Consider the following 72,089-nt stretch of genomic DNA (forward strand, 5'->3'; position numbering starts at 1 on the left):
GCTCCCTAATCCCTTGATGAGCTAGGCTTAGGATATTTGAGTTGGGCTTAGGAATTAAATGATTGGGCTAGCTTAGGATTTAAATTAAACTGTTTGGATTGGGCTCGATTAATAAAACGAATTGGACTTTTATTTAAAACCCGAAACTTTAAAAATCATTTGCAACTCATTAAATTTCCCGACTCAAGAATTAAATTCGTTTCGTAATTAATTAAAATAATAAATATTCTAATTAATTAAAATACATTAAATGCAATGCATTTAAATATTATTTAAACGATAATAAATCGTAAAATGCTTTATAAATATAATAAAATATACTTATAAATATTATAAAAATACGAGGTATTACAGCCATCCTTTCGCTTATTGGGGTTCCTAGTAGACTTAGGCGATCAAAATATGAAAGCATAAGATCCACATGGTACCTCAGTGGGACGCCTACCCTGTGTTTAGTGCGAAGGAGCTGAGCATGTGTTTCTTGGACTTCCATCCTATAACACATGTTGGCAGAACTAACCTTTAGACCAGACATTGATTCAATCAACTCATGGACGTTCAGGTTCCTGTCCTCCGTGCTTCCACGACAGATATCCCTCAGATGCTTGATGAGCGTAAAAGGTTCGTAAGCTACAAACCTTCTAGCCCATTCATCAGGGACATTGCTCAGCATGAGACTCATAACCTTTTTAAGATCCGCATCCCAGGCGGCAAATCTTTCACGGGTCATGTCTCTGGCATAGTGTAGACACCTACTTTTGTCCTCATTCCCGAAAGGGAAGGTTCGATGATGAGAACATAAATCTCCACTTGACAACACATCTCCTATAAAATAACGAATCTTAATCACCCTTTTCATTTCACCCAAAACCTGCTATTTATAGAAACCTGCTATTTATGGAAACCTGCTAAAAATAGTAACTGCCGTAATGGGCAGTTGTTAAAAGTGGCAAGTCATAAAAGATAGAAAACTGTCAGAATTAGGTGTTGCACACCAACATAAATCCTAAATGAGATAGAAGTTGCGAGAGAATCCTATTCCTAATACGATTCGAAAATAAGAGTTACGTATTAAATTAAAATCCTAACGAGCCTAGAGTTCGTAACGGGCCCAGACGCATTCCGTCATAAAATTAATACGCACTAAAAGACTCGATTAAGTCTCATGCACTCCGGATTCTAAGAGTCCAAACCTGACAAAGAAACGGCCCAGACCCTATTTTCAATGCCTGACTCTGGGCGCCGAAATCTTCGGCGCCCAGCCCTGGGCGCTGAAATTACCTGGGACGTGTTCTTTCCTAATTCCTCGTGGATTAGAGTTCTACAATTCTATCTTTCCACGAACTCTTTTCTATAAATATAGCCCCAAGTTCGACGTGAAAAACACAACACACAATTCATATTTTGAGTATTGACTCTAACCCCTAAGCCTAAGCCTCACGTTGCGAAATTGATCACGCGTTCTGTCGCAATCGATCCAAAAATCGAACAGAACGTATCCTGTCCCGTAACTTGAGATTCGTTAAATAAAAGGAGAAATAGCAAAGTCAAAGTGGTTAGTTTTCTGAGAACCATGACGCACCTCTCAAGGGTGTGTCGTAATGTGCCTTTTCGCATGATTTAAATTGCTTTCCTCGCCCTTTTATGAACTGTTAAACTAATCAAATCTGATTATTCTATCACGCCTAATAAAGATAATATGTTGGGAAATTGGATTATCATGCTAGGTCCCTTAAAACAATCAAAATCGGATAATCGCGATCGATCTAGTATTATATGTTGCATATTGTTAAAATCAACTCAGATTAGTTTAATAGTTAACGCATGTCCCTTCAATTATTTATGCTGAGCTAGTAAGGATATTCTGCCTCTGGAGTTATCGAAGAGCGAGTACTCCTCTCGGTAGTTACAGTCCCCCGAACCCTCAATCTCTACCTTGCGGGTGTATGTTGAGAGATCCCCACACCAGGGATCACAAGGGAACCTATTGCCGTCGTGGTCAAACATAATTGCACTCCCTTTATGTCACGATAACCGGGTTTTTGTCAGTTTTTCTCATTATCGTTAAAAACTGAATGGCGACTCCTATATTACTAGTCAATTGGGTGTAAACTCACGGGAAATCCAATTACACTTGATTTGACAAAAAGAAACGTCACACCCACGAGGGACGAGGTCACGCATTAGCCTCGTGCTTTTTCGACCCCCTCACAGTGGCGACTCCATTGGGGATAGTGAAGGAAATACTCGTGCTTGTAGGTAATCAAAATAGCCGAAGGGTGAAACGATCCTACCCCGCGTTTGTTTCCCCATCAAGTTGGGACGACCTGAAAATCAGCATAATGTGAACGGACAGAACCGCATAACGAATCTTGGCTCACTTGGATGTTTCATCTCGGGAGTTGGGACTAAGGATACCCATCGCCAACCGGGGGGTGCATACGCTTCGAATGTTGTCCACTCGGCACTTTCGCTAGTAGTACACCCGTCCCAAACCCAATCGCTCGCCCATCAGGTCCCTCTCATTGGTGCATGCCCCCTTGGCTTACATCGTGATTGGCGTCCTGGGCGAAATTCGTCTGTTGAAGGCACTACCTCGACCGGGGCATGTGTTGGATCTGCGATAGAAGCGGTACCAAGCCGGCGTAAATACTACCCATAGAAGCCTATCTAACACTACATGACATATTATTATCTTGCTTCATGATGTAATGTTAGTTATGTGTAGCGAAATATGTGATTGTGTGTGACAAATAATGCTAGAAAACCAACGACCTTAATAATTGCCCAAACATTCATAAACCAATTGCCAAAGAGTTATACCAAAATACGTGTTCCGCAAACCCGAACGATCGCCACAAAAATAAGTGATGCTCAGGATGGCCCGTAACGAATCCCACAACGCTGCACAACGCTTAAAGGACGTTATTAGGCAAGCACGCAAAATTAAGTCGCATATACAAAAAAAATGTACGCGAACAGAATACGAGCACCAGTCAGGGACGCATTTTCAGCGCCCCTGGCTGGGCGCCAATATTTCTCACGCCCACCGCTGGGCGCTGAAGTTGCTGCCTGGCCTTTTGGTCAGGCACAGGAGCCTCGGTGCCCACGCATAAAGTATACATAGCAGTAAAAGAAAATTCGTGAAAATTGCTGCGAGGGCGTATGAAAAGGCACTCGATTCTAAAAGCGACTTGTAAAAAATAAAATAACTCTTTGTGTCGTTGTTAGGCCTCCTATGACGACAATGTTCGGCTCCAAAACCGAGCACGCTAATTGAAATAACCTTGAATGTCACATGGGCAAAGTATTCAAAAAATAATGTTCAAATGAAGTTTTCAAGGAAAAATAATGTTCGAATAAAAAAATAAATCCGAGTCTAGACTAGGCTATGCCAAAGTACAATCTAAATCCTAAGTCTTAGTTGTCTTATCCATAGAATCGGTCCCAATGCTTGGTGTCGTTCTGCAAGTTAAAAGGTTAAACCATATTGAGTCCCCCTTCCTAACATCTAAATCAATAAGCACCCATATGTAATTGTCATCCCTTGCTAAGAATCTACGGCCTCAATACTCTCTCTCACCAATAAAAAGAATATATTATTGTATTTGCAAAATGGAAACAGTCACATTCTGAAAATCATTCCTCCATAGTCGCACAACCCCCAAAGTGAACCTAAGGTGTCAATACCATTGGCAAGAAAAATTAATGGCCTCAAGGCTTATGATCACATTGGGTCACGACCATCATAGTCCTCTCGAGCCACTCGCTCCTTGAAATACTCCTAAGTACGGACTAAAAGATTTTCCATGAATGCAACATGACGAACCACAAAAATACCCAAATCGGCATACCATAAGGCTACCATTGGGGTAAAGCAATACACACTAAGAGGGAAGCCGCACTAATGATTCTAGTCTTGCAAAAATAAAAATTCGATCTCCCCAACTAACTACCTTGCCAGAATTAAGCAAAATGGCGCATGACAAATGAACACCCAAGGGTTAAAATCTAAAGTGTCAACCAACAAAAGTTATGGTCTAATTAGCCTAAGTCTGAGAGTTGCTTGGTTAAGTATTATAGGCTTACGCCACGTCATTATTTTGAGTCTAGGCCACCTCCTTATATTCATACACGGGTTATAATCAGAAAGATTAATGAAAGTTCGAGTCTAAAACACAACTTGCAATTAAATCCGAGAAACTGGAATCTGAAAAGAAGCAAAAAAAATAATGAGGCTCACTCAGTCTCACCTCGTGACTCAAAGACCATAACCATCTACCTTTTTGCCCAAATAAAAAAAATTGAAGGATTTATGTTGGGGAGAAATCCCAAGCAAAAAGAAAAAAGAGAAAGAGAAAAGGGAGAGCGAAAAGAGCGAGCCAAGGAGTACTTAGCCCATACCTCGCAAAGTGCGAAATTTACCCAAGTAAACGAAGGGAAAGAATTCAGTTAGCCCGTACCTCCCAAAGTGCGGAATTTACCCAAACAGACGAAGGAAAAGAATTGAGTCAACCAATCCAAATCATGCCACAAAAGCTACATAAAGTTCTACGATGTCTACCCTTTCCAGTCCTTATTTTCTTAGACGCCTTCGCTCTGGGGCCCCTGTTCAGCTCATTTAACCCATCCATGTTCTCATTGCCATAACCCAAGAAACCATTACCTCGACCCTTGTTCTTGAACTTGTTATCAACTGCAAACCACGTACGGCCATTGACACGTGCGTCATACCCATTATTTCCAAAACCTGCTCTTACACCACTATTAGCATAATGACCATATAACTTGTTTGGATACATCCTGTTGATATACCCTTGAGCCGTCCCCATGCTACTCATTGGCCTTGGTTGATGTAAACTCATGACACTAGCACGAGGCTACAAATTGTGAGTCCTAGCAGATGTAATCCTCATGCTTGACTAATACCTATACAAATTATCCTATCTCATTCGACCCGTCTTTCAAGCCATCTTGAGTCACGAATAAAAAAAACAAATGAAGAGTACGTTCAACGCTTAACATAAAAAAAATTAAAAAAAAAAACTAAAAAAAACTAAAAAAAAATAAAAAAAATTAATAAAAAAAAATTAAAAAATAAAATGTGAATAATAAAAAAGGAACTTTGCAAAGCGCCTCTAAAGTTAGTCTAAAAAGAAAAAGAAGCATTTAGCGCACCAAAAAAAAGATCCGCCCATAAATCATTTTCAGCGCCTAGAGCTGGGCGCCGAAATCTTTAGCGCCCCAGCCTGGGCGCTGAATCTCTCTGCTTGCTAAAATTTGTCCAGAAGTGCCCGTCATTTTATCCGCACATACACGGAACAGTAACGAACACTTGGGGGGGTACATCACGTATTCAGATATACGTACCACCAAAGAAATACATGTACTCAATCAAAAAAAAATATAAAACAAATTTTTGGCTTACGGCAAGGCAGCAGATTAAAATAATAATAAACTTCACTTATTCTACCGTTTCAAATAATATGTTTCCACCTCATAACATACTTATCGAATTCGGCATTCTAAGAAACCATTTTCTGGCAAAGAACTACGCAAGACCTGATTCCAAATTAAATCTATTTAAGGCGGATACGTAGGCAATCCATGATTCGGTCCAACCAATTTGCAAAAATATTAAAGCCTATAGAATAACAAGAATAAAAAATAGCGTCCCTTATTGAAATTTAATTACTTGCGATCCAATTCGAAAGAAAAATTTAAGTCAAAAAAATAATCCAAGTCATCAAGATGCCAAAACGAGCACACATCGAAAGAATAATAAGGGTACGTACCCTTGCCAGAAGGAGCACTCACACTCCTAGGCACTTAGCCAAGACTCAAAAGATCGCTTTGCCTCAATCGAATGGGGGCTAGCGCAAGCGTCCATGACCTCTAAAGTACTCGACCCTCTCTAAAGCGAACTAACTCACTTAAAGACCTTCTTTCACCACTAGACATAAGTCGTCCGCTTAAAGACCTTCTTTTCGCCAACAAGTAGTAAAGGCAGTAAGCTTGCAATAAAGAGAATTGTTCTACGGCATTGCCCCATCGTTCCTTCGAACTCGGGGCACCCGTTCATGGTAATTCAAATGCTTGCGAATCCCCTTTGAAAAAAAAAAAAAAGACATTGTCAATAGGACTTGGCACTTAACCAAGGCTCACCCTACTCAGACATATGACACGGGCATCTAAAATCGAAATCTGAATGCATCATTAATGGGAAGACATAATAGCAACTGGGGGCTAAAAAATTGAAATGAAAGAGCTAGGGAAAGAACTAAGTATACCTTGACCTTTTGTGCAGACATACACCAAGTAAATCTAAGTCAATTTGAAAACGGTTTATATTCCCGCAATTTTGGAAAAGATGGCCTTAAAAGCCTAAAGCATATGCCAAACGGGCACAAGTATATCTTGACGCCTGCACCCTGGTTTCCGGCAAATCCTTAGACATCATTCCAAAAATCGTAACAGTATTTTGATTCAATCATGTAATCCTGTACGAACCCTTCTATAAGTCAACTTACTTAGGACACCTCGGATTGTACACAGTAGGACTCGGACTTCAAATAAAAGACTTCTTCGAACATAATAAAGTGTCGTTGGTTTAAGCTTAGTATGCTTTTATCTCGATGTTGCAAGTGAGTCAAGAGATTTCCAAATATGGTTATGGGTAAAGAAAGGCACCTAGCTTTTGGTCAAGGCACACTTCAACATGTGACTACCTTGACCATGGCAATGTCGCACAATACGACATTTACAAGAGAAGTAGCAGATCACTACTCGAACATACCTCGCACTAAACGAGTCTGGTTCAAAATATTCATGATCCGTGTCACCATGAATGCATAAAAACGTATGCCAAGCATTATAGCACCAAGCCAATCCCGTAGCTACAGTTGGGGGCTTGAGAAAAACACTCTAAAAATGCTCGAGATTATAATTTTATCGCAAATTTTTGACACTAATGGTATACACACTTCATAGGGGCACAATCCTAAGCTTTAATCGTGTAAAACGAACCTTAGAATGGCTACAACCCCTCCCAAATTCTAAAGCACTGCTTAGAATATATAAAGTCACCCCACTATCAAGGGTAATTGAAAATCGCGAGTCACCAAAACTCCGACCAAACCACTGCACATAACGCTCGCCCTATAAAGCGCCCGTTACACAGTCTACATCGTTCCAAAGCAAAAGCGAAAGAAAAAAAATCAAGGAAAAAAAAAACTGTCAAAATTCTGCCCAGAAATCATTTTCAATGCCCACAGCTGGGCGCCGATATCTTTAACGCCCCAGCCTGGGCGCTGAATCTTTCCGCTTGTCAAATTTTTCCCGGATATAAAAACAAGAAAGAAAGATCTATGAATCCTTGCATCGAACGAAGTAATAAGCCGTGCAAACCCACGCAGAAGGTGCTACACTTGTTCGAGCACCTGAACGAGGCGTGATGAAGTACTCCAATGCAAAAAATAATAATGATATCCCAACACCCGGAGAAATGTTCTAATACATGTTGTTAGGCCACACAAGCCTACGTCGCACCATAAGTTCAACCATCCCACGGTACAAGTCTAGAAAAAGAGAGTAAGGCATATTGCACTAATGCGGGCACGACCAAAGAGCATGTGTAAAAGAGGCAAAGACTACTTATCGCCCAAATTCAAAATGCAAGCCACACGACTTCTACATTAAGGATTAAAGGTAGCAAAATATTACCTACCACGAAAGGGATAGCTCGCACCTACACGAGCGGAACCCCAAGGCATCTTTCTCGAAAAAACCTACAAAAATCGTACGCCAAAAGGAAGCATCCCAACATGCATACTTGGGGGCTCCAAGCTACGAAACGACCATAGCAAAATAAAAGATCTCGAAGCAAATGTTTGAACGATCGAAAGGGCACGATGCTTGAGCCCACTTCATGAACGGGCCTGAACCCTATCAAGCCTCTAAGCAAATTATTCAAAATCAGTCATTGCTCAAAAAATGATTCAAGCAAACTGATTAATGGACCGCACACAACGGCCATTCTATGAACGCCCGTTCGCACATACATCGAACATTCACGAACGCGTTCAAAAGAAAAATATATACGAGCGATCAAAATATACGCCTCAAGGTATGTTCCTCGGACCATATAGACTCGCCCAGCTATTGCAATAACTGTACACCTTAAAGAGCGACAGTTCCTTTAAATAATCGCCCCAAAGCGACAAATACCGTAGTCCACCAATCGGCTACGACTTTTCGAGAAATCATCACGATCACTCAACTCATTTTACGTTTCAAAAAATAAAGAAAAAACAAAAAAGAAGAGAATACGTAGAATTTCCAAGTGAAATAAACGAATGAACAAGAGGCCAACTATGTCATCAAAAGACCAGCCCAAACAACATTTTCAACCCCCCACCTGGGCGTTAATTATTTCTAACGCCCAGGCCTGGGCGCCGAAAATGAGCCCAGGCCCAAAAATAGCTCCGACTTCTATAGGGCCCTGGCGTATCCATTCGACTCGAAAATTGCCTATTTCTTCACTGAAAGTCGCACCTCACGGCTTTGTTAAGAGTAGCACACCAATACAAAGATCGCTCGCACTTACGAGCACGATCCCAAACACGATCAAGGACATTACAAAATGCAAGGAACCTCTTTGACAAGAAATGACCGTCAAAGCACGAGTGCTTGGGGGCTCGAAAGAAAATATATATTATGCAAAGTTAAAACAATATTCCCAGACTACGCTGTACGAAGTCCCGTGTTTGGATGTCTCAAAAGATAAAACCGGTTTACGATCTCAAGACAAAGGTCGCCGTTGATACCTATACGTATATAGTCCCCTAATCAAGGACCCAAGTAGTGGCAAAATTGAGCCGTAACGACTAGCTCAAGACCATGAAAGATGATGACCACGAGACAATGGTCCGTCTAAGCACGTTGTCAACCCACATTCAGGTTGCAACTGAATCCGAGCATCCCTCGAAAGAATTCGCTCCTACAAGAATGAATAAAAAGAAATTCTCAAAAGAAATTATAAGAAAAAAAATGAAATAGGGACTTGTCCACCTCAATCAGGCAAGACCGCGGCACGCGAATCCCAAATCGAAAAGACGAATTCAGGTTCGCTCACCTCCAGCGAGCGGGGCGTCCACCCTTAGCGGACAGGGCTCACCCACCTTCAGCGGGCGGGGTATGCGTCACTAACCGCGCAGGTCCTCAGTTTTCGAAAATGAAAAGAAAATAAAATCTTCAAAACAAACAGGCTCGCCATCTTCAGCCGGCGGGGTCTGCGTCACTAACCGCGCAGGTCCTCAGTTTTCAAAAAATGAGATCTTCAAAACAAAAAAACAGGCTCGCCATCTTCAGCCGGCGGGGTCTACGTCATAAACCGCGTACGTCCTTATTTTTAAAACAACACAAACAAATTTCAAAATAGATTCGTCCACTTCTATCGGACATGGTGTCAACCCTTAGCGGACAGGCTCACCATCTTTAGCCGGCGGGGTCTACGTCACAAACCACGTAGGTCCTTATTTTCAAAAAGCACAAACAAATTTCAAAATAGATTCGTCCACTTCTATCGGATGGGGTGTCCACCCTTAGCGGACAGGTTCGCCATCTTTAGCCGGCGGGGTCTACGTCACAAGCCGCGTAGGTCCTTATTTTCAAAATTTCAAAAACAGATTCGTCCACTTCTTTCGGACGGGGCGTCCACCCTTAGCGGACAGGCTCGCCATCTTTAGCCGGCGGGGTCTGCGCCACTAGCCGCGCAGGTGGCTGCAGCGATAACTTTTTCTGGTTTTCCCTTTTCCAAAAATTAAAAGGATTGGTTTTCCGTTTTTTTCCAAAAAAGAGCGATGTGCTGGATTTTCCTTCGTTTTACGTCCTATAAAAACAAGGGGGTTTTCTCGTTTAGCTAGCCCTGAAAATGAGAATCTTTAAAAACATTTTTACCTCGTGGTTGGGCTTGGCCAGGCCCAATTACACTTTATAGATTTGATTTCGAAAACATCTGTAGCTACTCCCAATGACAAAGTGAGGGAGTTTCTACGCTTCTTTAGATACTTCCAATGACAAAGTGAGGGAGTTTCTATACTATTCGTTGACAAATCCCAATGACACGTGAGGGATATGTCGACACTTCAAGTGATGACCCTTAAGTCAAATGTTATCACTGGGGGCTCGTGAGACCCTCGCTAAAAACAGGTCACCATGACTTGTGTGACGCACTCCGTCTAATACTTTGACCATCGTCTTACCCCAAGACTCAGTCAAAGTGGGGGCTAACTGTAGACACCTACTTTTGTCCCCATTCCCGAAATGGAAGGTTCGATGATGAGAACATAAATCTCCACTTGACAACGCATCTCCTATAAAATAACGAATCTAAATCACCCTTTTCATTTCACCCGAAACCTGCTATTTATAGAAACCTGCTATTTATGGAAACCTGCTAAAAATAGTAACTGCCGTAATGTGCAGTTGTTAAAAGTTGCAAGTCATAAAAGATAGAAACCTGTCAGAATTAGGTGTTGCACTCCAACATAAATTCTAAATGAGATAGAAGTTGCGAGAGAATCCTATTCCTAATACGATTCGAAAATAAGAGTTACGTATTAAATTAAAATCCTAACGAGCCTAGAGTTCGTAATGGGCCCAGACGCATTCCGTCATAAAATTAATACGCACTAAAAGACTCGATTAAGTCTCATGCACTCCGGATTCTAAGAGTCCGAACCTGACAAAGAAACGGCCCAAACTCTATTTTCAACGCTTGGCTCTGGGCGCCGAAATCTTCGGCGCCCAGCCCTGGGCGCTGAAATTACCTGGGACGTGTTCTTTCCTAATTCCTCGTGGATTAGAGTTCTACAATTCTATCTTTTCACGAACTCTTTTCTATAAATATAGCCCCAAGTTCGACGTGAAAAACACAACACACAATTCATATTCTGAGTATTGACTCTAACCCCTAAGCCTAAGCCTCACGCTGCGAAATTGATCACGCGTTCTGTCGCAATCGATCCAAAAATCGAACAGAACGTATCATGTCCCGTAACTTGAGATTCGTTAAATAAAAGGAGAAATAGCAAAGTCAAAGTGGTTAGTTTTCTGAGAACCGTGACGCACCTCTCAAGGGTGCGTCGTAATGTTCCCTTTGGCATGATTTAAATTGCTGTCCTCGCCCTTTTATGAACTGTTAAAATAATCAAATCTGATTATTCTATCACGCCTAATAAAGATAATATGTTGGGAAATTGGATTATCATGCTAGGTCCCTTAAAACAATCTAAATCAGATAATCGCGATCGATCTAGTATTATATGTTGCATATTGTTAAAATCAACTCAGATTAGTTTAATAGTTAACGCATGTCCCTTCAATTATTTATGCTGAGCTAGTAAGGATATCCTGCCTCTGGAGTTATCGAAGAGCGAGTACTCCTCTCGGTAGTTACAGTTCTCCGAACCCTCAATCTCTACCTTGCGGGTGTATGTTGAGAGATCCCCACACCAGGGATCACAAGGGAACCTACGACCGTCGTGGTCAAACATAATTGCACTCCCTTTATGTCACGATAACCGGGTTTTGTCAGTTTTTCTCATTGTCGTTAAAAACTGAATGGCGACTCCTATATTACTAATCAATTGGGTGTAAACTCACAGGAAATCCAATTACACTTGATTTGACAAAAAGAAACGTCACACCCACGAGTGACGAGGTCACGCATTAGCCTTGTGCTTTTTCGACCCCCTCACACATAGTAGCTTGGCATGGGATGTAACAGTACATACTCAAGTCCATTGAGTCTGACTATTTCAACTAGCTTAGCTTCCCATTCAAGAAAATTCGTTAGGTTCAACTTGACCATAAGCTCAGAACCCATGATGATGTTTTGATTGTTGTTTGTCATAGTTAAAACTACAATTGAAAAGAATAAACAAATAAATAACCATTCACCGTTTCTCTTAATAAACTTAAATTCTAGCATACATGTATAATTCAATGTTCATTACGCATTTCATTCAAGTTATGTGTTCCGGCAGGTGTGAATAAAATGATTCCAATACCCTAAAACCATTGAAGAATTAAGCACATTATGTATTTTGACTCAATTCTAAAACATTTTAGGTAAGCAAAAGCCTTTTGCTAATAGTCTAGAAACTACTCTTGGTTGATAGGTACGTGTAAGAACTTATTAGGTAAACCTATCGATTTTGCCACGACATAAAAGGACTCCTTACTTATATCGTTGAGTTTCACCAAAACTAACATGTACTCACAATTATTTGTGTACCTTACCCCTTTAGTATCGATAAGTAACACCTCGCTATGGCGGAAACCTATTACTAAGATCGATGTAAAGGATATCCAAATAAGTGTTATTTTGGCATGGCACCTTTTAACTCAATTTTTAAGTTTGGAACTTAAGGCTCTTACTATGTTGGTTAGATTTTAAGTGAACTAAAATCCTTAATCATGCAACATAATCAAGCCACAATATCATGCATATTTAAGACATATTTAAAAGCAATAAATAACTTAAAGAATGCATAAGATAATTGTGATCTAGTATGGCCCGACTTCATCTTGAAGCTTCAACTTCAAAGTCCGTCTTGAAAATGGATTGGAAACTCCGTCTTGAATTTCACCGTGGGAGGCGCCATTTTTTTCAAATAGGATAAGCTATAATTAAACTAATTACAACTATTTGATGGTACGCAGACCATATTTGAATTGAAAAACAAATTTGGTGCTTTAGACCAATTACATTCAAATTAATGGTACGCAGACCATATTTTCTATCATATTTCGGCCATACTAGTCACTTCATAACCTGCAAAACAGTACATATAAAATATATACCATTCACCCATTCATTATCATGAATGGCCCACATAGCTGGTTAGTAAAAACACGTTGTATGCATCACATAAATATTTGCAGCAATTAATCAAGGCCACCAATAATCTACCAATTATTCAGTCCTTATTAATTCTAATCAAGTTGTTTAACCTTAAAGGATTTGTAGACCTAATCAAGAGTTTATGACTAAAAATACTCCCACTTAAACCAATAACTTTATATGCTTTACTAATTTTAAACATAAAAATGTATTTCTAGTCTAACCGGAAACATACAAATTTAATTAAAATTTAAAGCTCATATAAAATTATAATTGAATCCATTTATTTAATTTATTTTTCAGTTGAATTAAATGAATTTAAATTAATTCAAGGTTTAATTTTAGTAAAATAATTAGTATAAATTAAAATTTATAATAATTATAATATTCAAAATTAAAATCCGAGAAAAAAATTTAAATAATAAAATTTAAATTTAATTAAAATTATTTCCGAACTGAAAATTTAAAATTAAAACGAAACACATCAATACTTTGCAAGACGAGGCACTTGGGCTTGCGCCCAAGCCCCATCGAGCTACGAGGCCCATGCCCCGTGCCTATTGATCGTCGCACATAGCCCACACAGCCATACGCACCCACGCCCATGCCACGCACACACGCAGCCTTGCGGGCTACGCTGCGCGCAGCATTGTTGCGTCGTGGCTGCTGCTCCTTGGCGAGCTTGGTGCGTTGTGGAGCAGCATAATGCTGTCCACATGCATCTACCTCATCGTTGTGTGCCTTGCTCTCGCCCATCGTATTGCGCGCATGCCAAGGCGTAGAGCCTTGCGTGCCGCATAGCTCGTTGCTCGTTGCATTTGTACCGCACAGGCGACGAGCTCCCTTGCTCGTCGTCGCATGCCCGCACTATACAAAACCCCTTAAGGGTAACACGTAGCTTCCATTGCTTTGTGTGTGCAACATTTATGGGCGTTTTCATAAAAATTTAAAATTTAAAATTAATGACAAATTAATAAATCATATTAATTTCATAATTTTAGGGCGAAAAATTGAAAATTTATTAATCAATTAATTTCCGATTAACATGGATTCAAATATAGGTCATAAAAATTTGAAATTTAACATAAATTAACAATTTTTATGGTGGTTTTTAATCATGGGTACCTAATTAAATTATTAATTAATTATGAAAAACAAATCAATTCTAAATTATTCGAATTTCAACAAATTAATCATAATTACAAATTAGTTTGTATAATTAACAAGTCTAGGCATTCAAATTTGTTAAACATATACTGTAGGTCAATCAAAAACTCAAGATTTATCAAAAGGAATCGCAAATATTCAATTTAACATCTTAAATTTACAAACTTTTGCGTTCGAAAAACTAAAACCTCCAAAAAGTCATAGTTAGGCTTCGAATTTGGGAATTCTGGGTTCGTCCTAAAAAGGCTATTTTTGACAAAATTTTAGAATGTCTTTTACATGCGGAATTGACACAAAAATCACTCGATTTGGATGAGTAACGAAGAAACTGCCGAAAAACTGCGTACATATAATTAAATAAACGCAATTTGCAATTAATTAACGATTATGAAAATTAATCACCCCTTTTAATTCTTTGCAAATTTGTAAAGTTTAACCATGTTCATGCAATTTAGATTATGAAAATAATAAGAGGCTCGTGATACCACTGTTAGGTTATGATACATATGACAAAACATAAATCTTGCGGAAAACCTTAATGCCAGGAAACATATTATTTACACATAATCTTTTAGCATAATTCAGATGCATAGACTTTGTAGCGTGCCCTCCCTAGCTGCGCCCGAACCGAACAAGAACAAGTCTTTAGGACTCCAAGTGTCGTCCCTCCGTAGATAGTCCACAGCACGTCCGGATCCGCCTTAAGCTTGACCAACTAGAATCGCCCTTAAGGTACTTAGAATTTTCGGCTATTGTAGGCAATCATGTGACTGAATTTTTGCTCTCAAAATCACGTTTAATACTTGAATTTTTGTCCCTCTAAAATTGTGAACCTAGGCTCATATTTATAGAGTTATGGAAAGGGATTTAGAATCCTATTAGGATACCAATTAGTTTAATTAGAATCCTTTTAAAATTCTATTTAAACAAATTCTATCTTTATTAGGATTAGGATTTAATCATAGAACGAATTCCATTAGCTTTAGGATTCGTAACGAACACAAGCGTTGCACGAACACGAGCCCGAGCCCGAGCCGCACAGCCCGCGCAAGCCTTCGGCCCACGCGAGATCCACAGCCCGCGAGCTGCGTGCTCCGCGGCCTTGCTGGGCCTGGCCTTCGCGTTGGGCTTGGCGAGGCTTCGGCTGCCTGTGTCGAGTGCGTGGCTTGCTGGACGCGGGGCTTGCCTTGCGCTGGGCCTTCGTCTAGCAAGTCTTGTCCGATGCTAATTCGTACGATGCACTTCCGATTAAATTCTCGATTCCGGAATTCATTTCCGATACGAACAATATTTAACATTTCCGATTCCGGAATTAATTTCCGTTTCGAACAAATATCTAATATTTCCGTTTCCGGAATTATTTTCCGATTCCGATAATATTTCCGGTTCTGACAATATTTCCGTTTCCGACAATATTTCCGATTCCGGCAATATTTCCATTTCCGATAATATTTTCCAATACGTACCATGTTTCCGTTTCCGGCAACATCTATGACTTGGATAATATTTATATTTCCGATAAGATCCATATTTCCGTTTCCGGCAATATCATCGTTTCCGGAGTATTCATTGTTTGCCTTTGACGATCTTAGCTCCCACTGAAACCAATATCCGTCGATTCCGAATATCCAAAGATGGAGTATTTAATGCCATTAAATACTTGATCCGTTTACGTACTATTTGTGTGACCCTACGGGTTCAGTCAAGAGTAAGCTGTGGATTAATATCATTAATTCCACTTGAACTGAAGCGCCCTCTAGCTAGGCATTCAGCTCACTTGATCTTACTGAATATATTAACTTGTCAATTAATACTGAACCGCATTTATTAGACTTAACATTAAATGCATACTTGGATCAAGGGCATTATTTCCTTCAGTTGTCAGTTCCAACCTTGCAAATCTTGATTTCCTTTCTTTCAACGATCTCTCGAAGTATATGAAATCGCCGCAGTACGTGCTTGGACTTCTGGTGGCTCCTAGGCTCCTTTGCCTGGGCAATGGCTCCGCTATTGTCACAATACAAATCCACTAGTCCTTTAATGGAGGGGACAACCCCAAGTTCTTCGATGAACTTCCGAATCCAAACAGCTTCCTTTGCTGCTTCTGAGGCAACAATGTACTCGACTTCAGTTGTAGAATCCGCAATAGTGCTTTGCTTAGCACTTTTCCAGCTTACTGCTCCGCCGTTGAGGCAGAACACAAACCCAGACTGTGATCCGAAATCATCTCTGTCGGTTTGAAAGCTCGCGTCCGTATAACCCTTAAAAATCAACTCATCTGTACCACCATAAACCAGAAACTGATCCTTAGTCGTTTTCAGGTACTTTAGGATGTTCTTGGCCGCAGTCCAATGCGCCTTACCTGGTTCTGACTGGTACCTACTCGTTGCACATAGTGCGAACGAAACATCCGGCCTTGTACAAATCGTAGCATACATGATGGATCCAATAGCCGAAGCGTATGGAATTCCACTCATCTTTCTACGCTCATCAGATGTTCTAGGACACTGATTCTTGCTTAGATATGTGCCATGTGACATGGGTAGATGGCCTCTCTTGGCTTCCATCATATTGAACCTAGCTAGCACTTTGTCAATATAAGTGCTTTGGCTTAGTCCAATCATCCTCTTAGATCTATCCCTATAGATCTTGATGCACAATATGTATTGTGCCTCTCCTAAGTCCTTCATTGAGAAACACTTTCCAAGCCAAGTCTTTACAGACTCCAACATAGGAATGTCGTTTCCAATAAGCAGTATGTCGTCAACATACAAGACTAGGAATGCAATTTTACTCCCACTGACCTTCTTGTATACACAAGATTCGTCCTGATTCTTGATGAAGCCAAACTTATTGACTGCTTCATCAAATCGTTTATTCCAACTCCTTGATGCCTGCTTTAATCCGTAGATGGACTTCTTAAGCCTTCATACCTTTCCTTGGTTCTTTTGATCGCCAAAACCCTCCGGCTGCGTCATAAACACAGTCTCTTCAAGAACACCATTCAAGAAGGCAGTTTTGACATCCATTTGCAATATTTCATAGTCCTGAAAAGCGGCAATCGCAAGGATTATTCGAATAGACTTAAGCATCGCGATTGGAGAAAAGGTTTCATCGTAGTCAACGCCGTGAACTTGCCTGTAACCTTTTGCTACCAATCTAGCCTTGTATATGTATACAATTCCATATTTGTCTTTCTTCAACTTGAAGACCCATTTGCATCCGGTAGGTGCGAACCTATCCGGCAAATCAACCAAATCCCAGACTTGATTTTCAGACATGGAGTCTATTTCAGATTTCATGGCCTCTAACCATTTGCTGGAGCTTGGACTCGTCATACCTTTCTTGTAAGTCATAGGTTCATCACTATCCAATATGAGAACGTCTAAGTTTTCAGTCAAGAGGACGCCTGTCCATCCGTCCGGCTATCCAATATGTTCGTCTCGAATCTCTTCGAGGTCTATTATTCAACACTATCCAATATGTTCGTCTCGAATCTCTTCGAGGTCTATTATTCTCCCACTTGTCAATTCGGAAATATGATTTCTTTCCAAAAAGACACCGTCACGAGCAACGAAAACCTTGTTGTCTGACTTGTTGTAGAAATAATACCCCATAGTTTCTTTTGGATACCCAACGAAGAAACATTTGTCAGGTTGTAGCTTGTCCGAAATTAATCGCTTGACATATGCTTCGCAACCCCAAATCTTCAGAAAAGATAACTTTGGAAGTTTCCCAGTCCATAATTCGTATGGAGTCTTTTCAACAGCTTTTGACGGAGCACGATTCAGTGTGAGTGCTGTAGTTTGTAACGCATGTCTCCAGAACTGTAAAGGAAGTTCGGCCTCACCCATCATTGACCTGACCATATCGAGTAAGGTCTTGTTTCTCCGTTCCGACACTCCATTCAATTGAGGTGTCCCCGGAGAAGTCAATTCAGATAGAATACCGTATTCTTTTAGATGGTCATCAAACTCGTGGCTATGATATTCACCTCCTCGATCCGATCTTAGAGCTTTGTTTTTCTTGCCATGTTGATTCTCTACTTCATTTTGAAATTCTCGGAATTTCTCAAACGATTCAGACTTGTGCTTCATTAAGTAAATATAGCCATATCTATTGAAGTCATCCGTAAACGTTATGAAATTGCTGAACTCACCTCTAGCTTTCGTACTCATAGGCCCACATACGTCCGTATGTATTAGCCCTAGTAGTTCGGTTGCTCTTTCTCCCACCTTTGAGAAAGGTTGCTTTGTCATTTTGCCAAGTAAACAAGATTCGCATAGATCAATCTTCTCTAAGTGGAATGATTCTAGAATTCCTTTCCTTTGAAGTAATTCCATGCGCTTTGTGTTTATATGGCCTAATCGACAATGCCACAAAAATGTGAGATCCGAATCACCAGTTTTAGCCTTTTTGGTATTTATGTTATAAATGTGTTTGCTCGTATCTAGCACATAAAGACCGTTTTCTTGTTGTGCGGAACCATAAAACATTCCATTCAAAGAAAAAGAACAACTATTGTCTTTAAATTGAAAACTAAAACCTTTAGAATCCAAACTTGAAACGGAAATGATGTTTCTGATGATACTAGGAACATAGTAACAGTTTTCTAGTTCCGGAACAAAACCACTAGGCAAAGAAATAAAATAAGATCCTACGGCTAATGCAACCATCCGTGCTCCATTTCCCACGCGTAGATCCATCTCGCCTTTATCAAGATTTCTACTTCTCCTTAGTCCCTGTGAATTGAAACTTAAGTGTGAGCCACAAACGGTATCTAATACCCAAGAAGTAGAATTAGCAAGATTACAATGTATAACATACATACCTGAAGGAGAAGCAACATTTCCGTCCTTCTTCTCTTCCTTTAATTTGGGGCAATCTCGCTTGTAATGACCAATTTCATTAGAATTGAAGCATTGCGATGTAGATGGAGAACGATCCTTCTTCATCTTCTTCTTGGATGGAGCCACTTGCCTTCCTAAAGTAGATGGAGATGCACCCTTGCTTTGGATCTTCCCCAGAACCTTTTTCTTGATTTTCTTACTCTTTACTTTTAGCGATGCTTGCTTATCACTTACAAAGTCCAATTCATACTGATGAAGCAAGTAAATTAGTTCACTAAGAGTATTCTCCCTTTTCTTGGAGAAATAGAGTAATTTGAATTTCTTATAACCAGGGTGAAGAGAATTCAAAAGTATTCCCGCAGCTGCAGAATCTGGGAATGGATCACCAAGTAACTCAAGCCGGTTGAGAAGCCCAACCATTTTCTTTGTATGAGTTCTGATTGGCGTCCATTCTGTCATATCAAGATCAATGACCCTTTCCCTTGCTTTTTGTCTTTCGACGTCAAAGAAACAACCAAGTGCAGCATTAAGCTTTAGATCCTCAAATGAATTTACCAATTCAAAAACATTTTGGTCGACATGTTGACCACCATGTTGGAATCTACCACGACATATATCCCTAAGATGCCTTAGGAGTGCCCATGGATCGTATGCAACGAACCTTGCACTCCAATCCTTGGGGATAGAGCCAAGAATAAGACCCATCACTAGCGACATGTGGTTCGCCCACGCACAGTGCTTTTCTGGAGTCATATCCTTTGAGTAATAGCTGGGGATGGGATGGTCAACTACATATTCAATGTTGTTCCACCTGAGGACTTGCCGAAGCTTCCTCTCCCAATCAAGAAAGTTTGGTAGGTTCAATTTTACATCCAGAATTTCGGTTACTTTGAGTTGTGTTTTGATTGCGGCCATTTTGATTACTACAATCGAAAAGAATTTGCAATAAATAACCATTCATAAACTTTAATAAGTTTGAAATAAAAGCAAACATGCAATCATTAAAGATATTAAAACATTTCATTCATGCAAAAGCAAAAACATGGTCCAAAATGAATTAAACGATTCCAAGACCCCAAAAGTCCTAAATCCTTAAGCATCTTTGGCATGTCTTAAGTAGTTTAAGATTTTAGGTAAGCAAAACCTATTGCTAGTTGTGAGGGGGTCGAAAAAGCACGAGGCTAATGCGTGACCTTGTCCCTCGTGGTTGTGACGTTTCTTTTTGTCAAATCAAGTGTAATTGGATTTCCTGTGAATTTACACCCAATTGACTAGTAATATAGGAGTCGTCATTCAGTTTTTAACGACAATGAGAAAAACTGACAAAACCCGGTTATCGTGACATAAAGGGAGTACAATTATGTTTGACCACGACGGCCGTAGGTTCCCTTGTGATCCCTGGTGTGGGGATCTCTCAACATACACCCGCAAGGTAGAGATTGAGGGTTCGGGGGACTGTAACTACCAAGAGGAGTACTCGCTCTTCGATAACTCCAGAGGCAGGATATCCTTACTAGCTCAGCATAAATAATTGAAGGGACATGCGTTAACTATTAAACTAATCTGAGTTGATTTTAACAATATGCAACATATAGTACTAGATCGAACGCGATTATCTGATTTAGATTGTTTTAAGGGACCTACCATGATAATCCAATTTCCCAACATATTATCTTTATTACGCGTGATCGAACAATCAGTTTTAATTAGTTTAACAGTTCACAAAAAGGGCGAGGAAAGCAATTAAATCATAGAAAAGGGACACATTACGACGCACCCTTGAGAGGTGCGTCACGGTTCTCAGAAAACTAACCACTTAGACTTTGCTATTACTCCTTTTATTTAACGAATCTCAAGTTATGGGACATGATACATTATGTTCGATTTATGGATCGATTGTGACAGAACGCGTGATCAGTTTTTGCAGCGTGAGGCTTAGGCTTAGGGGTTTAGAGTCAATACTCAGAATAATAATTGTGTGTTGTGTTTTTTTGACGTCGAACTTGGGCTATATTTATAGAAAAGAGTTCGTGGAAAGATAGAATTGTAGAGCTCTAATCCACGAGGAATTAGGAAAGAATACGTCCCAGGTAATTTCAGCGCCCAGGCCAGGGCGCCGAAGATTTCGGCGCCCAGAGCCAGGCGTTGAAAATAGGATCTGTGCTGTTTTCTTAGTCAGATTCGGATTCCTAGAATCCGGAGTGTTTGAGACTTAATCGAGTCTTTTAGTGCGTATTATCCTTGTGACGGAATGCGTCTGGGCCCGTTACGAACTCTAGGCTCGTTAGGATTTTAATTAATACGTGACTCTTATTTTCGAATCATATTAGGAATAGAATTCTCTCATAATCTCTATCTCATTTAGGATTTATGTTGGAGTGCAACACCTAATTCTGACAGGTTTCTATCTTTTATGACTTGCCACTTTTAACAACTACCCATTACGGCAGGTACTATTTTTAGCAGTTTTTCATAAATAGCAGGTTTCGGGTGAAATGAAAAGGGGAATTGAGATTCGTTATTTTATAGGAGATGAGTTGTCAAGTGGAGATTTATGTTCTCATCATCGAACCTTCCCTTTCGGGAATGGGGACAAAAGTAGGTGTCTACAGGTAGCCCCCACTTTGACTGAGTCTTGGAGTAAGACGATGGTCAAAGTATTAGACGGAGTGCGTAGCACAAGCCATGGTGACCTGTTTTTGCGAGGGTCTCACGAGCCCCCGAGTGATAACATTTGACTTAAGGGTCATCACTTGAAATGTTGACATATGCCTCACGTGTCATTGGGATTTGTCAACGGATAGTATAAAATACTCCCTCACTTTGTCATTGGAAGTATCTAAAGAGGCGTAGAAACTCCCTCACTTTGTCATTGGGGGTAGCTACAGATGTTTTCGAAATCAAAGCTATAAAGTGTAATTGGGTCTGGCCAAGCCCAATCACGAGGTAAAAATGTTTTTAAAGATTCTCATTTTCAGGGTTAGCTAAACGAGAAAACTCCCTTGTTTTTATGGAACGTAAAACGAAGGAAAATCCAGCACATCGTTCTTTTTTGGAAAAAACGGAAAACCATTCTTTTAAATTTTGGAAAAAGGGAAAGCTACTCACATCGTTCTTTTTTGGAAAAACGGAAAACCAATCTTTGGAAAAAGGGAAAGCTACTCACATCGTTCTTTTTTTGGAAAAAGGGAAACTACTCACATCGTCCTTTTTTGGAAAAACGGAAAACCAATCTTTGGAAAAAGGGGAAGCTACTCAAATCGTTCTTTTTTGGAAAAACGGAAAACCAATCTTTGGAAAAAAGGGAAGCTACTCACATCGTTCTTTTTTGGAAAAAACGGAAAACCAGAAAAAGTTATCGCTGCAGTGATTAAGGACCTACGCGGTTAGTGACGCAGACCCCGCCGGCTAAAGATGGCGAGCCTGTCCGCTAAGGGTGGACACCCCGTCCGATAGAAGTGGACGAATCTGTTTTTGAAATTTGAAACTAAGGACCTACGCGGTTTTGTGACGTAGACCCCGCCGGCTAAAGATGGCGAACCTGTCCGCTAAGGGTGGAAACCCCGTATGATAGAAGTGGACGAATCTATTTTGAAATTTGTTTTGTGTTTTTTTTTTGAAAATGAGGACCTACGTGGTGAAGATGGCGAGCTTGTTTCATTTTGAATTTTGAAAATTTTATTTTTGGAAAACTTAGGATCTACGCGGCTAGTGACGCAGACCCCGCCCGCTGAGGGTGGGCGAGCCCATTTTGAATTTCTTGTTTTTTCATTTTGCCTATGTAGAAGGGCTTTTGTGATTGCAACCTGTTGGTGGGTCGCAATATTTCCCGATTAGGTGTGTCCTATAAGTGGGTCCACACTGTGTATATTTTTTGTTAACGATATTGCAAAATACCGTTTTTGGGAGAGAAATATCAAGATAACAGATATTTTACACAAATAGGGATTGCACGTGCCCGACAGCGAATATTCGCTATCTGGGAAACACTTTCAGCGCCCAGCTCTGGGCGCGAGAATTCCTAACGCTGGGCGTTGAAAATGCGAAGGGGAGACTGGTCTTTAAATACGCGGACCGTCTCCTTCTTTTCCCATTTCCACCATTTTCGCTCAAAATCCTCACTTCTTTCAACTGATTTTTTTGCTCGTTTCTTCACTTTTCTTTGCCAATTCTACTCCAAGTCACTCCCTAATCTTCCCAATGTAAGTAATTTTCAGTAATTTTGAGCTTTTTTGTCAATTTCAGTATTTTTGGTCAAGTTTTTTTGTGCATGAAATTGATTTGGGGGTTTTTGATTTTGTGCCCCTTTCCTTCAATTAGGTAGTTGGAAATGTTCTACATAACATGTTAATTAGTTTGAGCATGTTAATTTTCGCAAGTATGTTGATTCTTGATGAATTTGGACATGTTTATACTAGCCCCCAAGTGTACCTACGACTCTAGTGTTTTGTTACAATGTAGGTGTTTTTGGTATATTGCTTGCGTTCCTTATAATTCATGAATGAATATTTATGGAAGAATTTTGATTTTGTTGGAGTTTAAATTTTTTTTACTTAGGGAATTTTTGCTTAATATGAACTTAGTATCACGTTTTTAGGGAACAAAAATTGTATGACTCCATTTTATGAGTGGAATGCACTCTTTTAGTGATTGGTGTGAGTGCTAATTTTGTTAAAGGTATAATGCCTTGTTGTGTCGTTGATCAGCATGTCTGGCGAGTCGTCACCTCCTTCTGGTGGCCACGAGGAGCGTGGCATGACGCGTCAGTCTACTGGCGCGGGACCCCTATGGGTGGGTCCTGAGTTCTACGACGGTCGAGACCTGCACTACGACCTAGAGCACCACGTGACTACCCGCCTTCACGCGAGGAGGGACACTACGGTTCGCGGCTACGGTGCAGCGACGAGAGAGACTGTTTTTGGTTTCCTGAGCTCGGACGCCTAGGCTTTGGTGAGGGCGAGCTCACTGTTTCCGGTGGTCGAGACTTTCTGGGAGATACTGCGGCTTAACATCTCCCTGTCCTTTCTGCGGTCGTTCATGAGGTGGTGGTGGGATACCACCAACACTTTCCATTTTCCTTGGGGTGAGATGACGATCACTCCCGAGGACTACACGGCTTTGACGGGCTTGACCTTTACAGGGAACCCCGTTCGCCTGAGGTCGGATGGCCCACCGCCGACTGTTGCTGAGGGTACCAGGCTCCTGGGCTCGTGGATGGGCATGAGATGTCCTTTGTACCAGCCCCGTGGGATACCTTTTGCTGACCTGATGTGGGCCCTGGAGCATGGGGTGGAGGAGTCGTCTTCGAGACAGGCCCGGCTGTTCTACCTCCATTTCATTACTTCCACTTTTCTATCGGGTCCGATTGACACCTTTGACCCGAGGTGGATAGGCATGGTGGAGGACGTGTCTACGCTGGGTGACTATTGCTGGGGTGATTTGGGCTATGCGACGCTCGTCGGCCAGATGAGTTTGGCGGTGCGCGACTCGGACCCGCATAGACGTCACTTTGTCATTACATTGGCGGGAGTGCCACGTTTGATCGAGGTATGTGCCTAGCCTTTCTTTTGTTTTCTTGCTTTTACCGGGCCCCCTTTTTTGACGTATTACTGTCCTTTCCTTTTATAGCTGTGGGCCTTTGAGCACTTGCCTTGGCTGGCTCCCCAAAAGGGGCAAAGGCCTTTTGAGTACCCTGTCGGTCGTCCTTGGGGTTGGAAGAAGAAGCTGACTGCGCGTCCACCGCCCGATACCATGTGGGATCTCATTCGGGACGGGAACCCTGAGCATGTGCAGAATCTTATCCTCTATCTCGTATTTCGTCTTTTTTCTTTTATTTTCTATGTGCGAGATCTGACCGTGTCTGTACAAAACAGGTGGTTTGGACCCCATGGCTCTCCTTTAGGGGTACTTATGCTTCGGTCAGGGATAGTTATGCCCTGAGCCAGATGCGGGTCTTGTTCGTTGGCCGCCGCGACCCTGTCTGGTACTTGGGAGAGCGGGTACGTATGCAGACGGTCGGGGTTCTTTCGGTGCCTAAGCCTCCGCATGCGACCATGCTGTCTACTCGTTCGATAGGCGATTCGTGGAGGGTCCACTCGAGGACTGGGGTGCCGGCGACGGAGTTGGTGATAGCGGGAGCTGGCTATTATCAGTTTATCCAGGATTCTCTTCGTCTCCCGGAGCCTTGCGTTGTGCGTTGCTCTCTCTTTTTGTCATGATTTTTTGTTAGTGCTTTCATGCTCGTGCCTATGTGTTTATGTTTACTGTGTTTTGTGCAGTAGTATCCTGACCCTTCGTTAGGGGGATGGGTGCTTCCTGATGCTCGGATCTCGTATACCGGAGAGAGTGGATCCGAGATTGTGGAGACTGTCCCGAAAGACCGGGTTTTCCATGCTCCGCTCCCTGAGGGAGTACAGGCCGTATGCACCTTTTATTTGTGCACTCTTCTTATATCTTTTGTTTTTTTCTTTTGTTACTAACATTCCTGTTTCAGGTTCCGGCCCGTACGGCCAACGCGATGGTGGGGGTGATCAACCGGTTGAAGTCCGCGTTGGTTCGGGCCCGATCTGCACTTTCTTGCAGGAGCCCCCACTCCACTCGGGTAATGTGCCCTCTTTTTTTCTTTTGATCTGTACCTTTTGTTTGGCTTTCCGTTACTCACCCTCCTTTTCGTTTTTGCAGACGAGGGCTGGACCAGCCGGGGCCGACGACGCAGGTCCCTCGGGTGGGGAACACGGTCGCAAGGAGAGAGAGAGGACACGGCACTCGCCCCTACGGCATCGCCGTTCCGATGTGGGGGCGAGTTCTTCCTGGGAGAGGTCCGAGCCGGAGCGTAGGCGACGTTCCGTGTCGGTGGCTCGAGAGCCTAGCCCTGAGTTGCAGCCACAACCTCATTTTTGGGGTGATTCTGGCTGGGGGTCCTCATACCACGGGGAGTGGAGTGGATGGACCGGCGAGCTTGGAGACATGAAGCCGATGACGAGTCTTAGGCTTGCCTCCTATTTTGTATATATACGTTCTTGTATTTCGCATGCATATATATTTTATTTTTTTGCGAATTTTTGGTGCAAGAATGTTTTGAGCCTTCCATGGCTTTGCCTCAACATATTATAGCAGTACTAGCTTTCTAAACCAACAACGAATTTCAAAAAGAGAAAGAATTCCATATATAAAAAATGAGTTCATACAAGAGTGCACACATATTTTTAGACTAGCCGACTACTTGGGGTATTACATATGCATGTTCATTATTTTTTCGTTTTTTGCCGACTCGTGCCATACTCCTTTGTTGGGCTTGTTCCTCAAAATTCTTGTGTCTTTGCTTTCATTCTAGTTGGCCCTTGCCCGTGCATGGGTTAGGGTATAGTGCCCTTTATAATATCCTTTTGTTTTGATGTGTTCCATGACTTTAGTATTTTTTAATTTTTATTGGACCGAATCCTTGATAAGGATTGCCTACGTATCTTGTCAGAATCAGGTCGCGCGTAGTTCTAGCTATGATTTTTTGAAATTTTTGAAAGGGGTGTTCATTACACATCTACTACCCCCCAAGTGTTCGTGGTTCTTTTGATGATACGAAAAAGGAGTACGAACACTTGCAGAAGCGGGAGGATAGGTGGAAAGAGAGAATGACGCCCAAATTCGGGCGTAGGAAATATGGGCGCCCAGGCCTGGGCGTTAAAAATATAGACGCCCAGTCCTGGGCGCTGAAACTTTGTCCTTCGTCCTTTCTACTTTAGGGAGTTTTAAGCCGTTTGCTTAGAGTAATGCGCAGAATGCTTGCTTATGAGTCTTAATGTGTTTTATTAGATGCCTTAACTCCGGAGTGAATTTTATTAAATATAGTACTTTTTTAATTGGTCTAAATTCGTGAGGTTAGCGAATTCCGCTCCATCTATGTCGGCCAGTTGGACTGCTCCGCCAGGTAGGATGGTCTTTACAAAATATGGTCCGGTCCAATTAGGCCGGAATTTTCCTCGAGGGTCCGTAGTAGGTGCGCGGACTTCTTTTAACACAAAATCGCCTTCTTTGATATTTCGAGGTTTGACTCTTTTGTTGAATTGACTTGCGATGCGCTTTTGATACACTTGCACGTGATGTAAGGCTCTCAACCTCCGTTCGTCTAAAAGGACGAGCTCGTCGTACCTAGCTTGAACCCAATCTGCATCGGGCAGCTTGCTTTCTAGGACGATCCGGAGGGAGGGAATTTCCAACTCGATCGGTTGAACTGCTTCCATTCCGTATACCAAGGAGTAGGGTGTTACTCCAATGGAGGTGCGGATTGAGGTTCGATAGCCCCATAATGCAAAGTGTAATTTGTTGGGCCAATCCTTATAATTTTCGGCCATTTTTTCGATTATGACTTTAATATTTTTGTTGGCCGCCTCTACCGCGCCATTCATTTGCGGCCTGTAGGGAGAGGATTTATGATGTTTGACATGATATTTTTCGAGTAGGTCTTGGACTTCGGCCCTAAAGTGGGAACCTTGGTCACTTATGATTTCATGTGGAACCCCGTGTCGACAGAATATGTTCTTTTCTAGGATTCGAGCGACATGTTTGGCCGTTAATTTTGCATAGGAGACTGCCTCTACCCATTTAGTGAAGTAATCAATTGCGACTAAAACGTACTAGTGTCCCCCTACGCCTGTTGGTGTTACCTTGCCGATTATATCTATACCCCAGGTGGAAAAGGGCCATGGAGAAGTGAAGGTGTATAGTTCTGAGGGAGGCAAGTGGTTAAGGTTACTGAAGATTTGGCATTTTGGGCAAGTTTTTACAAAGTGATGGCAATCGGTTTCCATAGTGGTCCAATAGTACCCTGAGCGGGATATTTTTCGGCATAGCATTTTTCCGTTCATATGGGTTCCGCACACGCCGTTATGGTATTCTTCCATTAGTCTTTGGGCTTGTTTTTGGTGGACACAAAGTAACTTGATTTTATTCGGCGTGTATTTGTACAGTTCCCCCAGAATTATGCTATATTGTGAGGCGAGGAGGCGTAGGGCCTTTTGTGCTCGCGGGGAGGTTTTTGGGGGGAATTCCCCACTTGTATTGTAACGAAGGATGTCCGTATACCATGGTTCTTCTTCGGTGTTTTCAGGTTCGGAGTCTATGGCACAGCAATAAGCCGGCTCTTTCCTTCGTTCGGCCCGAAGGGTCATTCTGTCTCATTCATTCGGGATGTTGAGCATTGAAGCTAGATTTTCTATTGCATCCGCGAATTGGTTGTCGTCTCTTGGTAAGTACCTATGCTCGATTTTTTCGAATTGCTCGACTATTTGGTCTAAGTGAGCTTGATATTTTGAGAGACTAGTGCTTCCGACCTTCCATCTTTTGGATATATGGTTGATTATTAGGGAAGAATCCCTGAAGACTTGTAGATACTTGATTCCGAGGCTAACTGCGGCCTCTAGCCCAACTATGCAGGCTTCATATTCGGTGGCGTTGTTTGTGGCCTCGAAGTCAAGTTTAACGGAAATTGGTATATGGGCCCCTTCGGGACTAACTAGGAGAACTCCGACGCCGCATCCCTTCTGATTGGACGCGCTATCGAAGTATAGTGTCCAATAGTCGTCTCGTATCATCAGAAGTTCCTCGTCAGGGAGGAGGTAAGCTTCCGTGGTTTCCTCATTCGTGGCATGCTCGGCCAGGAACTCGTCCACCCCCTTCCTTTGATTGTTTTTTCTGGCATGAATTTTAGGTCGAATTTTGAGAGCATGACTAGCCACCTGGACAGGTGACCATTTAGGGCGGGCTTTTCGAACATATATTTTAAGGGGTCTAGTTGTGACACTATATGAACAGTGTGGGCCAATAGGTAATGTCTGAGTTTTTTGGATGCCCAGATGAGGGCGAGGCAGGTTTTCTCAAGTTCTGTGTATCTCGTCTCGTACTGTATGAACTTCTTGCTCAAGTAGTAAATGGCTCGCTCAGATCCATGTACGCACTGTGAGAGCATAGCTCCTGCCGCAGTATCCGTGACGGTTAGGTATAGGCGTAAAGGGATTCCAGGCAAAGGCGGGGAAAGGACGGGTGGTTTGCTTAGATATTCTTTGATTTTATCGAAGGCAGTTTCGCATTGTTCATTCCATTCGACTTTTTCTTCTTTTCTTAACTTTTTGAATATTGGCTCACAAGTCATAGTAAGCTTGGAAATGAACCTACTAATGTATTGCAGCTTTCCTAGGAAGCCCCTTATCTGTTTTTCAGTTTTCGGTGGGGGCATTTCGGTAATGGTTTTGATCTTGGATGGGTCAATCTCGATTCCTCGCGTACTAACAACATATCCTAGAAATTTTCAAGAGGTTACCCCGAACACACATTTTTGTGGATTTAGTCTCATGTTATATTTCAAGATTCGGGTGAAGAACTTTCTAAGTGCCGGGAGGTGACCGTGCCGGTCTTTAGATTTGACGATCATGTCGTCTACATAGACCTCGATTTCTTTGTGTATCATGTCATGGAGTAACGTGGTGGCTGTTCTTTGATAGGTGGCCCCCGCGTTTTTCAAACCAAAAGGCATTACAGTGTAGCAATATTACCCCAAGGGGTAATGAAGGTTGTTTTTTCCATGTCTTCTTCTGCCATAAGTATTTGGTTATATCCGGCGTACCCGTCCATAAAGGAGAGAAGCGCGTGTTCTGCGGTGTTGTCTACTAGTATGTCAATGTGAGGTAGAGGGAAGTCATCTTTGGTACTGGCTTTGTTGAGGTCTCGAAAGTCTACGCACATTCGCACTCGTCCGTCTTTTTTAGCTACGGGGACAATATTGGCCACCCATTCTGGGTAGTTGGAGACTTTTATGAAGTCGGCGTCTAATTGTTTAGTGACTTCTTCTTTTATTTTCAAGGCTATCTCTGGTTTGAGCCGCCGTAGCTTTTGTTTTACTGGCGTCATTTTGGGATCTAGCGGAATTTTATGCTCAGCGATTTCTCGATCTATTCCTGGCATGTCTTTGTAGGACCAAGCAAAGACACCCTCGAATTCCCGCAAAGTGGAGATTAGATCGGCCTTTTCAGTGGGAGTTAAGGTGAGGCCAATCTTAATGATTTTAGGATTTTCTTATGTTCCAATGTTTACCGATTCTGTGTCCTCAATTATAGGAGTTTTGAGTTCTTGTTCATTTACAACTTTTATTAATTCGGTATATTCCTCTTCTGGCTCTTTTTCGTGCTCATTAGTGGCGAGACATTCTGCATTATTACTCGGATTTTTAAGCGGCATATACTCAAAAGTTTTGTTTATCTTATTAAAGTCATGAAGCATTACATCAAAAAGATCTCCCGGAGTAGATATTTCCGGGTTTAAACTATTTTTGGGAGGGGTTACAATTTTGCTAGGTTCGGACTCGGAGTCAGACTCGGATTCAGACTCTAATTCTTTGTACATCGGACCCTCTCTCGCAGATATCTTGAACTTCATCCCACGAGCATTAGTCCATTTGAAAGTCTTGCGCCACCCTCGTTGGATTTGGTCATCTTTTGAGGGTGATGGAGCGATCAACTTAGTAGGATCGAACAATTCATCTTGAAGGGCTAATGCCATAATTTCTGTTTCATTCCTCGCTCTTTTCTTTTCTAACCCAAACAATAGCCCGAAAGCATGTGAGTTGGGGAGCGTTTTTGGCATAGCGTGGTTCTTTGAGGCGAGTGGCCTTTGAGAACGTAGATGGTCGTGTTCCAGAGCATGCATCTCTTGGGTTTGTGCGACCTCTAGGTATAGATGTTCGGGATATGCTTCTTCCATCGCGCTCCTTGATGGCTATCATGGGTAGGTATTCAGGGGCCCTGCATTATTGTTGTGGAGTAGGAGACACATTAGTTTGTTTCGTGAGTCGGTCTTTAGACATTTTATGACTACCCTTAAGTCGGACTAGTATGTTTGGACTACTATGTGTGCAATTTGAACTCTTTATATTTTCGAAAATCTTTGCCCGTGTGACATTTATAATTATTGGCAGGTTCGGTTTTGGTGCCGAGCATTGTCGTCGTAGGAGGCCTAACAACGCCACAAAGAGTTATTCTTTTTTATGAGTCGCTTTTAGAATCGAGTGCTTTTCTTACGACCTCGCAGCAATTTTTTTTTTACGAATGGTTTTTTTGCTACGTGTTTTCTTTTTCGCGGGCACCGAGGTTGCTGCCACTAATACAAAACGCGTCATTTTTCGACGCTTTTTTGGCTATTTTTCGACGCCCGGAGCCAGCGTCGAGAAATTGGCCGTAGAGAATTTCTCGACGCCCTGCTGCGTCGATAATCTCGACGGTTTTTGCCGCCTTCAAAATATTTTTGGCGCCTTTGTGCGTCGAGTTTCTCGACGGTTTTTAGTGTAGCTATATATTTCTTGACGGTCATCTGCGTAGTAATAGTTTTTGCGGGTTTACCAACAATTTTTGCGCGAATCATGTTTTGACACTATATAGCGTCGAGAAATTAATATATTTTTTTTAATCGTTCATTTTATCCCAAAGCAAAATCAACCTGAAACTAATTAATTAAAACCAAACCAAACATATGCAATTAACTACCTTTAAAATTATAAATGACAAGATTATATATTAATCTATATATATATATAATAATACGTATTAGCTCGCTCCAAATCCTCATATCATATCATCAAATTAAGTTTACACATGTCCAAACTATTAAATTAGCTAGCTATATATCTCCAAAACACAAATTTAATACCAAAAGGTATGAACAAAAGTATCTAAACAACGAAACAGCAGAAAAAGTTAGAGGAGTACAGACCACTCCCTAACAACCAAACACAACAAACACAATAAAAGGGTACGCAACATAAGATTGCACACAGCAGCAATCGAACACCACACTCCCTGTAGACCTGACTGCAACACCTGGACTACCTGCAGAATAGCCTGCACACATCAGGAGCACAACCCACACCCTGCAACAGCAAGAAGCAGCACCTGTGCAGCTGAAAACAACACCAAACACCTGCAGAAACAGCATTGCAGCAATAAACAAAGAAAAATTATTGGGGTTTCAAAGAAAAAGCAGAGGATAAAGTAGTTCTGGAAGTGAAACATGGTAGTTATTGGGGTTGCACAAATCTCAAACTTACAACTACACGAGAATAGAAAGAAAAGTTCGTCATATCTGCTGCCGATCTGAAGAAGTCGGAGAAAAAGCATCTCCTTTCGATAAATTCAAACTAGAATACCATACTCAAGAAAACACATGAACATGAAAATAATGAGCTTAAAATGGGAAAAAATCCATTCAATACAGTTCAAATTTAATCAATCAAAAGGCAACATTTCTGGTTAAGACGGTCAATTCTAAACTTGCACATACATTTCACTAATAAACAAAGAAAAATTAATTGAAAAGTACCCAAAAAAGGGTTGAACAAAAAACAAAAACATAGAAAAATTACATGCTTGGCAGCGTTAACAAAAGCAAAACTAGTAATTTTGGGTTCATGAGCAAAATTGGCAGTAGCATCCGGCTGCTGCTGCAGTTGACCTGGTTACAATACAGTACTCTACAGCAGTACAACATACATGATAGAACATATTTTTTTTACGGATTTTGAAAGAAACACTAAGGTCAAAGTTTAGTCCATTTTCTCAAGTGTTCACGTGAGATAGGCTCAAAGTCTAGTGATAGATTCGCTCCTAGTTATCCCACCTAACATCAAAGGAAACTGAAGGAAGCAGACACAACATGCAAATAAAATATGACAGTGATCTCTGTTACAGAGTTCACAAAATACATATCAAAGTAATTAGTTATACTCTATTTGCTTACAGTGTCCTGCCTAGTAAAGGAAACAATTGGAAGCTCACTGAAGACAATTGCAGATTTGCAGCATTTCTAAAGAAATAAAATTCGAGAAATGAAGTAGCTTAATTTATAAAAGCAACTAAATGTAAGAATATACCTACAAGTAAAGAAAAGAGGTACTCTAACATAATTGTGAAAACATTAACTAATCAAATGCAATCAAAAGTCTTGACTTGTTTACTAATTGTATTCTTCTTGAAATTTAGTTTCGGGAACTATTATGTTTTGGGTCCTAAATTTTGAAACAGTAAAACCTGAATCTAATCTAATTTACAATACTCCTTCTTTACAAAGTTAAATTTCAATCCTACTCAATTTGACTATGAAATTTCCCTGAGCAAGAAATTTAACCAAATATACTAATCTAAAACAAAAACAGAGAAGGGGGGAAATTAAGTTACCAGCGACATAGTAGAATCAGATGAAAAATTGTAGGTACCTAAATAGGAGTAAATGTAAGAGAAATTAGCAGACTGTGCAACTAAATAAAGTTACGGGCAAAGAAATTTCCCAAATGATCCGAATTGAAAATATAAACAACGACTTTTAAGAGGTAATTCACAAGTGTGAATAATTTCCTAAATGTTACGAATCATAAACAAAATATATTAAAAGCTGCAATTTCAGAGAATAATTGAAAGAATACAAAAGAGAAAGAGAGTTTGAGAGGGGCGAAAATCAACCTGTAATTGGCGAGAAAGTTGGTGGCCAAACTTGTGAATCCTTGAACAGACCTGGAGATGGGGGTGACGAATGCTAGATCCGAAGGAAGTGAGAGTTCAATGTCAAACGAAAACACAGTTCAATGGCAAAAAATTATGATAAAAGAAAGAAAACCTAAAACATACACAAATCAAAATTTTAATTATCCATACCAAATAACAACTAAACAAATGAGAGAAGAAACTTGAAAAATAACCGATTGCTAATGGGATTTGAATCAAGAACTTCAATAACAAGACCTGAAAATAAATTCGATTCTACATATATAATTAACAAAAATAAACCCTATAAATTGAGAACTTCAGATGAAAGATAAAAACTTGAAGATACTTCATACATTATTCGAGCAAGAAATTAACTCTCAGATCCTGAAAATTAGAAGAAAAATAATGAGAACTGATTTAAGGGTTGGGATGATTTGAGAACTTAAGAGAGAGAAGGTTTAATGCGGCTGTGGAAACGAGGGGGGTTCTTTTCCCCCAAAAGTTGTAGTCACGAACGGTTCAGGTCACGTGTGGAGCACATGGGGAATTGTCGATGCTGTTATAAGTAGACAAATTGTTTTAACGATATAAACCGTCGACAAAACACGCGGACTGCTTTTCCTTCCAAGCGGTTTCCCACAGCGTCGACCCCATCGCGTCGAGAAAGCACGCAGTTTGTAGTAGTGTGCGCCTGACCAGAAGGCCAATCAGCAACTTCAGCGCCCAGCGTCGGGCGTGAGAAATTCTGGCGCCCAGCCAGGGGCGTTGAAAATGCGTCCCTGGCTGGTTCTCGTTTTCTGTTTGTGTCTACTTTTATTTATGCGACTTCGATTTTGCGTGCTTGCCTAATAACGTCCTTTACGCGTTGTGCAGCGTTTGTGGGATTCGTTACAGGCCATCCCGAGCGTCGCTTATTTTTGTGGCGATCGTTCGGGTTTGCGGAACACGTATTTCGGTATAACTCTTTGGAAAATTGGTTTATGAATGTTTGGGCAATTTTTAAGGTCGTTGGTTTTTCTAGGATAGTTTGTCACACACAATCATATATTTCGCTACACATAACTAAGATTCCATCATGAGGCAATAATAATATGTCATGTAGTTTATGATAGGCTTCTATGGATAGTTATTTGCGCCTGGCTTGGTACCGCTTCTATCGCAGATCCAATACATGCCCCGGTCGAGGTAGTGCCTTCAACAGACGAATTTCACCCAAGAGGCCAATCACGATGTAAGCCAAGGGGGCATGCACCAATGAGATGGACCAAATGGGAGAGCGATTGGGTTTGGGACGGGTGTACTACTAGCGAAAGTGCCGAGTGGACAATATTCGAAGCGTATGCACCCCCCGGTTGGCGATGGGTATCCTTAGTCCCAACTCCCGAGATGAAACATCAAGGGAGCCAAGATTCGTTATGCGGTACTGCCCGTTCATATTAATATGCTGATTTTCAGGTCGTCCCAACTTGATGGGGAAATAAACGCGAGGTAGGATCGTTTCACCCTTCGGCTATTTTGATTACCTACAAGCACGAGTATTTCCTTCACTATCCCAAGTGGAGTCGCCACTGTGAGGGGGTCGAAAAAGCACGAGGCTAATGCGTGACCTTGTCCCTCGTGGGTGTGACGTTTCTTTTTGTCAAATCAAGTGTAATTGGATTTCCTGTGAGTTTACACCCAATTGACTAGTAATATAGGAGTCGCCATTCAGTTTTTAACGACAATGAGAAAAACTGACAAAACCCGGTTATCGTGACATAAAGGGAGTGCAATTATGTTTGACCACGACGGTCGTAGGTTCCCTTGTGATCCCTGGTGTGGGGATCTCTCAACATACACCTGCAAGGTAGAGATTGAAGGTTAGGGGGACTGTAACTACCGAGAGGAGTACTCGCTCTTCGATAACTCCAGAGGCAGGATATCCTTACTAGCTCAGCATAAATAATTGAAGGGACATGCGTTAACTATTAAACTAATCTGAGTTGATTTTAACAATATGCAACATATAGTACTAGATCGAACGCGATTATCTGATTTAGATTGTTTTAAGGGACCTAGCATGATAATCCAATTTCCCAACATATTATCTTTATTAGGCGTGATCGAACAATCAGTTTTAATTAGTTTAACAGTTCACAAAAAGGGCGAGGAAAGCAATTAAATCATAGAAAAGGGACACATTATGACGCACCCTTGAGAGGTGCGTCACGGTTCTCAGAAAACTAACCACTTTGACTTTTCTATTTCTCCTTTTATTTAACGAATCTCAAGTTATGGGACAGGATACGTTCTGTTCGATTTATGGATCGATTGCGACAGAACGCGTGATCAGTTTTTGCAGCGTGAGGCTTAGGCTTAGGGGTTTAGAGTCAATACTCAGAATAATAATTGTGTGTTGTGTTCTTTTCACGTCGAACTTGGGCTATATTTATAGAAAAGAGTTCGTGGAAAGATATAATTGTAGAGCTCTAATCCACGAGGAATTAGGAAAGAATACGTCCCAGGTAATATCAGCGCCCAGGCCTGGGCGCCGAAGATTACGGCGCCCAGAGCCAGGCGTTGAAAATAGGATCTGGGCTGTTTTCTTAGTCAGATTCGGATTCCTAGAATCCGGAGTGTTTGAGACTTAATCGAGTCTTTTAGTGCGTATTAACCTTGTGACGGAATGCGTCTGGGCCCGTTACGAACTCTAGGCTCGTTAGGATTTTAATTAATACGTGACTCTTATTTTCGAATCATATTAGGAATAGGATTCTCTCATAATCTCTATCTCATTTAGGATTTATGTTGGAGTGCAACACCTAATTCTGACAGGTTTCTATCCTTTATGACTTGCCACTTTTAAAAACTACCCATTACGGTAGTTACTAATTTTAGCAGGTTTCCATAAATAGCAGGTTTCGGGTGAAATGAAAAGGGGAATTGAGATTCGTTATTTTATAGGAGATGCGTTGTCAAGTGGAGATTTATGTTCTCATCGTCGAACCTTCCCTTTCGGGAATGGGGACAAAAGTAGGTGTCTACACTAGTAATCTCCAAATTACTCTTGGTTAATAAATTAATACCATAATTTATCCCATTGCCACAACATAATGCCATTGTTGTTTGAGTTGAAACCACAATCAACGTGCTCCTTTGGGATGCCTTACTACCTAAGTCAACTAAAATAGCACCTCGCTTTGGCGTAAACCTACTACCTTAGATCCTTAGATTTTTGTAAATACTTGATTTGGAAGGCAATATTAAACTCAATATTACTTTGGACCTAGTTGTTTCTATGTTGGTTTGATTATTTAGTGAACTTAATCTAATCGAGTCATATGAAACAACCTATTCATGCAAAGCATACATACATTCATACATTCACGCATAATATATATATATATATATATATATATATATATATATATATATATATATATATATATTAAATTGCATAAATAAATGGTGATCTAGCATGGCCCAAAACATCTTGTCTTGAAGCATCCAATCTTCATCACCTCCTTGTTAGCTTGGCATCGTCTTGAATCTTCGTTCAAATGCTAACTTAAACTTCTAAACTTAGAAATACTTGAAAATAATAAATTACATCAAAATTTTCATGGTACGTAGACCATATTTAAAACTTTACATTCAAAGATAGAACGGTTCGCAGACCGTATTTAACTATCCTAAATGTCCATACTAGTCACTTGGAGTACCTGCATTGCATAAAATATATATTCTATGCATTCACCCATTCGTGTGCTAACACTACTACAGAAATATGCTTTTACAGCGTTTCTTTAATAGCGCTTTAACCCATTTCGGTGTCAAAGATATCAAATAAGGCATTTAATAGTGCTTTTATAATAAGCGTTAGTCGTATGTACATGCATTTAATAGCGTTTTTAAAATAAGCATTGTCTTATGTACATTCTGCTACATCGGTTTCAAACACTATCAAAACCTTAAAGAAACAAATAAAAAAAGCGCCTAAAAGAAAATATCCCTCACGGAGTTTCTGTACGCCTCCATCCTCACCTCCTCCTTGCATCTCCATCTCTCTCCTCCATAGATCACCCCCTATCTCCTCTCGCATCTCCTCCTCTATCGTCCTTTATCTTTTAGCGTCAATGGCAACGGTGTGGCGATGGTGGCGGTTTGGGCGGTGATGTCGTTGCTTGTGGCGCTGTAATTCCTTTATTAGGGTTTCGATTTGGTTTTTTGGGGTACGAGCTTCTTCAATTTTCTCTCATCAAGTTTTGAATTTAAGTCTTTTGCATAATTCATAAGTATAAATCTTAGGTTTTCTAAATAGATTTCTGATTTAGGTTTATATCTTAGGTTTTTGCATAATTGGATTCCTAGACATTTGGTTTTTAGTGCAATTTATGTTTTGTTATTGATTATTGCATTAGTTTTTAGACATTTTGTGGTGTAATTCATATCTTGTGATACGATTTGTTGCTTGTAGCGTTGAATCTCCTCTTTGTTCAGTCACCTGCTGGAATGGGATGGTCGTATTCAAACACTTTATTTAAATATAAATTTATAATGCCTGGGATGCAACCTCTAGTATGACTAGAATCATTTGCTTCCTGCCAAATTTTGTTGAATGTTGTGATTTTGCAAGTATCATGTTTGTGCTGATGTAAAATGTTCAACTTTTTTTTTACTGCTAAGGATATGCTCACATTTTTAATGAATTGGTTGCTGAAGTTTCCTTAATTAAAATCTAGGGATCTTTTTCTTACCGGGAAAAGCTATACAGGTTCTTTTGTAGCTAGCTTGCATATATTTTCATGTTTTAAGGGTGAATCGGATTCTGATATTTGTAGTCCTAGTTAATTAGGATAATGGATGGTAATATGGTATGCCAGAACTTGTATTAGTCTTTACTTTTTGTTTATGAGAATTAAGACTATATAAGGATCTGTTGAACCTTGAAGAATTCAGTTGTACGATGAGGGTGATATTGTGCCGGCAGGATCCTGCTAAGAAAAATTATACAAAGGAGTTGTTTGTCTACAGTGACAAGTGGAACTCTACTCTTTTCTTCTACCTTAGAGGAACTCGTTCAGAGGATGAAATGAGTACGAATAAGAAGTGTGGCTTCATCAATATAAACTTAGCTTAATCATTGGTTCATTGCTTTTCATTTGTGAGTGATAGTTTACATTTCTCTCCTTGTTAAATTCTAGGGAATTCTTTCAACAATTTAGATACAATCACGAAGTGCCTTTCTTGATTGGTGCCCAGTTTAACGCGATCAGTCAGACATATTCATTCATATAAACATCTTTTTATAGGTTTATGTCAATTTAGAACTTGGTTTGTGACATATTGCATAGATTGATTAAGTATTGATTTAGAATGTCAGTTGTTCTGTTGATGTTTCTCTGACAAATATTTGCTGCTATTTTTCTGTTCAGGCTGCTGTTGTGTATGCTTCATTTGTACAAAGATACTATCCTTTTTTTTATTGATTTGCACAAGTATGATATCACAGAAGGGAGGCCCAAACTCGTAGTTTGGCTTAAGGTATAGTGCACGAAATCTTATAATTGTTGTCTGTAATATAATATATATATATATATATATATATATATATATATATATATATATATATATATATATATATATATATATATATATATATATATGTATGAGGAATACATAATCAAATACAAAGATCAATTGTTGATAATAATCATTCATACCTATAAATGGTACTGGCACTGGATACTATTGACTATTGAGGCCTTCCGGAAAACCAAATGGGACGACGAGCTGAATATAAAGATCTACAAGAGGCGCAACCTGGTAAGCTAACTAAACTTACTTTAAAAAGGCCAAACAGACTTTACAAAATTTGGAATGAAGCACCATCTGTCATAGCCTCATGGGTATAAAGATGTATGAGGTTAATTATGTTTCTTATGCAAGAAAGGAGGGACTTATACAATGTGGTTATGATGCTTTTGTCATAGAATAATCTGGACTAGGAATATATCTTTTTCCTTGGAAACTTGAAATGTGTTCATTTGAGAAGTTTCACGGAAGGTTTTCTTGATTTATGTTTATGTTCTGTTTGACCTTTGATTTTATCTTCCGAGGACTTTCCTTTGCCAAATTGTCATTAAGGTTTTTACATGACTGGTTTAAATAGGTGTTCTTAGAATTATAATCTTAATCGATAGTACAACTTTTCCATTTTGTGATCAAAGTAGAATATTATAGCGTGTCAAAGACTTTGGAAAGAAACTAGTTAATATCAATTTGAAATAAGTTTCTCTTCTTTTATGAGTTCAAAATCATACACACTGCATATATGAGTGGAAAAAAGACTTGATGGAAATATGTCCTTCACCCAAGATGCATTAGTCTAATACCAAGGTTCAGATTAATTACGAACAATTAATTCAGTGAGATCAAGTGATCGGAACAGCTGACTGGAGAAATGCTTCCGATCAGTGAGTTCTAATCTATATTAGGCTCATAGCTTACTCTTGACTGAACCTATAAGGTCACACCATTGGCATGTAACAGATTGCCGGATTAAATGAATCGGAAATTCATTTAATAGTTTTTCGGGAAATTAGTTCGGAAAACATAATTATACGATTTAACATTGGATCGTGAAATCGTATATCGTGATTGCGTATATTCGTAAGCTAGGCGAGAAGAATAATCGTATCGTACGACAATGGATCGTCAATTACGAAATGATATATGAATTATCTAATGATAATTAAATGAAGCAAACACGAAGGAAAGCCCACAAGGAAAGCTCAAGGAGTAAAAGCCTATGGCCTTGCTGCATTGGTTGTGCGCGCGCAGGGAAGCCACAGCAACAGCAGCAGCGAGGCCCAGCCCACTGTGTCATGTGTTGTTCGCTTGCGCATGGCTGCGGTCGTGGGCCTTGCTGGCCGGTTGGGCTCTATGCTTGGCCGGTTGGCTTGGCTCACTAGATAGGTTATTATAATAACCTAGTCTACATGTTTTCCTAAACTAATGCAAAATTCAGATTCTAACCCCTATTGGAAACCCTAAACACTCTATGTGCCTCCATTAGAATTGTTCTTCCCTAAAGAAAACAATCTTGAGTGACTTCTAAGCCATTGATCTCCAGACGGATCTGAACATGTCGGTGAACCAAGTAGAGGAACGACATCTGGAGTTCTTGTTCGTGTTCGTGATTCGTTGAACTAGGGAAAACAGGCTAGAAACGTAAGTATACATGCTTCCTGGCTTTGTGGTTATTCCGTTATCATGTTATATATTTAATTATAAACCCCTACAATGGTATCATGAGCTACGTGTATTCAAAGTACTTATTGGCATTTTATTATGTTTTTATTATTGTCGAATTTTTCTGAATATTTTTGTGAATTGTTCGAATTTTTCTTGATTATTGTATAAGTCGTAGAAATTAATTCTAAATTCTTAATATGTTTGAAATTTGATTTTTCTGACATTAATCTGATTGGAAACGACGTTTTAAGATCAACTCATGAGAACATGACCTCAAAAACAGACCCCAAAGTGCGATTTTTTGGGCGTTTTTGTTAATTAATGAATTAATTCGTTAAATTTTAAAACTTTTTCAATTAATTGCTCGACCTAATGAACTCGGAATTAATTGAAATTTTTCCCTACTTATCTTAAAATTTATTTAGGTGAGAAGGGAAATATGATTTCATGTTTAAATGGCAGATTTAAAAATTCATGAATTAAAAATTTTATTGGATTCGTTAATTTTAATCGATCACCTAAACCAAATTTGATAAATATCTCATTTTTAAATGTTTAGAACGATTTAAATTTTTGGATTTGATTATCAAAATCATTCAAATTTTTGTTGATGTTCCTCGTACGTTAAATTTGAATAATTGTTAGCCATGATTTATTAATTTCTCAAATTGGATTGTTTGAAATTTAATAAAATCACTCAAAAGGTTATTTTTCGTAATTAAAACGATCAATTTTGTTAATATTATGAATAATTTTTCGTGCAATTTCGTTTCGGATATTAAAATTTGATTTTTCTTTAAATAAAGGTCGGACAGCAAGCCGCATGCACGAAGCAAGGGCTGATGCCCGTGCGAGACGAAAAGGGGTGCGCGCACACGAAAGCAACATATGCGATGGCCTTGTGTGCGCTGCGAGCTATGTACGACAAGGCAGTGGGTGCGCGCATAGCTGGGCAAAGCACTCGGGCGAGCTCGCGGCACACCACACGCCAAGGCCAGCAGCGCTGGGCCGAGGTACTGCACAACGATGAAGTCAAGCAGGCAGCGGGCATGGGCAAGCAAGCTTATGCATGTGCTGCTGTAGGGAATTCGTGCCTGCATGATGGGATTTGAGCCCTCGCGTGGGTGCGATGCTACGATGGCACTACGCGTCAATGGGCTGGGCACTCGCCTAGCCCACGATGCACAAGATTGTGCGGTTTTTGCTTCGTTTGATTTCGAGGCCCAATTTTTGGGCTTTGGGCTTATTTTTGCACGAAGGGGCTAACGGTGGACTTTTTGATTATTTTATTTTATTTGACTTGGTCCATGCCGTGAGTTTAAATATTTAAAATTAAAGGTCCAAATTAAATATCGGTTTAAGTGGGAGTCGTTTAAATGAAATTATTTAAAATAATTATTTTTAATAATTTTTCGTAGGGCACGATTATTTTAATTAAATTAATTTTTTATTAGAATAATTTTAAGGATTAATAATTTGGAATTGACTAATCTTTTAGGACGCGTTTACATGAACGTGATTTTTTATTAAATCATGTAAATACTTGCATATTTACTTCAGCCATTAGTTTTAGGACACGAATGGGTGAATGCATAGATATTAGTTTATGTATTTTAGGTATTAAAGGTAACTAGTATGGCCAATCTAGGGTAGTTAAATACGGTATGCGTACCGTTCTATCTTTGAGTGTAAAGTTTTGAATATAGTCTGCGTATCATTGAAGTTTTGATGTAATAATTAGGTTACTATTATTTCAAGTTCTTCTAGATTTTTTAGAATTTTAAGTTAGCTTTTGAATGGAGTACAAGACGATGTCAAGCTAACAAGGTGAAGGGAAGATTGGATGCTTCACGAAATTATTTATGCTCTTATATATTGAATGAATGTATATTATGAATGAATATTGTTTGTATGTTTGATTAGATTTAGTTCACTAAGTAATCAAACCAACATAGAAATAACTATGTCCAAAGTAATATTGAGTTTATAATTTCCTTCCAAATCAAGCACTTACAAAATTCTAAGGACCTAAGATTGTAGATTTCCGCCAAAGCGAGGTGCTAGTTTAGTATACTTAAATGGTAAGGCTCCGGAGCACGTTGATTGTGGTTGCTACTCAAGCAATATTGGTACATATTGTGGCAAAGGAATAAATTATGGTATTAGTTTATTAACCAAGAGTAATGTGGAATTACTAGCATAGGTTTGCTTACCTAAAATCATAAAAGACTTAAGACAAGTCAAAGCATGCTTAAGGATTTAAGACTTTTAGGGTCTTGGAATCGTTTCATTCATTTGGACCTTGTTTTATTGCATGAATTAAATGTTTAATAGCTTTAGTGATTGCCTGAATGCTTTTATTTCAAGTTATTAAAGTCTGATAAATGTTTTCTTTGCTAGTTCATTTTTTAGAATTGTAAATCTTCAACCTTATTGCGTTCGGATAATAGAACTGGAATATTTCGTCGATCGATTGATAACTAATTTTGAGAGAAATTCTCAAAGAAAGGAGACTGAGAGCGTATATTGGATGCTATTTTTCTTATAGTGATCTTCATGGTTGTTTTCAAGCTAAAACTTGAATGGTAGACCAATTGGACCTCATATATTCAAAATACTGGGTAGTTTTGGAATAATGAAGTATTGAGTTAAAGGCTCATGTATAACCAATGGTTAACAACCAATTTTGTTTTGATTCAATAATGAACTAGACTCATTGGATCTGTTCATTCAAAGTGAATAAAAGAAAGCGACTTTGTAGGAGTAATAAAGTAAGAAGATCAATCAAAGAGTAAAATCTTTTGGGCTATAAGAAAACGTGCTAGAAAGGATAGGAAACGGGAACAAAAGAAATGAATTCAGATATTCTATTTCTACCTTGAAATTTGTGTTAAAGAGAAACGACTTAGAAAATAAATTCCTATGGTATTATATTACCTCTTGAAGTTATAACTTTCGTTCGGAACTCAAAATCCGGGAGCTAAGTCTGGTTATCGACCTATAAGTGCGAAATCAAGCAAAATCGTGCTACATTAGCTGTAGGGTCATCATGTTTGTTTTAAAGTCCTCATAAAGGCTGGAACATAATGGCATTATGTTCCATTAATCATCATAAACAATTTCTGTTTGGAGAACAGAAAGACTCACATTCAAAGTAAATAAAACAATCGTTGAACGTTTATTTGAATGAAATGGTCACTTAAGGGTTGAGTCGTATAATTGATTAAAAAACAAACAAATCTCTTCACACTCAAAATTCAGAAGGTTCAAATCAAATATTTTGATTTGTGTTCCATATATCTTTAGCAATGTCATACGACCATATCAACAAGACAACATTCTAAGATTCTATGGCATGGATTTTTGAAAGTTGACTAATTTAAGACACTTGGGTCTTGCTTGTTGAACATGACATCGAAATGGACTATTGTTAGAAGAGTCTAGACAATTATGTTCATGGGCCAAAGATGGATTTTATGACTTATCTATTTCACAAGGACTTGAGAAAATATGTCTATATTTACTCAAAGTGAAATATGTGAAATGCTTCAATGTAATTCACAAAAGGGTATAAAATCAACTTGGCAAGAATTTTGGAACATCTAGACTGGTTCAAGATGATGTTGAAGGAAATATGTCCTTCACCGAAGGTGCATTAAGTCTAATACCAAGGTTCAGATTAATTGCAAACAATTAATTCAGTGAGATCAAGTCATCGGAACAGCTAGCTGGAGCAATGCTTCCGATCAGTGAGTTCTAATGGATATTGAACTCACAACTTACTCTTGACTGAACCTACAAGGTCACACCAATGACATGTAACAGATCACCGGATTAAATGAATCGGAAATTCATTTAATAGCTTTTCGGGAATTAAGTTGGAAACGTATTATACGATACGACCTTGCATCGGAATCGTATTCGTATCGCGAATATTCGTAAGCTAGGCGAGACGAATAAATAATATATCGGAAATATATTAATACGCGAATACGAGGAGCGGTCCACGAGCCGAGTGCACGAAGCACTCAAGGCCCATGGGCGCGCGCGCGCTAGGCAAGCAAGCAACACAACGCAGCAGCGAGGCCCATGGCCGAGGAGCTGTGCGCGTGCGGGCCGAGACCACGACACAACAGCTGCAGCGAGGCCCACGGCCCAGCTTGCTGTGCGTGTCCGTGTGATGGTGTGCGAGGCTTGCTAGCCGGCCTTGCCTCAAGGCTTGGTTGGTTAGTAAGGTTATGTAAATAACCTTCTAACCTCTTTCCAACTAATCATAACACAATACACACAACCCTAGGAGAAAATAGAGAACCCTAATTCTCTCTGTGCCTCCAAGGTGTGTTCATCCCAAAAGCAAAGTATCTTGATCGATTGTCTAAGCTACAATAATCAAGACGGATCTGAACGTGTCGGTGAACCAAGTAGAGGAACGACAAGTGGAGTTCTTTGTTCGTGTTCGTTGACATATTATTGTGGAAAACACGCTTCGAATGTAAGTTTGCTTAATCTGTGCTTTATACATGTTTCCTGGCTTTGGGGATTGTTTCCGCACATGTTATTATGTTTAACTGTATTCCCCTACAGTGGTATCATGAGGCTTATGTATTCAAAGCATGAATTAGCATGATTTTATTGTTTTTTCATCTGTCGAAAATTTTGAATTTTTGTTGAATTTTCGGAATTTTTTACGAATTATTGGATGAATTGCGTAATAATCAGGTCCGAAATCAAAAATATTCGTTTTTTCGAGTTTTAAAACCCTAATCTGATTGAAAAGGATTTTCTAAGATCAACTCATGCAAACGGAATTGCAAGAACAGGCCTCGAAGTATCGTTTTTTGGGCGTTTTTGTTAATTTTTCATTAAAAATTAAAAGTGTCGGATAGTAATTCAATTAAAAGGTCGAGCTAAACTACTCGGAATTTCTTGAAATTTTTACACAATGTTGCTGGGTATATTCTTGATCTATGGTAAAAGTTTCAGATAAGTATAAACCCTAATTTTTCCTTTCCCCAATTCGTAAAATTTGAAACCCTAATTTAATTTTAATTGATTTGGTTTAATAATTCGGTTAATTGGGAAATGGGATATAATTTCATGGGTCAGTGGCTAATTTTAAAAATTATTGGATTAAACTTTTTAATGGTTTTGTTAATTTTAATCGCACTTAAACCAAATTATTAAAAATCTGAAATTTAAATGTTTATGAACGATTTAAAGCTTCAGATTTTATTAATTAAAATTTCAAACTTTAATGTTGATTCGTTCGTTCTTAAAAGTTTGAATATTGTTAGCCCTTGATTTAATAATTTTACGAAATTGGATTGTCGTTGGAGTTTAGTAAATCGTTAAAAATCGTTGTTTTTCGAAAATAAAAATCGTAATTTTTTGAAAAATAATATTAATGCAAGTTCGTGAAATTAAATTTATTTTTAATTGAGTTGGTCCGTATCACGAACCAAAGGCACGAACACAAGTATGGTGGATGTATGGCTTGTCGAGCCATACGGGGCTGTTGTGCTTTGGCCGAGCCGCAGCGACACGGGCAGCAACAAGCATGCTACGTGCCTCGTGCGCGCTGGGCGAGGAAGGGGAAGGCATTGCTTGCGGGGGGGCTGCGACGAAGCAAGGCACGAGCCATGCGACGTCTAGCGCACGAAGGCACAACGACGCAGCGCAGGGGTAGCGACAACTGCTGGCACGCGCGCGGGCGAAGGCCTGGGGGTGTGCGAGCTTGCGCGTGTGCCTCATGGGCCACACGCAAGGGATTGGGCTGGGCGCAAGCCAAGTCCAAGTACGTAATCGGACTTTTTTCGTTGAAAATTGTTTATTTTGTTGGGCTTCGTATATTTGCATTAATTTGGGCTAACGGGATATTTAATTTAATATTTTATTTGCTTGGGCCAGGCCGCGAGTTTTAATTTAATATTTCATAATTAATTATCCGGAAAAATTATTGGTTTGAGTGGGAGCCACTAAATGAAATTAAAATGAAATAATTAAATTTTTTTTTTCATAGGTCGCATTATTTTAATTAAATTCAATTTAATTAGAAAAAAGTCTAAGGATTAATAACTTGGAAATTGATTAATCTTTTAGGACACGTTTATGTGAACGTGAATTTTAATTAATTCACGTAAATACTTGCATATTTACATGGGGCATTCGTTTTAGCACACGAATGGGTGAATGCATAGAATATATATTTTATGTAATGCAGGTACTCCAAGTGACTAGTATGGCCAATTTAGGAGAGTTAAATACGGTCTGCGTACCGTTCTATCTTTGAATGTAAAGTTTTAAATATGGTGTGCGTACCATGGAAATTTTGATGTAATTTTATTATTTTCAAGCATTTCTAAGTTTAGAACTTTAAGTTAGCATTTGAACGAAGATTCAAGACGATGTCAAGCTAACAAGGAGGTGATGAAGATTGGATGCTTCAAGACAAGATGTTTTGGGCCATACTAGATCACCATTTATTTATGCACTTCTATAAATATATTATGCGTGAATGTATGAATGCATGAACAGGTCGTTTCCTATGAATCGATTAGATTTAAGTTCACTAAATAATCGAACCAACATAGAAACAACTAGGTCCAAAGTAATATTGAGTTTTAAATTGCCTTCCAAATCAAGCACTTACAAAAATCTAGGGATCTAAGATAGTAGGTTTACTCTAAAGCGAGGTGCTATTTTAGTTGACTTAGGTGGTAAGGCGTCCTAAAGGAGCACGTTGATTGTGGTTACAACTCAAACAACAATGGCATTAAGTTGTGGCAATGGGATAAATTATGGCATTAATTTATTAACCAAGAGTAATTTTGAGATTACTAGCAATAGGTTTTGCTTACCTAAAATCTTAAACTACTTAAGATATGCTAAAGCTGCTTAAGGATTTAGAACTTTTGGGGTCTTGGAATCGTTTCACTCATTTTGGACCATGTTTTTGCTTTTGCATGGATGAAATGTTTTAATAGCTTTAATGATTGCATGTTTGCTTTTATTTTAAAGTTATTGAATTGTATGAATGGTTATTTATTGAAAATTCTTTTCGATTGTAGTAATCAAATGGCCGCAAACAATAACACTTTCAATCTGCGTTCAATTCTCGACAAAGAGAGGTTGAATGGCAACAATTTCCTCGACTGGCAAAGGAACTTACAAATAGTTCTTATGCATGAGGAAAAAGAATATGTCCTTGAGGAAGAGTTACCGGAAGAGGCTGGGCCGGAGGTAACTCAAGCTGCCCTTAATCGTTGGATTTAGGCCAACAGGGATGTCAAATGTCTGATGCTTGCATCCATGAGTCCTGAACTTCAGAAAACGTTCATTTACTCGGATGCTTACCAAATCATCTCGGAGTTGAAGAACATGTTTCAGGACCAAGCCAGAATCGAAAGATTCGAGACTCAGAGGTTGATCCTTGAGACTAAGCTCAAGAAAAGAGAACCAGTGAGCCCACATGTTCTTAAAATGAATGGACTCTTTGAGAACATGAGAGCTCTAGATTCTGACGTCTCAAATGAAATGGCTATGGACATCATTCTCCATTCGCTTCATAATGGCTATGATCAGTTCAAGTTGAATTACAACATGAACAGCATGGAGAAATCTCTTACTGAGCTCCACGGTATGCTGAAAACCGCTAAAAAGACGCTCAAGCAAGAGAACATGCACGATATGCTTATGGTGCGTAGTAGACACCTACTTTTGTCCCCATTCCCGAAAGGGAAGGTTCGATGATGAAAACGTAAATCTCTACTTGACAACGCATCTCCTATAAAATAACGAATCTCAATTCCCCTTTTCATTTCACCCGAAGCCTGCTATTTATGGAAACCTGCTAAAAATAGTAACTGCCATAAAGGGTAGTTGCTAAAAGTAGTAAGAATAAAAAGATAGAAACCTGTCAGAATTAGGTGTTACACTCCAACATAAATCCTAAAAGAGATAGAAATTGTAAAAGGAATTCTATTCCTATCGCAGTTCGATAAAAGAGTTAACGTATTAATTAAACTCATAACGAACCTAGAGTTCGTAAAGGGCCCAGACGCATACCTTCGTAAATTGATACGCACCAAATAACTCGGATTAAGTCTCTTAATGAACTCCATACTCTAGAGTCCAATCTGACAAAGAATTCTGCCAGACCCTATTTTCAACGCCCAGCCCTGGGCGCCGAAATCTTTGACGCCTAGAGCTGGGCGCCGAAAATACCTGGGACAAATTCTTTTCCTAATCCGTTTCGTTTTCAAATTCCTGAAAAACTATCTTTCTACGCCACTCTTTCCTATTAATAGACCCTTAAGTTCGACGTGAAAAGGACACAACACACAATTATATTCTGAGTATTGACTCTAAACCCCTAAGCCCAAGCCTCACGCTGCAAAACTGATCACGCGTTCTGTCGCAATCGATCCATAAATCGAACAGAACGTATCCTGTCCCATAATTTGAGATTCTTTAAATAAAAGGAGAAATAGCAAAGTCAAAGTGGTTAGTTTTCTGAGAACCGTGATGCACCTCTCAAGGGTGCGTCGTAATGTGTCCCTTTTCCATGGTTTAATTGCTTTCCTCGCCCTTTTATGAACTGTTAAACTAACTAAAATCTGATTGTTCGATCATGCTTAATAAATATGATATTTTTGGGAAATTGGATTATCATGCTAGGTCCCTTAAAACAATCTAAATCAGATAATCGCGCTCGATCTAGTACTATATGTTGCATATTTTTAAAATCGACTCAGATTAGTTTAATAGTTAACGCATGTCCCTTCAATTATTTATGCTGAGCTAGTAAGGATATCCTGCCTCTGGAATTATCGAAGAGCGAGTACTCCTCTCGGTAGTTACAGTCCCCCGAACCCTCAATCTCTACCCTGCGGGTGTACGTTGAGCGATCCCCACCACCAGGGATCACAAGGGAACCTACGGCCGTCGTGGTCAAACATAATTGCACTCCCTTTATGTCACGATAACCGGGTTTTGTCAGTTTTTCTCATTGTCGTTAAAAACTGAATGGCGACTCCTATATTACTAGTCAATTGGGTGTAAACTCACAGGAAATCCAATTACACTTGATTTGACAAAAAGAAGGTCACGCATTAGCCTCGTGCTTTTTCGACCCCCTCACAGTGGCAACTCCACTGGGGATAGTGAAGGAAATACTCGTGCTTATAGGTAATCAAAATAGCCGAAGGGTGAAACGATCCTACCCCGCGTTTATTTCCCAATCAAGTTGGGACGACCTGAAAATCAGCATATTAATGTGAACGGACAGAACCGCATAACGAATCTTGGCTCCCTTGGTGTTTCATCTTGGGAGTTGGGACTAAGGATACCCATCGCCAACCGGGGGGTGCATACGCTTCGAATGTTGTCCACTCGGCACTTTCGCTAGTAGTACACCCGTCCAAAACCCAATCGCTCGCTCATTAGGTCCCTCTCGCCTGCATGCCCCCTTGGCTTGCACTTGCGGGTTAGCCTCTTGAGCGAAATTCGTCTGCTGAAGACACTACCTTGACCGGGGCATGTGTTGGATCTACGATAGAAGCTGTACCAAGCCAGGCGCAAATAACTACCCATAGAAGCCTATCATAAACTACATGACATATTATTATTGCCTCATAATGGAATGTTAGTTATGTGTATCGAAATATATGATTGTGTGTGACAAACTGTCCTAGAAAAACCAACGACCTTAAAAATTTCCCAAACATTCATAAACCAATTTGCCAAAGAGTTATACCGAAATACGTGTTCCGCAAACCCGAACGATCGCCACAAAAATAAGCGACGCTCGGGATGGCCTGTAACGAATCCCACAAACGCTGCACAACGCGTAAAGGACGTTATTAAGCAAGCACGCAAAATCGAAGTCGCATAAACAAAAGTAGACGCAAACAGAAAACGAGAACCAGCCAGGGACGCATTTTCAATGCCCCTGGCTGGGCGCCAGAATTTCTCACGCCCGACGCTGGGCGCTGAAGTTGCTGCTTGGCCTTCTGGTCAGGCGCAGTAGCTTCGGTGCCCGCGCAAAAGGAAAACACGTAGAAAAAAAACCGTTCGTAAAAAATTGCTGCGAGGGCGTAAGAAAAGCACTAGATTCTAAAAGCGACTCATAAAAAAGAATAACTCTTTGTGTCGTTGTTAGGCCTCCTATGACGACAATGTTCGGCACCAAAACCGGGCATGCTAATTTAAAAAAAAAAAACTTTGAATGTCATATGGGCAAAGAATTCAAAAAATGATGTTCGAATAAAGTCTTCAAGAAAAAATATTGTTCAAATAAAAAAAACGGATTTTTCACCAAATGCCCCTGAGGTTTACTTTAATGCACCAAATACCCCTAAACTTTCCAAAATGCACCAAACACCCCTGACGTATGCAATAATATCATTAAATGCCCTTTTGTCTGACGGACGTTAACCCTCCGTTAGGCAGTTAGTTCGTTAAAACATAATGCACCGAATACCCCTGAGGTTTGGTAAAAAGCACCAAATACCCCTGAGGTTTGGTAATTTTTTTTCCAAAAACTAGCCGTTGAATTTGAATAATATAGCCGTTGCAGTCACCCATACACTAATTTCCCTTATATATACCATACCCAACAACAACACCACACTGCCCTAAACCCCAATCCCCCCCAACTGCACAAACAGTCCACCCCAAACCCCCACCTGCACAACCAGAACACTGCAACAGGAGCACCAACAACAAGCAGAACCCTGCAACACCAGCAGCAGCAACAGCAAGAACAAACAACAACAGCAGCAGCAGCAACAACAAGAATAACAAGACAGCAGAGCAACAAGAAAAAACACCAATAGCAGCAGCAGCAAAGACTTCAACACAGCACAACACCAGCAGCAAGAACAACACAGCAACAACAAGAATAGACAACACCAGCAGCAAGAACAACACAACACAACAACAACAATAACAAACAACAGAAGCAGCAACAACAGAAGCATCAACAACAGAAGCAGCAACAACAGAGCAGCAAGAACAACAACACAGCATGAGTTCTTGTTCCAATACATCATCATCCAATCTGTTTTCATACATACTTGTTCCAAACAAATGTTGTCCTATTTGTTCCAAAAAATGTGCAATAAAAAGCTCCGAGACATCCAAAAATCCACAGAGGCTATATTACAAGTGTGATCCTTGTAACCATTTTATGTGGTGCAAAGGAAGTGTTCTACACCAAAATCAACAACACCAACAGCAACAGAGCAATATAGAGTATGAGGGAACATCGGAAGACAACGACAATATAAGTGACGAACTGAAGAAACTGAAGAAAAGAGTGAAAGAGCTCAAAAAATTCCAAGCTGCAGCAATTAAAATAGGAATTGTAATGTTTTTGTGTCTAATGTTTGTAGTAAAGAAGTAATCAAGACAAACAATGATGGTTGTAATGGCACGAGCACATGAATTTCATTTATCAATAATATGCAAGTCTTTGAACTCGTAACTGAAATAGTTTGTTTCCAAAATAAACCGAACATCAAGTTGTGGGTAGCTTTACAAAAAAATGCCAAAATGTGCCACAACCTAAGTTGTTTTTCAAAATAAACCTAAGCTTTAAAACAGAAATACTAAACTGAATCCTAAGGTTACTTCTAGTTATGCAGCTTTGGACTTCTTGCTGCTCGATGCATTAGATGTTGGAGCCTTCCTCTTCCTAGCACCAGATGTTGATGCACCAGCAGAACCAGCAGCAGCTGCAGCAGATTCTTTCCTCTGTTTTGCAGTGGAACCTCCTTTACAGGTTCTTGAGTTATGCCCAATTTGCTTGCATTTCCCACACTTGACAGTGGTGTTTCTTTTCCCCCTCTTCTTCTCATGAGCACCTCTTATTCTCTGCTTGGCTGGTCTGCCAGCTGCCCTTCTCATTAGTGGGGGAAGAATCCTAGGTAGCTCAAATGTAGGCCACTGTGTTGAGTCAGGCATGGGGTGAATATGCTCTGAGTATGTGAGCTTATAGGCTGCCCCTTTGAAGTAAGGAGAAACAAAATCTGTAGGATTGAGTCTTTGATAGGATATTACCCTAATAGCATGCTTGCAAGGTATACCACACCCTTGCCATTTCCCACAACCACAAACTCTAGCAGCAAGCCTAATAGGGAACTTCACATGACCATCTAAAACCTCAAATTCACCCCCCCCAGCATTAGTTGCATAACAGAACCTCGAGTCAGCACTCCTCTCTTCAAGCTCCTTAGTAGCATATGGCGTCAATTGATCGGGTCCAATGTCAACAGCTTTATCAAATCTGGCCCCGATCTTCGTCATGCACCAAGACCTTATTTCTAACATAACAGAATACAATAATTGGCATCACACATTTTAATGCAAAATAAATACCCGACTCGGACACTTGAATACAAACCTAAATAAATAAGTTCCAATGACACAAAAATAGGATAAAATGTAAAGGATTACCTTCAAGAAGTGACAAAACAAGAAGATCCCTAAAGGGTTTGGTACACGCGTTGAAGGATTCCACAAAGTTGGTGGTGTTGTGATCACAAGTGACCCCAACATCAAACTTGTGTCTGGACCACTGTTCAGGCACTTTGTCAAGATATCCCACTGCTTCTGGGATGAGTTTGCCAATCTTTTCCATGGCTTTGTTGAAGACATATGGATTGTATGCATCAGCAGCAACCCAGAACAAGTCATGGAAGGTTGTGCCACTGTATCCAGCTTGTCTGCAGTTGGTATACAGATGCTGAGCACAGACCCTCCTGACTGCTTTGGGGAAAACATCATACAAAGCAGATTCTACTCCCTGCATAACACAATTCCAAGTTTCAATAACTAGGGAAGTGAACCAGAAAACTGAAAAAAATATAAACAATACTACAAATAATAAAAACCAAGAAAGGGAGGAGTAATTACCCTAATTCTGTCACTAATAAAAGTCCAGTCATCCCTCTGGCACCCATGTTGAACAAACAAAGCCTTCAAACTTCTGAAAAAATAGGACCATGTGTCCATACTCTCCGTACTCACAATGCTATAGGATAATGGAAAAATCTCATTATTCCCATCGATAGCAACTGCAGTGAGGAGAATTCCCTTATAGTATCCACTCAAATGTGCACCATCAATGCCTATGATAGGCCTACAACCTCTTAAGAAACCCCTAACTTGTGCAGCAAAGGAGAAAAAGCAAGCCTTGAAACGGGGTGTCACGTTACCAGAATCTGCAGTCCAAGTGACCAAGGCATAACTCCCAGGATTGGTAGATTTGATCATTTCAGCATAGGATGGTAAAAGGGCATATGACTCATCAAAACCTCCATAAATTTGCTGCCTCCCGAGGCTTCTCACCTTGTACATCAACCTCTGTTTCACTTGTACCCTATAAATCCCCAATGCCTTTCTTTGAAGTGTCTTAATTGGGATTTCTGGATTTGCTTCAATGTCAGGAAGTAGTTTGGTGCATAGCCACTGAGATGTCACCATGGGATTCTCCTCAAGTCTCCCACAAGACTTGTGCTCACTGACAAGAGTTTTAATGGCCCAACTGACCCCATCCAACAACACACAGGCATGGATCCTCCAATTGCATGACTCAACCAGACACATTGCAGTGAATCTGGTTGTATCAGCCTTTTCAACACTCACAGCAAATCCCTCTTGAATACAGAAGTCTCTGAAGACCTCCATGAAGTATGTCTTGCTTTGGAATATCATCCATGGTTGCAACTTGATAGTCCCCCATGGCATGCTTCCCACAACTTTCCCATTTGCATACAAATTATCCAGCTTATTACTCCCATCTAAATGATCCTCAAAACTTCTCTCAGAAATTACCTCCTTAAGAACATCTTGTTCTTCATCTTCTTCAATTTCTTCGTCAATGAAATCGTCGGAGTTGAAACCAGTTTCACTATCACTCTCACTCTCCTCAAAATTTTCATCATCACTCTCATCATCCCATTGCTCCTCTTCCTCCACATTGTATGCAGTGGGTTTCCTCACCCTTGAACCAGCAGGCCTTCCCCCCCTATTCTTAGGAACAAACTCACCCGTCTTCTTAGCATGACTTCTGGAAATTCTGAAACCCCTCCCTTTGTTTAACTCAGCCCTGTTAGGAGGGGGTGTCTGATCTGGCTGGTGTTCTGTTTGATGTTGTTGCTGCTGTTCTGTGGGTTGGTGTTGCTGTTGTTCTGTTTGTTGTTGTTGTTGATGTTCTGTTTGTTGTTGTTGCTGATGTTCTGTCTGTTGTTGTTGTTGCTGTGGTTGTGTCTGTGGTGAGGTTGGTGGTGGTGAGGGACTTCTTGGTGGTGGTGATGGATTATTTGGTGGTGGTGAGGGACTTCTTGGTGGTGGTGATGGATTATTTGGTGGTGGTGAGGGCTCTCTTGGTGGTGATGGAACATTTGGTGGTGGTGAGGGCTCTCTTGGTGGTGGTGAAGGCTCTTTTTGTGTATTTGGTGGTTGGGAACCTCCCGGGGAAAGGCAGTCAGCATGTTGTGAGCTGTAAACACGTACGTACTCTACGCTTAAATCCTCAACATCATACACAGGCACCTCAACTGCCACTGTGTTTGCCAATTGCTCCTCCAAATCCCTTTGAATCTCAGCCTCCCTTTCTAACCTTCTCCTTTCCTCTTCCCTCTCCCTCTCAAACTCCTCAGCTTTCCTTCTAAGTTCTGCAGCCTTCCTTTCCTTCCTATCCTTCCTTTTCTTAACTGCAGTCCTAAATTGGATTGAAGTTTCCTTCTCATTTGCCTTCTCTATCCATATTTCCACAGTATCTGTGCGCTTAAATAAACCCCACATGCCCATCAAACCAACATCATTCAACAATTCTACTCTTTTATTCGTACTAGGATTAACATAAAACAATCTAAATAAATCGGGAATCAGAACATCTTGCTTAATAGAATCATCAAACAAGTCATCAACCAAATCCATGTAGTTCGTTTCATCAGTATCTTGTACCCTCACATCAAAATTCCGATCATTATAATGACATAACAACCAAATTGCGACCATCCTATACAAACAATAAACACAACACAAAAATTCAAATTAATGAACTAAATCATTAGGCAAAACAACAAAGCACAACCAGACACTATGTTTTACCATTAACACCCCAAAATTCAAGTTAACCCATCTCATGGAAAAATCACGATTTTAGCAAAACCCTAACCCTAATCAAAGCAAAATTCGCAAAAAATAGCACCAAGAACAAGAAACGAATTGAGTGAACTAACCTTGACACAATTTTGATGAAGTTGAAGCCACAAATTCCAGTCCTTTGCTCTCCTTGCACCCACTTTTGTAGGACTCGCGAAAACTGCAGATTTTTGGACCAAATTGTCGATCTTTTCGTGGGGATTTACTTCGACTAACTATTGCGAGTTGTTTTACACAAATCCCAGCGAATTTCGATCTTTCTCTCTCTTTGGTTTGGTACTCAAGTGCTCTCGAATGGTGTAAGAGAACAGAGAGAAATGTCGAGGAAGAAGTTGGGAAGTTAGGTTTTGAATATTTTTTTTTTTTTTTTCTTTTTTGATATGGCGCCAGAAAGGACAAGTAAGGGCAACAAGGTAAAAACATGGTAACGGAGGGTTAACGTCCGTCAGACAAAAGGGCATTTAATGATATTATTGCATACGTCAGGGGCGTTTGGTGCATTTTGGAAAGTTTAGGGGTATTTGGTGCATTAAAGTAAACCTCAGGGGCATTTGGTGAAAAATCCGTAAAAAAAATTAATCTGAGTCTAGACTAGGCTATGCCAATGTACAATCTAAATCCTAAGTCTTAGTTGTCTTATCCATAGAATCGGTCCTAATGCTTGGTGTCGTTCTGCAAGTTAAAAGGTTAAACCATATTGAGTCTCCTCTCCTAACATTTAAATCAATAAGCACCCATATGTAATTGTCATCCTTTGCTAAGAATCAACGGCCTTAATACTCTATCTCACCAATAAAAAGAATATATTATAGTATTTGCAAAATGGAAACAGTCACATTCTGAAAATCATTCCCCCATAGTCGCACAACCCCCAAAGTGAACCTAAGGTGTCAATACCACTAGCACAAAATTAATGGCCTCAAGGCTTATGATCACATTGGGTCACGACTATCATAGTCCTCTTGAGCCACTCGCTCCTTGAAGTACCCCTAAGTACGGACTAAAAAGATTTTCCATGAATACAACATGACAAACCATGAAAATACCCAAATCGGCATGCCATAAGGCTACCATTGGGGTAAAGCAATACACGCTAAGAGAGAAGCCGCACTAATGATTCTAGTCTTGCAAAAACAAAAATTCGATCTCCCCAACTAACTACCTTGCCAACATTAAGCAAAATGGCGCTTGACAAATGAACACCCCAGGGTTAAAATCTAAAGTGTCAACCAACGAAAGTTATGATCTAATTAGCCTAAGTCTGAGAGTCGCTTGGTCAAGTGTTATAGGCTTACGCCATGTCATTATTTTGAGTCTAGGCCACCTCCTTGTATTCATACACGGGTTATAATCAGAAAGATTAATGAAAGTTCGAGTCTAAATCGCAACATCCAATTAAATCCCAGAAACTGGAATCTGAAAAGAAGCAAAAAAGTTATTTTCGATGTAATTCTTTCGTTAAATTTCAATAAGGTAAAAATAACATTTTGAATCTACGCTATTTGCACATTTTAAACGACTAAATACGCTTGCAAAGTAAAGACAATTAAAAGGTCCACCCTAGGCCTACTAAAATTAAAGGTCCACCCTAGGCCTACTAAAATTAAAGGTCCACTATAGGCCTACCAAACGAGGCTCACTTAGTCTCGCCTCGTGACTCAAAAACCACAACCATCTACCTATTAGCCCAAATAAAATTTTGAAGGATTTATGTCGGGGAGAAATCCCATGCAAAAAGGAAAAAATAGAAAGAGAAAAGGGAGAGCGAAAAGAGTGAGCCACGAAATACTTAGCACGTACCTCCCAAAGTGCGAAATTTACCCAAGTAAACGAAGGAAAGAATTGAGTCAACTAATCCAAATCATAAAATTCTACGATGTCTACCCTCTCCAATCCTTATGTTCTTAGACGCCTTCGCTCTGGGGCCCCTGTTCAGCTCATTTAACCCATCCATGTTCTCATTTCCATAACCCAAGAAACCATTACCTCGACTCTTGTTCTTAAACTTGTTGTCAACTGCAAACCACGCACGGTCATTGACACGTGCGTCATACCCATTATTTCCAAAACCCAAACCTGCTCTTACACCACCATTAGCATAATGACCATATAACTTGTTTGGATACATCATGTTGATATACCCTTGAACCGTCCCCATGCTATTCATTGGCCTTGGTTGATGTAATCCTCATGCTCGACTAATACCTATACAACTTATCCAATCTCATTCAACCCATCTTTCAAACCGTCTTGAGTCACAAATAAAAAGAGACAAATGAAAAGTACAAAAAAAACACAATAAATAATAAAAAAGAAAACTTTCCAAAGCGCCTCTAAAGTTAGTCTAAAAAGAAAAAGAAGCATCTAGCGCACCAAAAAAGATCCGCCCAGAAGTCATTTTCAGCGCCCACAGCTGGGCGCCGAAATCTTTAGCGCCCCAGCCTGGGCGCTGAATCTCTCTGCTTGCTAAAATTTGTCCAGAAGTGCTCGTCATTTTATCCGCACATGCATGGAAAAATAACGAACACTTGTAGGGGTACAGCACGTATTCAGATATACGTACCACCAAAGAAATACATGTACTCAATCAAAAAAAATATAAAACAAATTTTTGGCTTACGGCAAAGCAGCAGATTAAAATAATAACAAACTTCACTTATTCTACCGTTTCAAATAATATGTTTCCACCTCAGAACGTACTTATTTAAAATCGGCATTCTAAGAAACCATTTTCTAGGCTAAGAACTACGCAAGACCCGATTCCAAATTAAATCTATTTAAGGCGGATACGTAGGCAATCCATGATTCGGTCCAACCAATATTAAAGCTTATAGAAAAACAAGAATAAAAATATAAGTCCCTTATTGAAATTTAATTACTTGCAATCCAAGTCGAAAGAAAAATTGAAAGCACGAAGAAGAATCCAAGTCATCAAGATGCCAAAATGAGCACACATCGAATCATAATAAGGGCACGTACCCTTGCCAGAAGGAGCACTCACACTCCTAGGCACTTAGCCAAGACTCAAAAAAATCGCTTTGCCTCAATTGAATGGGGGCTAGCGCAAGCGTCCATGACCTCTAAAGTACTCGACTTGACCCTCCCTAAAGCGAACTAACTCACTTAAAGACTTTCTTTCACCACTAGACATAGTCGTTCGCCTAAAGACCTTCTTTCACCACTAGACACAGTCATAATCGCCAACAAGTAGTAAAGGCAGTAAGCTTGCAAAAAAGAGGATTGTTCTACGGCATCGCCCCATCGTTCCTTCGAACTCAGGGCACCCGTTCATGGTAATCCAAATGCTTGCAAATCCCCTTTAAAAAAAATCAGACATTTTCAATAGGACTTGGCACTTAACCAAGGCTCACTCTACTCAGACATATGACACGGGCATCTAAAATCGAAATCTAAAACATCATTAATGGGAAGACATAACAGCAACTGGGAGCTAAAAAATTGAAATGAAAGAGCTAGGGAAAGAACTAAGTATACCTTGACCTTTTGCGCAGACATACACCAAGTAAATCTAAGTCAATTTGAAAAAGGTTTATATTCCCGCAATTCTGGAAAAGATGGCCTTAAAAGCCTAAAGCATATGCCAAATGGGCACAAGTATATCTTGACGCCTGCACCCTGGCTTCCAGCAAATCCTTAGACAGCATTCCAAAAATCGTAACAGTATTTTGATTCATTCATATAATCCTGTACGAACCCTTCTATAAGTTAACTTACTTAGGACACCTCGGACTGTACACAGTAGGATTCGAATTTTAAATAATTTCCAAAGAGTTCTTCGAACATAATAAAGAGTCGTTGGTTTAATCTAAGTATGCGTTTTGCAAGTGAGTCAAAGATATTTCTAAATATAATTATGGGTAAAGAAAGGCACCTAGCTTTTGGTCAAGGCACACTCCAAAATGTGACTACCTTGACCATGGCAATGTCGCACAATACGACATTTACAAGAGAAGTAGCAGATCACTACTCGAACATACCTCGCACTAAACGAGTGTGGTTCAAACTATTCATGATCCGTGTCACCATGAATGCATAAAAGCGTATGCAAAGCATTATAGCACTAAGCTAATCCGGTAGCTACAATTGGAGGCTTGAGAAAAACACTCTAAAAATGCTCCAAATGACGATTTTATCGCAAATTCTCGACGCTAATGCTATACATACATCATAGGGGCACAATCCTAAGCTTTGATCGTGTAAAACGAACCTTCGAATGGCTACAACCCCTCCCAAATTCTAAGCGCTACTTAGAATATATAAAGTCACCCCACTAACAAGGGTAACTGAAAATCGCGAGTCACCAAAACTCCGATCAAACTACTGCACATAACGCTCGCCCTACAAGCGTCCGTTACACAGTCTAAGTCGTTTCAAAGCAAAAGCGAAAGAAAAAAATCAAGAAAGAAAAAACTGTCAAAATTCTGCCCAGAAATCAATTTCAACGCCCAGAGCTGGGCGCCGATATCTTTAACGCCCCAGCCTGGGCGCTGAATCTTTGTGCTAGTCAAGTTTTGCCCAGATATAAAAATAAGAAAGAAACACCTATGAATCCTCGCATCGAACGAAGTAATAAGTCGTGCAAACCCACGCAGAAGGTGCTACACTTGTTCAATCAACTGAACGAGGCGTGATGAAGTACTCCAATGCAAAATATAATAATGATATCCCAACACCTGGAGGAATGTTCTAAGACACGCTGTTAGGCCACACAAGCCTACATTGTTCCATAAGTTCAACCGTCCCACGGTACAAGTCTAAAAAAAAAAGAGTAAGGCATATCGCACTAATACGGGCACGACCAAGAGTAAGAGGCAAAGACTACTTATCGCCTAAATGCAAGCCAAACGACTTCTACGTTAAGGATTAAAAGTAGCAAAATATTACCTACCACGAAAGGGATAGCTCGCACCTACACGAGCGGAACCCCAAGGCATCTTTCTCGAAAGAACCTACAAAAATCATACGCCAAAAGGAAGCATCCCAACATGCATACTTGGGGGCTCCGAGCTACGAAACGACCATAGCAAAATAAAAAAATCTCAAAGAAAATGTTTGAACGATCGAAAGGGCACGATGTTTGAGCCCACCTCGTGAATGGGCCTGAACCCTATCAAGCTTCTAAGCAAACTATTCAAAATAAAAAAAATGATTATTCAAACAAACCGATTAATGGACCGCACACAACGGCCATTCTATGAACGCTCCTTCGCACATACATATCATCATTGTAAGTATCGAACATTCACGAACGCGTTCAAAAGGAAAAATATACAACAACAAGAGCGGTCAAAGTCTTACGCCTCAAGGTATGTTCCTCGGGCCATATAGACTCGCCCAACTATCGCAATAACTGTACGCCTTAAGAGGAACAGTTCCTTAAAATAATCGCACCAAAGCGACAAGCACCGTAGTCCACCAATCGGCTACGGCTTCTCAAGAAAATCATCACGTTCTAAAAACAAAGAAAAAAAAAAACAAAAGAAAAGAGAATACATAGAACTTCCAAGTGAAATAAACGAATGAACAAGAGGCCAACTGTGTCATCAAAAGACCAGCCCAAACAACACTTTCAACGCCCCACCTGGGCGTGAATTATTTCAACGCCCAGGCCTGGGCGCCGAAAATATACCCAGGCTCAAAAAAGGCCCTAACTTCTAGTGGGCCCTGCCATATTCATTCGACTTGAAAATTGCCGAAAGTCGCACCTTACGACTTTGTCAAAGTAGCACACCACTACAAAGATCGCTCGCACTTACGAGCACGATCCCAAACACGATCAAAGACTTTACAAAATGCGTAGGAACCTCTTTGACAAAAAATGACCGTCAAGCACGAGTGCTTGGGGGCTCGAAAGAAAATATATATTTCAAAAGAAAGTGTGCAAAGTTAAAACGGTATTCCCAGACTACACGGTACGAAGTCCCGTGTTTGGATAACCTCAAAAGATAAAACCAGATTACGACCTCAAGACAAAGGTCGCCGTTGATACTTATACATAGTCCCCTAATCAAGGACCCAGGTAATGGCAAAATTGAGCCATAAAGACTAGCTCAAAACCATGAAAGAAGATGACCACAAGACAATGGTCCGTCTAAGCACGTTGTCAACCCACATTCAGGTTGCAACTAAATCCGAGCATCCCTCGAAAGAATTCGCTCCTGCAAGAATGAATGAAAAGAAATTCTCAAGAGAAATCACAAGAAAAAAATGAAAAAGGGACTTGTCCACCTCAATCAGGCAAGACCGCGGCACGCGAATCCCAAATCAAAAGACGAATTCAGGTTCGCTCACCTCCAGCAGGTGGGGCGTCCACCCTTAGCGGACAGGGCTCGCCCACCTTCAGCGGGCGGGGTCTGCGTCACTAGCCGCGCAGGTCCTCATTTTTCGAAAAATAAAGTCTTCAAATTCAAAATAGGCTCGCCATCTTCAGCCAGCGGGGTCTACGTCACAAACCACGTAGGTGCTTATTTTCAAAATGCGCAAACAAATTTCAAAATAGATTCGTCCACTTCTATCGGACGGGGTGTCCACCCTTAGCGGACAGGTTCGCCATATTTAGCCGGCGGGGTCTACGTCACAAGCCACGTAGGTCCTTATTTTCAAAAAAAAGCAAACAAACTTCAAAACAGATTCGTCCACTTCTATCGGACGGGGTGTCCACCCTTAGCGGACAGGCTCGCCATCTTTAGCCGGCGGGGTCTGCGCCACTAACCGCGCAGGTCCTTAGACGCTGCAGCGATAACTTTTTCTGGTTTTCCCTTTTTTCAAAAATTAAAGGATCGGTTTTCCCTTTTTCCAAAAATTAAAGGATCGGTTTTCCCTTTTTCCAAAAATTAAAGGATCGATTTTCCCTTTTTCCAAAAATTAAAGGATTGGTTTTCCCTTTTTCCAAAAATTAAAGGATCGGTTTCCCCTTTTTCCAAAAATTAAAGGATCGATTTTCCCTTTTTCCAAAAATTAAAGGATCGGTTTTCCCTTTTTCCAAAAATTAAAGGATCGGTTTTCCCTTTTTTCCAAAAATTAAAGGATCGGTTTTCCCTTTTTCCAAAAATTAAAGGATTGGTTTTACGTTTTTCCAAAAAAGAACGATGTGTTGGATTTTCCTTCGTTTTTCGTCCCATAAAAACAAGGGGGTTTTCTCGTTTAGCTAGCCCTGAAAATGAGAATCTTTAAAAACATTTTTTACCTCGTGATTGGGCTTGGCCAGGCCCAATTACACTCTATAGCTTTGATTTCGAAAACATCTGTAGCTATTCCGAATGACAAAGTGAGGGAGTTTCTACACTTCTTTAGATCCTTCCAATGACAAAGTGAGGAAGTTTCTATACTATCCGTTGACAAATCCCAATGACACGTGAGGGATATGTCGACACTTCAAGTGATGACCCTTAAGTCAAATGTTATCACTCGGGGGCTCGTGAGACCCTCGCCAAAACAGGTCACCATGGCTTGTGCGACGCACTCCTTCTAATACTTTGACCATCGTCTTACTCCAAGACTCAGTCAAAGTGAGGGCTAACTGTAGACACCTACTTTTGTCCCCATTCCCGAAAGGGAAGGTTCGATGATGAAAACGTAAATCTCCACTTGACAACGCATCTCCTATAAAATAACGAATCTCAATTCCCCTTTTCATTTCACCCGAAGCCTGTTATTTATGGAAACCTGCTAAAAATAGTAACTGCCATAAAGGGTAGTTGCTAAAAGTAGTAAGAATAAAAGGATAGAAACCTGTCGGAATTAGGTGTTGCACTCCAACATAAATCCTAAAAGAGATAGAAATTGTAAAAGGAATTCTATTCCTATCGCAGTTCGATAAAATAGTTAACGTATTAATTAAACTCATAACGAACCTAGGGTTCGTAAAGGGCCCAGACGCATACCGTCGTAAATTGATACGCACCAAATAACTCGGATTAAGTCTCTTAATGAACTCCGTACTCTAGAGTCCAATCTGACAAAGAATTCTGCCAGACCCTATTTTCAACGCCCAGCCCTGGGCGCCAAAATCTTTGACGCCTAGAGCTGGGCGCCGAAAATACTTGGGACGGAGTCTTTTCCTAATCCGTTTCGTTTTCAAATTCCTGAAAAACTATCTTTCTACGCCACTCTTTCCTATAAATAGACCCTTAAGTTCGACGTGAAAAGGACACAACACACAATTATATTCTGAGTATTGACTCTAAACCCCTAAGCCTAAGCCTCACGCTGCAAAACTGATCACGCGTTCTGTCGCAATCGATCCATAAATCGAAAAGAACGTATCCTGTCCCATAATTTGAGATTCGTTAAATAAAAGGAGAAATAGCAAAGTCAAAGTGGTTAGTTTTCTGAGAACCGTGACGCACCTCTCAAGGGTGCGTCGTAACGTGTCCCTTTTCCATGGTTTAATTGCTTTCTTCGCCCTTTTATGAACTGTTAAATTAACTAAAATCTGATTGTTCGATCACGCTTAATAAATATGACATTTTTGGGAAATTGGATTATCATGCTAGGTCCCTTAAAACAATCTAAATCAGATAATCGCGCTCGATCTAGTACTATATGTTGCATATTATTAAAATCGACTCAGATTAGTTTAATAGTTAACGCATGTCCCTTCAATTATTTATACTGAGCTAGTAAGGATATCCTGCCTCTGGAGTTATCGAAGAGCGAGTACTCCTCTCGGTAGTTACAGTCCCCCGAACCCTCAATCTCTACCCTGCGGATGTACGTTGAGCGATCCCCACAACCAGGGATCACAAGGGAACCTACGGCCGTCGTGGTAAAACATAATTGCACTCCCTTTATGTCACGATAACCGGGTTTTGTCATTTTTTCTCATTGTCGTTAAAAACTGAATGGCGACTCCTATATTACTAGTCAATTGGGTGTAAACTCACAGGAAATCCAATTACACTTGATTTGACAAAAAGAAGCGTCACACCCACGAGGGACGAGGTCACGCATTAGCCTCGTGCTTTTTCGACCCCCTCACATGCGTAAGGGCAAGAACTTCAAGAAATCAGGCAAGAATAAGGGAAAGAAAGGTAAAGGCAAGGCTTCGCCCTCATCCAAGTCCAACGGCACCAGTTCTGGTAAACAGAAAAGGGTGACTTATTCTCCTGCCGACTCTGAATGCTTCTACTGCAAGAAGAAGGGGCATTGGAAGAAAATTGCTTGAAGAAGAAGGAAGATGACAAGAACGGGAACGTTGCTTCTACTTTAGGTATATATGTTATACATTGTAATCTTGCTAATTCTACTTCTTGGGTATTAGATACTGGTTGTGGCTCACACTTATGTTCCAATTCGCAGGGACTAAGGAGAAGTAGAATGCTTGATAAAGGCGAGATGGATCTACGCGTGGGAAATGGAGCACGGATTGCTGCACTTGATAAAGGCGAGACGGATCTACGCGTGGGAAATGGAGCACGGATTGCTGCCTAGTGGGTTTATTTTGGAACTAGAAAACTGCTACTATGTTCCTAGTATCACTAGAAACATCATTTCCGTTTCAAGTTTGGATTCTAAAGGTTTTAGTTTTCAATTTAAAGACAATAGTTGTTCTTTTGCTTTGAATGGAATGTTTTATGGTTCAGCACAACAAGAAAACGGTCTTTATGTGCTAGATACGAGCAAACACATTTACAACAAAAATACCAAAAAGGCTAAAAGTGGTGATTCGGATCTCACATTTCTGTGGCATTGTCGATTAGGCCATATAAACATAAAGCGCATGGAATTACTTCAACGGAAAGGAATTCTAGAATCATTCGACTTGGAGAAGATTGATCAATGCGAATCTTGTTTACTTGGCAAAATGACAAAGCAACCTTTCTCAAAGGTGGGAGAAAGAGCAAGAGAACTATTTCATAACGTTTACGGACGACTTCAGTAGATATGGCTATATTTACTTAATGAAGAACAAGTCTGAATCGTTTGAGAAATTCAGAGAATTTCAAAATGAAGTAAAGAATCAACATGGCAAGAAAATCAAAGCTCTAAGATCGGATCGAGGAGGTGAATATCTTAGCCACGAGTTTGATTTACGTATTCTTTCTGAATTGAATGCTCCGGGGACACCTCAATGGAATGGAGTGTCGGAACGGAGAAACAGGACCTTACTCGATATGGTCAGGTCAATGATGGGTCAGGCCGAACTTCCTTTAAAGTTCTGGGGACATGCGTTGCAAACTGCAGCACTCACACTGAATCGTGCTCTGTCAAAAGCTGTTGAAAACACTCCATACGAATTATGGACTGGGAAACTTCCAAAGTTGTCGTTTCTGAAGATTTGGGGTTGCGAAGCATATGTCAAGCGATTAATTTCGGACAAGCTACAACCTAAATCTGACAAATGGTTTCTTCGTTGGGTATCCAAAAGAAATTATGGGGTATTATTTCTACAACAAGTCAGACAACAAGGTTTTCGTTGCTCGTGACGGTGTCTTTTTGGAAAGAAATCATATTTGCAAATTGACAAGTGGGAGAATAATAGACCTCGAAGAGATTCGAGACGAACAAAGAACTTAGAACTCTTTAGAAGCAGTTCAGGTTGATGAACCTCCAAGGTCTTTAGAAGAGCCAGTGGGAGTAGTTCCTCAAAACGTTGTTGCCCCTCGTAGGTCAAAGAGAACTATTTTTCAGCCGGACAGATGGACAGACGTCCTCTTGACTGAAAACTTAGACGTTCTCATATTGGATAGTGATGAACCTATGACTTACAAAAAAGATATGACGAGCCCAAGCTCCACTAAATGGTTAGAGGCCATGCAATCTGAAATAGACTCCATGTTTGAAAATCAAGTCAGGGATTTGGTTGATTTGCCGGATGGGTTCACACCCATCGGATGCAAATGGGTCTTCAAGTTGAAAAAACACAAAGATGGAATTGTATACATATTGGTAGCAAAAGGTTACAGGCAAGTTCATGGCGTTGACTACGATGAAACCTTTTCTCTAGTCGCGATGCTTAAGTCTATTCGGATAATCCTTGCGATTGCCGCTTTTCATGACTATGAAATATGGTAAATGGATGTCAAAACTGCCTTCTTGAACGGTGTTATTGAAGAGACTGTGTTTATGACACAGCTGGAGGGTTTTGTCGATCAAAAGAACCAAGGAAAGGTATGCAAGCTTAAGAAGTCCATCTACGGACTAAAGCAGGCATCAAGGAGTTGGAATAAACGATTTGATGAAGCAGTCAATAAGTTTGGCTTCATCAAGAATCAGGACGAATCTTGTGTATACAAGAAGGTAAGTGGGAGTAAAATTGCATTCCTAGTCTTGTATATTGATGACATACTGCTTATTGGAAACGACATTCCTATGTTGGAGTGTGTAAAGACTTGGCTCGGGAAGTGTTTCTCAATGAAGGACTTAGGAGAGGCACAATACATATTGGGCATCAAGATCTATAGGGATAGATCTAAGAGGATGATTGGACTAAGCCAAAGAACTTACATTGACAAAGTGCTAGCTAGGTTCAATATGATGGAAGCCAAGAGAGGCCATCTACCCATGCCACATGGCATATATCTGAGCAAGAATCAGTGTCCCAAAACATCTGATGAGCGTAGAAAGATGAGTGGAATTCCATACGCTTCGGCTATTGGATCCATTATGTATGCTATGATTTGTACAAGGCCGGATGTTTCGTTCGCACTCAGTGCAACGAGCAGGTACCAGTCAGAACAAGGTGAGGCGCATTGGACTGCTGCCAAGAACATCCTAAAGTACCTAAAAAGGACAAAGGATCAGTTTCTGGTTTATGGTGGTACAAATGAGTTGATTGTTAAGGGCTATACGGACGCAAGCTTTCAAACCGACAGAGATGATTCCAGATCACAGTCTGGGTTTGTGTTCTGCCTCAACGGCGGAGCAGTAAGCTGGAAAAGTGCAAAGCAAAGCACTATTGCGGATTCTACAACTGAAGCCAAGTACATTGCTGCCTCAGAAGCAGCAAAGGAAGCTGTTTGGATTCGGAAGTTCATCGAAGAACTTGGTGTTGTCCCCTCCATTAAAGGACCAGTGGCTTTGTATTGCCACAATAGCGGAGCCATTGCCCAGGCAAAGGAGCCTAGGAGCCACCAGAAGTCCAAGCACGTACTGCGGCAATTTCATATACTTCGAGAGATCGTTGAAAGAAAGGAAATCGAGATTTGCAGGGTTGGAACAGACGACAACATCGCGGATCCATTGACTAAACCGTTGCCACAAGTGAAACACAACGCACATGTAGCAACCATGGGAATCAAGCATGTTGGAGAATGGCTTTGATTATCTAAGTATTGTTTTAGAACATCTGTTAGATCTATGTTTAAACCAATTGGTTAAACCATTTCATATTTATGAAATTTATTATTTCATATTCATTTAATTGTGGTTTAGAATTAAATGATAAGTCCATGTGATTCAAATCATTCAAATGGGATGTCAAGATGGATTCTTCGACAAAGAAACACCCATAAGTGAACTTGAATATTGAAGTCACAAAGGATCCCTAATCCAGGTCATTGAAAGGTGGACGACCAATGACTAATGAAGATTAGATTGCAAGTAGATTACTTAGTTCTGTTTCTTGAACTAGAGTGACTGGATGTCAGAATCTTTTGCATAGATACTTATTGGATCTTGTATCGGATTGACCATGAGAACACTTTAAGAGATTAAAGTCATGTCATAGGTAGTTCGCGTTAATGGTGATTAGAAATCGTTCCTCAGAACATGAGCGATTATGTCTGCTCGTTTGAGAATTAGTTCTCTTTGATACTAGCTAAACGTCGCACCGTAAAAGGAGGCTATAAAAGCAGTTATTGGGCGTACTATGAATCGAAGTGAGTGTTCATAGATTGCAAGAATAGATTGTCCTCCTATCTTTGATAGGATATGGTGTTGTTATGTAACAAGGCCTCTCGGAGAGTTAGATACTGTAAAATGCATGGCCGTTGTAGGGGGTTTTTTCCCACTTCCTACAAGGGGGGTTGGCACGCGGCGGTTCGTTTAGAGAACCGTTGAATTGTTTTTGCACCTCGAAGGAGTCGCCACCAAACTTTGTTTTAGGTCCCGTTTGGGAGGACCACAAAATGACTCTATTTTTGGATAAGGCCTTGAATCCTTGAAACGGATGGGTGAGATCCGGGCTCAGGAACGAAAATGCTTATTCGGCGAGCTTTAGAAATATACAAGTACGTTGGCACAACATTGTTTCCAAAATACACCCTAGATTAGACTATGTGGGTTTGAATTTAGAGCAAATAGAATTTCTAATTGTATGGTGGTCAATTTGCTTTAAAGATTAATTTATGGAACCTAAGGCCTGTTTATCCAAGAAATTATCTTTGTTAAGCGTGATGTAACCTTTGTAGTTTGTTGTATTTAGCATGTTGGTGATGAAAGAAATAAAGCAAATTAAGCAACATCACAATACTAAATAAAATGCGGAATTAGTAAATACAAGACCCCCTAGAAATGGACTAGGGAGTAGGTCCACATTGCCTAGAAATGGACTAGGCAAGTAAAGGTGCGGAATTGAAAGTGCGGAATTGAAATTGCAGAATTGAAAGTGCATAATTGAAATTGCGGAATTGAAAGTGCGGTATTGAAAGTTCGGTATTGAAATGGCATAATTGAAAGTGCGATATTGAAATTGTGATATTGAAATTGCATAATTGAAATTTGTACTTGGGCACATGAGATTCGAACGCCAAGCGGCTCCTTAAAAATAAGTGCGCCCGACACGAATTCAAAGCCAATAATCTCAACTTGGGAGAGGTTGCTCAACCCAAATGTCCTAGATTTTACATATTGAACTTGAAATTGAAAGCTTGAATATTGAAAGGTTTGAACTTAAAAAGATTGAAACTTGAACTTGAAATGATTGAAATTTGAAAACTTGAACTTGTATATTGAAAAATGGAGTTTTGAATCTCAAAAGATTAAACCTTTAAATGCTAAAAGATGTCATCTTTGATTACTCCATGCTTGAAGGTGATTCTAGTTCAAAGAGATGAATGTAAGCAACTTTGAACATCCTTGAATCTTGAAAGTTTATATTTTGTATTTTGAAAAAGTTTGTATTTTTGAAAAACATGTATGATTGTTGCAAGTGGTGTTTTTTATGGCAAAAAACACCAACTTGCTAATCATTTGAAATCAAAATATCATGATTGATTGAAATGGGATTCGGATTTACCTAGTTAGGTTTAGGCAAGAGCTCCCAATTGCTTTTGAATTTTAGAATTTGTATGTGTTTTTGAGGAGTTTTTTGAGTTTGTATTGTGAGGAGTAATGTCGAAATTACGACGTTGTATGTGTTGTGCTCCCCCCTTTTTTCCATGGAAATGAGGGGTATTTATAGGAGGGGAATGGTGCAAAACACCAGCACACGCCAGCGCCTGGCGCCAGGCCAGCGCTGTGCGCTGCTGAGGTGGCTTGAATGCCTCCAAAGCAAGGACGGGGAATCGTCCTTGTTTGTCTTGTAGCATTGTACCCGTTGTACGAATTGTAATAGGTTTGGCATTTTGTATTTGCTTGGAGGTTTAGGCATGATTTAGCGTCTAAAAACAAGCCTTTCTCGGGTTTTTGAATTCCGATTTTACAGGACAGGGCCCGGCATGCTCGGTATTGTGGGTCGGCGCCCGAATTTGACTTGCCTTATATGATTTTGAGTGGAAAATTCCTAGTAAAACCAATGGGATGGTCTACTAGTTGAGTTTGTACTTGGATTTTTAAATTGGATTTGGAAAGTTGTATTTTGTATCGAGTTCCGGGAGGGGAACAGCCTCGGGGATTGGATTTTGGACTTTGAATTTTGGAGATGTTCTTAGAAATTGTGATTTCCGCCTGGAGTTACTCCAATTACCTAGCAAGGATAATGGTATCTTCATCATCCCAAAGGGGAGACACAAATTAGGTGTCTACAGAAGTCCCCACTTTGACTGAGCGTTCGGTTAGGAAAGCGCAAGTCAAAGTATTTCGAAAGGGACGGAGAATGGTCAAGATGTTCTGCAATCGAGACCACTCTTTGTACGCCGGTACCTGCATAAAACAAGCGTTAGAAAAAGGATAGAGTCTACCTCGGTGCGGTTGGTGATGACTTCGATTTGTACTTGTATTTTTCCGCCTTCAGTTCAGGACGGAGCTTGGCATCGAAAATTTTGAACTTCGAACTAGAATTTTGAACTTTGGATCTTGAAATTGAATCTTGAATTTTTGAACTTGAACACCCGAAGTTAATCCGTTGGGATGTGCTTTGCTGGGGATAAGAGCTTTTTACTGGCCTTTAAAATTTTGAATTTTGACTGACTTTCCCGGAGCTTGGGTCCGTTGGGAGTTGTACGCCTGAGTCGTTGTATTTTTTGGACTTTGCATTCTTGAAATATTCATCTGCTTGTAATTGGAGATACAGGTGTATACTTGTATTTTCGGTGGATGGTTTGATGCGACGCTCGATGCTTGGTGCGGAAGACCGTAGCAGCAAAGGACGTGCAATCAGCACGGGAGACCGCGCGCGCTGCAGGTCCGCGCATGCAGCAGGGCTGCGCAGTGCGCTGGGGCGGTGCTTGGCGCGGTGCTGCACTATATAAGTGCCCCTTGCCGTGCCATTTTTAGGCACACTCTCTTGATTTCTTGCTTCTTTTCTCTCAAAGGTCGATTAGCTTCTCCCCTTGGTCTTGTTCTTGCCTTGTCGATGTAAGTATTTCATGTTTTGCTTATGAAATAACTCTAGGTTTGCATGTAGCTTTGATTTTTTCGTATTTTGGAATGATGCTCGTATGCTTTAGCTTCTTGAATCTTGTAGAAAATTGTTTGATAGCCACTTGAACTTGAACTGTTGGAACTTTTAGTTTTGAATTTTTTGAACTTGTATCTGCTTCGGCATGGATAGCCTAGGAGTTGATGTAGAACTTGTATACCTGCTTCGGCGTGGGTAGCCTAGGCGTTGGTGTAGGAACTTGAATACCTGCTTCGGCGTAGATAGCCTAGGCGTTGGTGTAGAAGTTGTATCTTGAATTAGAGGTCCACTGGGGATTTTGTTTTGCATCATTTGACCTTGTGTGGGCCAGTATAGGATAGCCCCCAGTTTAGAATTTTGACACTTTGTATGCTGCTTGATTTAGTATGCCTCGTCACACTCGGAAAAAGCTCGCTGAATCATCTGTGGTTCGAGCTGCTGAGGAAGACGCTTCGGATGATGAAGCGGCTGCAATAAATGCGCCAGGTGGGGGTATG

At 40.3% G+C, this 72,089-nt stretch overlaps 1 protein-coding gene and 1 pseudogene across 1 annotated transcript; one reads left to right on the forward strand and one right to left on the reverse strand.

The window, feature by feature from the left end:
- Nucleotides 1-31,520: 31,520 nt before the first annotated feature.
- LOC110794607 (uncharacterized) lies at nucleotides 31,521-37,524 on the reverse strand. Its single transcript, XM_056839661.1, has 4 exons — nucleotides 37,393-37,524; nucleotides 33,612-33,698; nucleotides 33,420-33,470; nucleotides 31,521-31,884 (listed from the first exon to the last, which is right to left on the reverse strand). The coding sequence occupies exons 1-4, from the start codon at nucleotides 37,522-37,524 to the stop codon at nucleotides 31,684-31,686; spliced, it is 471 nt and encodes a 156-aa protein (XP_056695639.1). The 3' UTR covers nucleotides 31,521-31,683.
- A 515-nt stretch (nucleotides 37,525-38,039) lies between these two features.
- LOC130470082 (glutathione S-transferase L3-like) lies at nucleotides 38,040-39,257 on the forward strand (annotated as a pseudogene).
- Nucleotides 39,258-72,089: the final 32,832 nt, after the last annotated feature.

Source organism: Spinacia oleracea, chromosome 3 (assembly GCF_020520425.1).
Source record: "Spinacia oleracea cultivar Varoflay chromosome 3, BTI_SOV_V1, whole genome shotgun sequence".
Classification (NCBI taxonomy): domain Eukaryota; kingdom Viridiplantae; phylum Streptophyta; class Magnoliopsida; order Caryophyllales; family Amaranthaceae; genus Spinacia; species Spinacia oleracea.

Excerpts from the sequence above, each read along its gene's own strand:
- LOC110794607 (XM_056839661.1), bottom strand. The coding sequence starts at position 37,524 with ATGCGAGAGGAGATAGGGGGTGATCTATGGAGGAGAGAGATGGAGATG. Across the intron at positions 33,699-37,392 it reads TTTTTATTTGTTTCTTTAAG|GTCTTGTTATTGAAGTTCTT; the intron begins GTTTTGATAGTG and ends ATTTATTTTCAG. Across the intron at positions 31,885-33,419 it reads AACTTTCTCGCCAATTACAG|GTGTTTGGTGTTGTTTTCAG; the intron begins GTTGATTTTCGC and ends CTGTTTCTGCAG.